The 72,089-nt window shown below is 44.8% G+C and overlaps 3 protein-coding genes and 1 non-coding gene across 7 annotated transcripts; 3 read left to right on the top strand and 1 right to left on the bottom strand.

Annotated features, from left to right (window-relative positions):
- Nucleotides 1–34,612: 34,612 nt before the first annotated feature.
- LOC133156229 (lactadherin-like) lies at nucleotides 34,613–70,014 on the bottom strand. Of its 4 annotated transcripts, none has more exons than XM_061282056.1 (6): nucleotides 67,812–70,014; nucleotides 39,174–39,317; nucleotides 38,898–39,029; nucleotides 38,672–38,832; nucleotides 38,464–38,587; nucleotides 34,613–38,268 (listed from the first exon to the last, which is right to left on the bottom strand). In XM_061282056.1, the coding sequence occupies exons 1-6, from the start codon at nucleotides 67,957–67,959 to the stop codon at nucleotides 38,186–38,188; spliced, it is 792 nt and encodes a 263-aa protein (XP_061138040.1). In that variant the 5' UTR covers nucleotides 67,960–70,014; the 3' UTR covers nucleotides 34,613–38,185. The 4 variants fall into 4 exon arrangements, 3 of the variants coding, with proteins under 3 accessions (XP_061138040.1, XP_061138038.1, XP_061138039.1); XM_061282054.1 differs by lacking the exon at nucleotides 67,812–70,014 and adding an exon at nucleotides 39,742–40,036; XM_061282055.1 differs by lacking the exon at nucleotides 67,812–70,014 and adding an exon at nucleotides 39,742–40,036 and having other exon boundaries at nucleotides 38,464–38,517; nucleotides 38,677–38,832.
- Nucleotides 42,687–42,768, top strand: trnas-aga (transfer RNA serine (anticodon AGA)). The gene has a single exon. It is a non-coding gene; the product is annotated as a tRNA-Ser (tRNA).
- Nucleotides 51,221–54,086, top strand: LOC133156227 (uncharacterized). Its single transcript, XM_061282051.1, has 2 exons — nucleotides 51,221–52,405; nucleotides 52,545–54,086. The coding sequence occupies exons 1-2, from the start codon at nucleotides 52,398–52,400 to the stop codon at nucleotides 53,743–53,745; spliced, it is 1,209 nt and encodes a 402-aa protein (XP_061138035.1). The 5' UTR covers nucleotides 51,221–52,397; the 3' UTR covers nucleotides 53,746–54,086.
- On the top strand, nucleotides 57,618–59,581 carry LOC133156228 (uncharacterized). Its single transcript, XM_061282053.1, has 2 exons — nucleotides 57,618–57,897; nucleotides 58,037–59,581. Exons 1-2 carry the CDS (start codon nucleotides 57,890–57,892, stop codon nucleotides 59,235–59,237), a joined length of 1,209 nt encoding a protein of 402 aa, XP_061138037.1. The 5' UTR covers nucleotides 57,618–57,889; the 3' UTR covers nucleotides 59,238–59,581.
- Nucleotides 70,015–72,089: the final 2,075 nt, after the last annotated feature.

The raw sequence follows: 72,089 nt of genomic DNA, 5'->3' as shown, positions 1-72,089 counted from the left end.
AGGGGAAAATCGACCATCAACCAATCACCACACAATAATTTGCATGCTTGAATATTCATATTGTGTTTTTTTAAAACTGGGCAACCCGGAAGAATGTGTTGTCTTTGATGGTCACAAAGGCACACGAGTTTTTGTGTTAAGGATCCGAGACCCAGGCGCCTGTATTAGCTTGCTTTGTCAGGATTAAACAATTGGTAAATTCGGCCTAATTGATCTCCTGGTCTTCTCTTTGACAGAACGAACTCGCAAAATTGTTAGGTGCGACAGGGTGTGGATTAGGACATAACAATTCTTGTGTTAAGTGTTGATCATAATTTGGAGTCAGATCAATAGCTAAAATCCGTATCCTAACAATTTCTTGGCAACCCCGACGTGATGTCAAGAGAAGGGTTATTGACAACTCGTGGTCTGTGTCCAAGTCATCGGACAGTTAGTCTGGGACAGTCTCCCGGTCGGCGTACCGTTTGAATAAGGAATAAGCGCACAACGTTGAGCTGGTACGACGTCTCCTAAACCCTGAGCTCATCAATGATAAGGTAAGCAGAATACCTGTTACTATATGTCAAAATTCTGCAAATTGAAAGAGGAAATTTAAGAGGAGACTGTCGATCAGATCAAATAAGGTGTGCAAGCAATTAGAAACAGTTAAATTCCGCAGTGGGAGGGCGGGCTCCTCTGTTTTTCTTTTTTGAAACAGTTAAATTCCGCAGCGAGAGGGCGGGCTCCTCTGTTTTTTTAGAAACAGTTAAATTCCGTGGTGGGAGGGCGGACTCCTCTGTTTTGCTTCGTCGTGGCGGACAAGGGTGCGGTGACGATCGCATTCAAATAGCTGGGGTGCTTGTGAGATCCCCGAGGGGAAGTGAGGCCTCCTCAAAAAGTATCCGGTGGTAACAGTTCCTCCTGTGAGAGACCAGACCGCTAAAATATCCAAAATGTGCAACCAAATTGGGGGGAGTGTGTGTGTGATGAGAGGAATGAATGGAGTGAGATTGAGAGGAATGTATGCAGATGTGGAAGCGCAAATCGTGAGCTACATGAGAGATGGATTCAAATCCCTTTGTCTGTGTGTTCTGTGTATGTGCGTAATCTCTGTAAAAGTTTGTGTCAGTCTGTCGTCGTTCGTCTGAGCTCTGCGCGAGCACTTTGTGTATTGGCGTAAGATAAGATAAGATAATCCTTTATTATTCCCTCAATGGGGAAACTCCTATGTTAGCAGCAGTACACTTAACATATACACACACACACGCATGCGGGGAAGGGGGTAAAAGATTTAAATAGTAGAAGGTATATATAATTAAAAAATATGGACAGTGTATACACAATACACAATATGCAGTGGAGATAAAAAAATATTAGATAAAAAATATAGTGGAAGTGAACAGTGCAAAGAAAGCAGGTAAAAGAGTGTGAGGTAGACAGATATTGCACATAGTGTGATTGCACATATGGTTATTGCACGTTATTGCATGTTATTTTGTCCGTTAGCTACGGTGATCGGCCTGGTTGTACAGTCTGATGGCAGCAGGGAGGAAGGACCTGCGATGCCTCTCGGTGGTGCATCGTGGGTGACGAAGCCGGTCATTGATGGAGCTCTCCAGGGCTCTGACAGTCTCATGAAGGGGGTGGAAGACATTGTCCATGATGGAGGACAGCTTAGCCACCATCCTCCTCTCCCCCACCACCTCCACCCGGTCCAGACTGCAGCCCAGGACAGCGCCGGCTTTCTTCACCACCTTGTCCAGCCTCTTCCTCTCCGCTGCAGTGATGCAGCTGCTCCAGCAGACCACCCCATAAAAAATGGCGGACGCTACCACAGAGTCATAGAAGGTCCTCAGGAGGCTGTCCCTCACTCCAAAGGACCTCAGTCTGCGCAGCAGGTGGAGTCTGCTTTGGCCCTTCTTGTATAGGGCCTGAGTGTTAACAGTCCAGTCCAGTTTATCGTTCAGGTGAACACCCAGGAACTTGTAAGAGTCCACAATCTCTATGTCCGTTCCCTGGATGTTCACCGGCGAGGGGGAGACTTTGCGCCGGCGGAAGTCCACCACCAGCTCCTTTGTGCGTGCGGATGCGCGTGTGTATGTGCGGTTGTGTGCGCGCTCGGTTTGTGTGCGTTTATGTGCACACCCTGTGTGGGTGCGGGCGTGTGAGGAGGAAGACGGGATGGATCAGAGAATGTTCAAGAAAGGAGGGGGCCCGTTCGGCTTCAAGGCGTGGAATGGCGCTATACCGGCAAGGTATACCGGCAATTATGACGTCAACATTGATACGCTGACCCCCCCCCCCCCCCCCCTCGTCCAGGGGCGCTGTGCCGAGGAGTCCGCAAAGGCGGGGCTGGGTCCCCCGGGAGAGGTCAATGTTGAGGAGAAGTGAGAGAAGAGAGGGGGGCTAACTTGTAAATAGTGAGGAGATGATTCCTCAATTGATGGGGGTTAATAATTATCCAAATTATAGTCACATGTTTTGAGGGACCACAGCAACAACATTGTATTTGCAGGCCATTAATTTAGTAAGTGATGACAGTGTCTAGATAAGTAGACTGTTTTATCAAAAAATGTGAGAGTGAAGGAGGAGGTTTGATTTGTAATCTGCATTTGGGTGCCACTTTTAAGAGTCTGTGCAGGAGCATAGATTGTTTTTGGTTGTTTTTAAAGATATATTTAACAGTTTATTTCGGTGCAGTGAGGATATAGCAGTTTTGAAAGATTTTTTTCCGTGTATAATGCGCCCCCATGTATAATACGCACCCTAAAAATGGCATGTTGATGCTGGAAAAAAGCCTGTACCCATGTATAATACGCACCCAATTTTTTTTCTTTTTTTTTTTTTTTTTTTTTAAGTCCCAATGATCGTCACACACGTAGGGAGGCAATGGGTCCCATTTTTATAGTCTTTGGTACGGTCTTAACTAGGCTGGATGTAATTTTTTTGTTGGCGTTGATTTCTCCGACTGCCCGTAAAGGCACCACCGGACTCAGTGCGCACATTTGAAAAAGGCGTGCGGACGTGAAAAAGGCGGCTCTGTGTGGGAGAGACGTTGAAGAGGAATAAAAACACCCTTGGAAACCAAAACTTGCCCCTCGTCGTGACTCGGAGCCGCAACAAATGTTTCGGATTTGTGTAGGGTACATTGTGACAGACAGCAAACGAGCAGGTGATCGAGCAAGCGTCTGATACGAGAGCATTGCGGTCGCATGGAGCGTGTTTGAAGTGAACAGCAGAGACAAAAGGAACAAGGCAAAGTGTTGTGAAATAAAATATGACCGACCTGTAATACGCATTTTGTTATTTGCTGATTGAAACTGCTAATTAAACTGTGAATTGAAACTAATAGGAAGAAAACAACTCTCGCTCTTAATATAGCTGACGTGTCTTGCGCATCCGTTCTGCGCATCTGTAATGGCGGCCTCCGTATGACGTCCGGTCCGCGATGGAGATTAAAAAACAAACAATATTTGACAATAACACACCATCAAGGATTGCACCATCGCATCAAACGATGTGTCGTCAATTATGAATTTTACTGACTAAGTGTGTTGGGCAGGATGGCTGAATGCGATGCGCGATTGACAACAAACAAGAAGACAGGTGATTTCAAGTTTTATTTCGAGGGAGATTTCTCATGTCTCGTCCCCAGTTTTGCTATGTGTCTAGGTTGCCATAGTTTTTGTTCGCGTCGCCCCTCTCTTCCTGTGTCACCTTAATCAATGTAACGTGTTTTGTATTTAAGTCCTGTCTGCCCCTCGCTCACCGTCGGATGATGTCATGATGTCTGTTTGGTTTCTGTTCCTGTCTTTGGTAATGTCACCCTGTCTTTTTGTTCCACGTCTTTGCCGGTCAGTCCTGTTGTTGGTTTTGTTGTACCATGACTTTCTTAAAAAAAAAAAAAATTAAAAATTTTTTGTACCCATGTATAATGCGCACCCCAGATTTTAGGACAATAAATTAGTTAAATTTTGCGCATTATACAAGGAAAAAAACGGTAAAAGTAAAATTACATTTTAATTCCGACATATGCCAGCTAACATGAGGATGGCAAATAAATAAATGAATAAATACTAGGTCAAATGTGGAATGTGTTTTAAATTGGGCGATAAGACATTCACTTTCAAGCACTTTCAAGCACTATCATTTAGCGCTGCTGACAACAATAACTTATGAGATGGTAAATCAAGGAGGAGTGTCATAGTTGGAACACAGGCGCTGTATGACCTATAGATTGAACAATAACATTCACTGCATATGTTGGTAGATTGTTAAATTATATTACAGTTTATTACAAAATATTTCGGAATTTGATTTGATGATAAACACTGGAACGAGGAGTTTAGCCGTGTTAATGGGTAGAGTGGATGGATTGCTCAGAAGAAAAAAAAACAAAAAGCATTTGATAAGGGCGGCTTGATAGTAAGATGATGAGTGTGCGCAACTGATAGGATACAAAATGTTAATAGGAAGATTTGGGGTGTAAGGAACAAATACTACACAGGAAGACTGATAACACGAACATAGTTTTGTTAAATTTGTGTCCCAGTGTGTTCTTCCCTAGCGCGTGGCACGATTCCTGAACTGAGTCCTCTTACTCCACTGGCTGTCTCAAAATCAACAGAGGACGGTCCCTGGTCATGAGATACCTTTGACCTTTGGGAGAAGTCAAGTCAAGTCAAGTTTATTTGTATAGCCCTAAATCACAAGCAGTCTCAAAGGGCTTCACATAGACAGAAATTGACAATTATTCTCAAAGCATCCCCTGATCTTAAGCTCCCAAAAGGGCAAGGAAAAACTTAAAAACCCCTACCAGGGGAAAATGAGAAACCTTGAGAAGGGACCACACATGGAAGGATCCCCCTTTCAGGATCACCAGGTTGAAATGGATGCAGAGAGGGCACAAATGATACAACATGAAAATCAATTAAATAAAAAGTGGATGTCCATGTCATAGCAGAGGGCTGCCGAAGGAGCCCTCAATTGTCCTGGCAGTGTCTTCGAGGAGGTTGAGAACAACAATAACTGCTAGCATGCTTGAAGGTGGCAAGCACAGCTCTTCGCAGGACAAGAACTATACAGTTGGTGGAATACACACATTTGCAGATCAAAAAGAAAATGGACTGAAAGAACAAAGACAAGATGGACGCATTTGAGAGTGGCGGACGATCCAGCCCTGAATCATCATCATGAGAATCTAAGAGGAGAGGCTGCTAAAGACTTGCATGAGTCACATGAAGTCAAACTGGACACATTGCTAAAGACTGCTGAAGCATTACAAAGTTGGTGGAGTGTGGGACAAAAGGGATGGAAGTGTGTTTGGGTGCTGGGGCGCACATATCTGAGGAGTTTTGATAAAAGAGGGAATAATCCATCCATCCATCCATCCATCCATCTTCTTCCGCTTATCCGGGGTCGGGTCGCGGGGGCAGCAGCTTCAGGAGGGACTCCCAGACTTCCCTCTCCCCAGCCACTTCATCTAACTCATCCCGGGGGATCCCAAGGCGTTCCCAGGCCAGCTGAGAGACATAGTGTCTCCAGCGCGTCCTGGGTCGTCCCCGGGGTCTCCTACCGGTGGGACATGCCCGGAACACCTCCCCAGGGAGGCGTCCAGGAGGCATCCTGATGAGTTGCCCAAGCCACCTCATCTGGCTCCTCTCAACGTGGAGGAGTAGCGACTCTACTCCGAGTCTCTCCCGGATGACCGAACTTCTCACCCTATCTCTAAGGGAGAGCCCGGACATCCTGCAGAGAAAACTAATTTCGGCCGCTTGTATCCGGGATCTCGTTCTTTCGGTCACGACCCATAGCTCGTGACCATAAGTGAGGGTAGAAGCGTAAATCGACCGGTAAATTGAGAGCTTTGCCTTTTGGCTCAGCTCTCTCTTCACCACGACGGATCGGTACAGAGTCCGCATTACTGCCGACGCTGCACCGATCCGCCTGTCGATCTCGCGCTCCATCCTCCCCTCACTCGTGAACAAGACCCCAAGATACTTAAACTCCTCCACTTGGGGCAGGATCTCATCCCCGATCTGGAGAGGGAATTTCACCCTTTTCCGATCGAGGACCATGGACTCGGATTTGGAGGTGCTGACCCTCATCCCAACCGCTTCGCACTCGGCTGCAAACCGCTCCAGTGAGAGCTGGAGATCACAGCCTGAAGAAGCCAACAGCACCACGTCGTCTGCAAAAAGCAGAGACGCGATGCTGAGGTCCCCAAACCGGACACCCTCAACGCCTCGGCTGCGCCTAGAAATTCTGTCCATAAAAATTATAAACAGAATCGGTGACAAAGGGCAGCCTTGGCGGAGTCCAACCCTCACTGGGAACGAATCCGACTTACTGCCGGAAATGCGGACCAAACTCTGGCATCGGTGATACAGGGACCGAACCGCCCTTATCAGTTGGCTCGGTACCCCGTACTCCCGAAGCACCCCCCACAGGACCTCCCGAGGGACACGGTCGAACGCTTTCTCCAAGTCCACAAAACACATGTGGACTGGTTGGGCGAACTCCCATGCACCCTCGAGGATCCTGCTGAGGGTGAAGAGCTGGTCCACTGTCCCACGGCCAGGACGAAAGCCACACTGTTCCTTCTGAATCCGAGGTTCGACCTCCCGACGGACCCTCCTCTCCAGCACCCCTGAATAGACCTTACCAGGGAGGCTGAGGAGTGTAATTCCCCTGTAATTGGAACACACCCTCCGGTACCCCTTCTTAAAGAGGGGAACCACCACCCCAGTCTGCCAATCCAGAGGCACTGTCCCCGATGTCCACGCGATGCTGTAGAGACGTGTCAGCCATGACAGCCCCACAGCATCCAGAGCCCTTAAGAAATCCGGGCGGATCTCATCCACCCCCGGGGCCTTGCCACCGAGGAGTTTTTTAACTACCTCAGTGACTTCAACCCCAGAGATTGGAGAGTCCGCCTCAGAGTCCCCAGGCCCTGCCTCCACAATGGAAGGCGTGTCGGTGGAATTGAGGAGGTCTTCGAAGTATTCTCCCCACCGACACACGACGTCCCGAGTCGAGGTCAGCAGCACGCCATCTCCACTGTAAACAGTGTTGACGTTGCACTGCTTCCCCCTCCTGAGACGCCGGATGGTGGACCAGAATTTCCTCGAAGCCGTCCGGAAGTCATTCTCCATGGCCTCGCCAAACTCCTCCCATGCTGGCTCCGTTATTTATTGTGTTATCTGTTTATTTATTATTTATTCATCACTCTTCCTATTGATTGTTAGAATTTTTGCCTTCTTGTTTTTATATTGTGTCGCGTACATGTATGTCTATCGTGTTATGTGTCTCGTCACCGTGGGATAGAGAAAAACGTAATTTCGGTCTCTTTGTGTGTTGTGACATGTGGAGAGATTGACAATAAAGCTGACTTTGACTTTGACGCCCGGGTTTTTGCCTCAGCAACCGCCGAAGCCGCGTTCCGCTTGGCCATCCGGTACCTGTCAGCTGCCTCGGGAGTCCCGCAGGCCAAAACGGCCCGATAGGACTCCTTCTTCAGCTTGACGACATCCCTTACCGCCGGTGTCCACCAGCGGGTTCGGGGATTGCCGCCACGACAGGCACCAATGACCTTACGTCCACAGCTCCGGTCGGCCGCCTCCACAATGGAGGCGCGGAACAAGGTCCACTCGGACTCAATGTCCCCCGCCTCCCCCGGGACGTGGGAAAAGTTCTGCCGGAGGTGGGAGTTGAAACTCTTCCTGACAGGGGATTCCGCCAGACGTTCCCAGCAGACCCTCACAGAACGTTTGGGTCTGCCAGGTCGGACCGGCATCTTCCCCCACCATCGGAGCCAACCCACCACCAGGTGGTGATCAGTTGACAGCTCCGCCCCTCTCTTCGCCCGAGTGTCCAAAACATGCGGCCGCAAATCCGATGACACGACTACAAAGTCGATCATCGAACTGCGGCCTAGGGTGTCCTGGTGCCAAGTGCACACATGGACACCCTTATGTTTGAACATGGTGTTCATTATAGAAAATCCGTGTCGAGCACAGAAGTCCAATAATAGAACACCGCTCGGGTTCAGATCGGGGGGGGCCGTTCCTCCATATCACGCCCTTCCAGGTCTCACTGTCATTGCCCACGTGAGCATTGAAGTCACCCAGTAGAACGATGGAGTCCCCAGAAGGAGCGCTCTCCAGCACCTCCTCCAGGGACTCCAAAAAGGGTGGGTACTCTGAACTGCCGTTTGGTGCATAGACACAAACAACAGTCAGGACCCGTCCCCCCACCCGAAGGCGGAGGGAGGCTACCCTCTTGTTCACCGGGGTGAACCCCAATGTGCAGGCGCCCAGCCGGGGGGCAATAAGTATACCCACACCTGCTCGACGCCTCTCACCGTGGGCAACTCCAGAGTGGAAGAGAGTCCAGCCCCTCTCGAGAGGGCTTGTACCGGAACCCAAACTGTGCGTGGAGGCAAGTCCGACTATATCTAGTCGGAACTTTTCTGCCTCGCACACCAGCTCGGGCTCCTTTCCAGCCAGAGAGGTGACATTCCATGTCCCAAGAGCCAGCTTCTGTAGCCGGGGATCAGACCGCCAAGGTCCCTGCCTTTGGCCGCCGCCCAGCTTGCAATGCACCCGACCCCTTTGGCCCCTCCCACAGGTGGTGAGCCCATGGGAAGGGGAACCCACGCTTCCTTTTCGGGCTGAGCCCGGCCGGGCCCCATGGGCGAAGGCCCGGCCACCAGACGCTCGCCTTCGAGCCCCGCCTCCAGGCCTGGCTCCAGAGGGGGGCCCCGGTGACCCGCGTCCGGGCGAGGGAAAACGTGGTTCAATAATTGTTTGCATCATAAGGGGTAGTGTGAGCCGTGCTTTGTCTGGCCCCTCACCTAGGACCCGTTTGCCATGGGTGACCCTACCAGGGGCATGAAGCCCCAGACAACATGGCTCCTAGGATCATAGGGGCACGCAAACCCCTCCACCACAATAAGGTGACGACTCACGGAGGCTGCTTATTGACACTGAAACGGGGGATAACAACAAAATACATAGATATGGACAGTGAAGATGCACTAATAATAACAAATCATACGACAGAGTGATCAGAAACTTTGCAAAGTGGATATTGATCTGTTGGCAGAGTAGCCATACAGCAGCAGGTACTTGTGAGGAACACAATCGCACCAAACTCAGTGGAATAAAATAAAGAAAGACGAGGAGGCCGATCAACTCTGTTTGCACACCATTCACTGCGACTACTGCTGCGACAGCTTGTAGGGGCCCACTGTGCAGCATGCAGGAAGGCTTTTTATTAAACACGCCCACTTAACAGGTCATCACAGGTGGTTCCAATCACACAATAAATCAAGATGCTGTCATAAGAAAATAACACGATTTAAACATATTCTGACAAAACATACAATAGAAAAATGTATAATTGAGAGCATCTCTCAACACCCCCACTTGCTCTCACATTATAAACCTAAAGAAAACATTACCTTGACATTTTAGTCAGAAAACAAGTCCATTTTCCTTTAGTTAGACCCAAACATAAATCCAGCAAATTTTGCCAACTTAAATTTTGTTGCAGGCTTGGTCATTACATCCGCAACCATATGTTCAGTTGGACAGTCCACAAGAGACAGTTTACCCTCGGTAAAATTGGACCGGATAAAGTGGTATTTAATATCCACGTTTGCATCGCTGTCTTTTAACAGGATTCTTTGCTAATGCAATCGTGCCTTGGTTGTCTTCAAACACTACAGGTAGCATATACACATGTTTATCAATACCATCTAGCAGTTGTGTGAGGTATAGACATTCTTGGATAGTTGCAGCCAGAGCAATATACTCTGCCTCACAAGTAGACAGTGCTACAGTTGGCTGTCTTTTTGTCTTCCATAACACTAAAGTACCACCCTGAGATAGAGTTACACAATGACCAGTTGTACTACGTCGATCTACATCACCAGCCCAGTTTGCATCACTGTAGGCTTGTATACCCAGGTTTTCATTACTCATTTGGTAGCACAACTTCTTGTCACTAGTACCCTTTAAATATCTTAGCACATGTTTAACTGTACAAAAATGTTCAACAGTAGGTTGATTAAAATACTGTGACAGTTTGCTTACAATAAAACTCAAGTCAGGTCTTGTACATACAGTTAAATAAATAAGACTACCCACTGCTTCTCTGTACATTGAAACATCACTCAGTAACGCAGCATCATCTGTCTAGTTCAGTTTTTGTTCACAAGGTGTCGATCTACCTTTGCAATCTTGCATATTAAACCTATCTAAAATTTTCTCAACATATTTAGCTTGAGACATGGTTACACAGTTACTGGTTTGCTCAAAATCGATGCCCAAGAAATGTTTCAGTTTACCCAAGTCCTGCATTTTGAACCTTGCTGTCAGCATGTCTTTTGTGACCTCCATAGCTTCTTCATTACTTGCTGCAATTAATAGGTCATCAACCCATATTATCACAATGACTTTCTCATGTTCTGTCTCTCTTGTGTAAACACAGTGGTCAGCTTGGTTTTGGGTAAAATAATTTTCTGTCAAATGATCATGCAACAACTTATTCCAATTTCTGCCTGATTGTTTTAACCCATACAATGACTTCTCAATTTTGCATACTAACTTCCTATCTGTTTGAGATCTCTCCTCATACCCTTCTGGTTGTTCCATGTAGATCTCACAGTCTATGGGTGCGTTTAAATATGCGGTTTTCACATCCATTTGGTGTAAAATCAACTTTTCCTGCGCTGCTTTCTGCATCAGAACTCTAACACTGGTCATGTTAGCTGTAGGAGAAAATGTCTCCCCATAATCTACACCCATCTTTTGGCTATATCCCTTAGCAACATATCAGGCCTTGTACTTCTCAGATCCATCAACATCTGTTTTAATGGCATACACCCATCTACCCCCCACTGCTTTCTTGCCCTCTGGCAAATTGGTCAAGGTAAATGTGTTGTTTTCTTTAAGTGAATGCATTTCCTCATTCATGGCTTTAACCCACTCTTTGGCCTTATCTGAGGCTACAGCTCCTGAAAATGACACAGGTATGTTACACATTACACGATAACAGTAATCAATGTTACTCTGGACTTGATCAGTCTCTTCATCATCAGACACATATTTGGACACATTACAATCTGTGTATCTGTCTGGCTGCCTTCTCTCTCTGGTAGGGTAACGGCTACCATCAGGCTCACGTTTGATCTCAGCTCTTTCTTGTTGTGGTTGGTGGTGGCTTACTTCAGGTTTTTGTTCTCCGAACACAAAATTTGGACTTCTTGGTTTGGTTTAGAGATGCACCGATCCGACTTTTTCAGTTCCGATACCGATACCGATGCCGTGGCTTTGCGTATCGGTCGATACCCGATACCGATCCGATATAAAGGGAAATGTACTTTCGGCAGTTTGCAAACACATTTGATTAAGGCTCCGTTAGACACATATAACCATATCAATATAATTTCTAGTAGTAGTGTGGTTGCTTAATAAGTGGAAAGGAATGTGCAGGCTACATGAATTTGTTTTCTTCAAAGTATTGTGGAACAGGAGGTCCAGAAAGGGAGCATATCTCAAGGCCGATGGGAACGCGAAAAACAACTCGTCTTTGTGGTCCAGACACCTGTGCTGAGCAGGGGAAAACCCAAACGAGGAGGAGATGACCACAGACCATCGACCAATCACCACACAATCTTTTGCATGTTTGAATATTCATATTGTGTTTCTTTAAAACTGGGCAACCCGGAAGAATGTGTCGTCTTTTCTGGTCACGAAGGCACACGAGTTTTTGTGTTAAGGACCCAAGACCCAGGCGCCTGTATTAGCTTGCTTTGTCAAGATTAAACAATTGGTAAATTCGGTCTGATTGATCTACTGGTCTTCTCTTTGACAGAACGAACTCGCAAAATTGTTAGGTGCGCCAGTGTGTGGATTAGAACATAGCAATTCTTGTGTTAAGTGTTGATCACAATTTGGAGTCAGATCAATAGCTAAAATCCGTAACCTAACAGTTTCTTGGTGACCCCGTACGTGATGTCAAGAGAAGGGTAATTGACTAACTCGTGGTCTGTGTCCAAGTCATCGGACAGTTAGTCTGGGACAGCTGTCTCCCGGTCGGCGTACCGTTTGAATAAGGAATAAGCGCACAACGTTGAGCTGGTACGACGTCTCCTAAACCCTGAGCTCATCAATGATAAGGTAAGCAGAATACCTGTTACTATATGTCGAAATTCTGCAAATTGAAAGAGGAAATTTAAGAGGAGACTGTCGTTCAGATCAAATAAGGTGTGCAAGCTTTTAGAAAGAGTTAAATTCCGTGGTGGGAGGGCGGGCTCCTCTGTTCTTTTAGAAACAGTTAAATTCCGTGGTGGGAGGGCGGGCTCCTCTGTTCTTTTAGAAACAGTTAAATTCCGTGGTGGGAGGGCGGGCTCCTCTGTTCTTTGAGAAACAGTTAAATTCCGTGGTGGGAGGGCGGACTCCTCTGTTTTGCTTCGTCGTGGCGGACAAGGGTGCGGTGACGATCGCATTCAAATAGCTGGGGTGTTTTTGAGATCCCCGAGGAGAAGTGAGGCCTCCTCAAAAAGTATCCGGTGGTAACAGTTCCTCCTGTGAGAGACCAGACCGCTAAAATATCCAAAATGTGCAACCAAATTGGGGGGAGTGTGTGTGTGATGAGAAGAATGAATGGAGTGATATGAGAGGAATCTATGCTGATGTGGAAGCGCAAATCGTGAGCTACATGAGAGATGGATTCGAATCCCTTTGTCTGTGTGTTCTGTGTATGTGCGTAATCTCTGTAAAAGATTCGGCTCATACCGGCAAGGGTGGGGGCCAGCAGGACGTGCGGGCCTGGCCAGATTGTGACGTCAACATTGATACAATGTTGAGGAGAAGTGAGAGAAGAGAGGGGGGCTAACTTGTAAATAGTGATGAGATAATTGTTCAATTGATGGGGGTTAATAATTATCCAAATTTTAGTCACATGTTTTGAGGGACCACAGCAACAACATTGTACTTGCAGGCCATTAATTTAGTAGGTGATGACAGTGTTTAGCTAAGTAGACAATGTGAGAGTGAAGGAGTATTTGTAGTCTGGCATTTGGGTGCCACTTTTAAGAGTCTGTGCAGGAACATAGATTGTTTTTGGTCGTCTTAAAGATATATTTAACAGTTTATTTCGGTGCAGTAAGGCAAAATTAAAAGCAAAATTACATTTTAATTCTGACATATGCCAGCTAATATGAGGATGGCAAATAAATAAATGAATAAATACTAGCTCAAATGTGGCATGTGTTTTAAATTGGGCGATAAGACATTCACTTTCGAGCACTATCATTTAGCGCTGCTGACAACAATAACTTATCAGATGGTAAATCAAGGAGGAGTGTCACAGGCGCTGTATGACCTATAGATTGAACAATAACATTCACCGCATATGTTGTGAATTGTTAAATTATATTACAGTTTATTACAAAAGATTTCGGAACTTTATTTGATGATAAACACTGGAACGAGGATTTTAGCCGTGTTAATGGGTAGGGTGGATGGATTGCTCAGAAGAAAAAAGCATTTGATAAGGGCGGCTTGATAGTAAGATGATGAGTGTGCGCAACTGATAGGATACAAAATGTTAATAGGAAGATTTGGGGTGTAAGGAACAAATACTACACAGGAAGACTGATAACACAAAGATAGTTTTGTTAAATTTGTGTCCCAGTGTGTTCTTCCCTAGCGCGTGGCACGATTCCTGAACTGAGTCCTCTTACTCCACTGGCTGTCTCAAAATCAACAGAGGACTGTCCCTGATCATGAGAGACCTTTGACCTTTGGGAGAACAACAGAAACTGCTATCATGCTTGAAGGGGGCAAGCACAGCTTTTCACAGGGCAAGAACCATACAGTTGGTGGAATACACACAGTTGCAGATCAGAAAAGAAAATGGACTGAAAGAACAAAGACAAGATGGACGCATTTGAGAGTGGCGGACGATCCAGCCCTGAATCATCATCATGAGAATCTAAGAGGAGAGGCTGCTAAAGACTTGCATGAGTCACATGAAGTCAAACTGGACACATTGCTAAAGACTGCTGAAGCATTACAAAGTTGGTGGAGTGTGGGACAAAAGGGATGGAAGTGTGTTTGGGTGCTGGGGCGGACATATCTGGGGAGTTTTGATAAAAGAGGGAATAATAAGGCTGCTTATTGACACTGAAACGGGGATAACAACAAAATACATAGATATGGACAGCGAAGATGCACTAATAATAACAAATCATACGACAGCGTGATCAGAAACTTTGCAAAGTGGATATTGATCGATAGAAATTAAATTTATCAAAACGACAGAATTTAATTATACATCAATTGCAACAATTGATTTAAATGACACTTTATGATAGGCATTTATGGTTAGGGTTAACAATCCATCCATCCATCCATCCATCCATTACTGGTGCGGCTTGTCCTTACGAGGGTCACGGAGGATTCACAATAATAATTAGCATTTGTAATTTCTCGAGAAATTGTGTGTGAAGGCGAAGAGGCTGAATACAAATTCGGGGAATGCTACAAGATTATGTTTAAATTTAGAACGTGTTGAATTGGTCAGAAAATCGATGAAAATACCGAAAGAATTTTGTAAAATTGGGCGTGAATTTTAAAGTTGAAAATTTGAAATTTTTCACAAGTGGGAAGTTTTGGAATAGGTAGGCATAAGATGTGTTAGGGTGGTGTTCACTCTAACGTATTTTGCAAGGACCACACTGGAGACAAGTTAGTCGTTTTAGACACCTGCAGGCGGAGAGTTCACTCGTCGCTGTGCTCTCAGCGATAGTCGAATGAAGTCTGACTCAGGCCTCGTCAGGCGCTTATTTATTGAGAGAAACAAAGTGGGGTTTTGAAGTGGGGGTTTGGGAATACACAGGTTGGGCTGGAGACGCCCCCCTGCTGATCAAGGCATAGCAGGGGGCCTTTTACGACGTTCTGTAAACAAAGCACCTTTGATTGCTTCCTCTGAGTTTAGTCAATCAGTGGTAAACTAATTTGTCTAGACAGGACAAACTAATTAACTTATTACAGGTTACATTCCAACATAATCATACGATGAAGATATTCTGCAAACCCTAACAAGATGAATAGTTAAAAGAAATTGAAAAGGGTTGAGTCAGTGAAAAAATAATTAGAAATTAGAAGGGAAAAAGGAAATGTTGCAAAATGTTACCGCAATGTTGAAAGTGAAAATGTGAAATTTTAAGCTGGAAAGTGAAAGAAGGTTAATTGGAGGAATTATGTGGAAGAAAATGAGAAATATTGAATGTGCCATGAAGAATGAATGGTGAAATATTGGGTTAAAATTTGTAAATTTCTCAAAAATCGTAAATATTTAGAATATTTGGCATGAATATTTGGAATGTGTTAAAAGTGGAATGAGGTGAATCAGATGAATTCGTAGAAGTAGTTAAGTTAAAAAATGAATAAATAAAAAAGAGGCAGAAGAATGCAGAAGAAGTTGAATAATGATAAAGTCAAGGCAAGGCAAGTTTATTTATATAGCCCACAAGCAAGTCTCAAAGGGCTTCAAATGTACAAAAATTGACAATTTAAAGTACAGGAACAATAAGTGTGAGGGCCACAATGATGATCATGACAGCAAAAATATTCCTAATTGGTTTTGATAGGTAGAAAGGGGGAGCGTGGAAGGTTTTCAAACTTTGTGATATAGCGTGACTCCATTATCAAAAGTAAGCATTTAATTTTAAGAATTGGCATCAACAAAAATGAGAACGATAATCTTCAAGGTGATAGCGTAAGTGGCAGGAGGAAGCTGTGTATATTGTTTTTAAACATTATTTTTGGTATCATTATTTTCTAGGAGGGTCAGTTATGCTTGTGAGAAGATGACTGAGGGAACAAGGTAACAGTAAAAGGGAGTGCTCTATAAATTGTTGGTTCTTTGCCAGAGGTAGTTATTTGGAGGGATGACTTTAAACTGAAAGCCAAATGGAACTGTTTAGTGGAAGAAATATGGGAATGTGGAAATATTGAAGTTACAGCTCAACACAAAGTGTCAAATAGTCTAAGTGAGAGATGTGAGCAAACTAAATGGGGAGTTAAATCATGTTCCGGCATTATGCATATTGGCAAACGAGGAGAGGACAGGAAACCAGACAATAAGATATTAACTTTAGATTTAAAATAAAAAAGGGAAATTTTTATTGAGGAGAAAATTTTGCGTAGGGAGGATTCCTTTTACAATTTAATATTGTATGGGGTTTTATGTGTATTGTGGAATGACAGTTTGTTTGTAATGGTGTATGAATGTCAAGTCTGTGCTTGTGGTGTGGTGTTTGTGTATTGTGAATGGTTGACATGATTCAAAGTTGGGGTGATGTGATCACAGCAGGGGATAACATTCCTCTCACCTGAAAAATATAAAGATACTACAGATTTGAAAGAGCACGATTGATCAGGACTAATTTTTGACTAAATATGGGTTTAGGATTACTTAGGGGCACCATCGACAACAAAACAGTGCGATGGAGAAGGCCCATTTCAGTAATATGGTTAGACAAGACAGAACTGTTATCGAACATTAAGACTTTGGACGATTTGACGTGTGACGACTTTGAGCTCACCCGACGGGGTGATGGACTAGGTGGACAGTGACCAAATGTTTGACGCTTGAGCTTGCTTGCGACAAGTGCACGCTCTGCTTTGTTTTTCTGTGTGACTTAATTTTGCAGCAGCAACAGCCACCAGCCAAGGAGCGGATTTCGCGCTGCTTGCGTAACTTGTTTTCGTTCTTGCAGGTTGTCGATTGCGTTCGTGGAAAATTTGTATTGAATTTACAAGAATATGTTAACCTTTTCCCTTTTGGTTTTTATGATGAACTTGTTGATGACATGGTTTTCAGGACATGATCCGCGGGCGCCAGGATTCATTTTATGACTGTTTTTATTTTGATACTTGATGTCTGTTTTGTGTGTACAAATGTCCGCTATCAGCAGGGCTATAAGCTCACTGACAGGAGTGCGATGATTTTTGTTTGTGTTGCCGAGCGTGTGGTGGACGAGCTAGAGGTTCCGCAGGCCTGGCTACAATGAGTGTGGTGATGAGAGGGGATGCTTAGCAGGTTCCTTTTGATACATAATGACACATTGGGTGAATGTGTCAAAAGGGGGAGTGGTAAAATAGAAATGGGTGAGTATGTGGTCAAATAGAAATGGGTAAGTAGGTTTCAATTCTTAATTTTGATATCCAAAGTTTTTTTTCCAAATCCACTTGTTTTTAAGCTTTAAAAAGACATGCCAGAATTCAACTAGCAGTGATGGCGAGCCAAAAGGGACGTTTTGCCCACATGGTTAAGCGACAACGATCCAACATATATTGACGCCATAGGTGTGCCAGATAAGTATGAACTCGTTAATCAAGTGTCCTCGGGATTCAAAAGCATTTTCCTATGGATCACCCCCAATAAAAATGTATCATTTACAGCGGTCCATGAACAATTGGCATTGATGTCGTTCCAAAATAGAATTGCGTTGGACATGCTATTGGCTAAGGAACATGGTGTGTGCGGAATGTTTGGTGATGCATGTTGTACTTTCATCCCCAACAACACAGCGCCAGGGGGCCGACTGACCCAGGCGGGAAGAAAGGACCGACAGCATGCTGGTCGCTGCTTGCTAGAGTAACGGGTGATGACCTCATAAATGAGGTCATGAGAGGGAATAAAGGGAAATGTACTTTCGGCAGTTTGCAAACACATTTGATTAAGGCTCCGTTAGACACATATAACCATATCAATATAATTTCTAGTAGTAGTGTGGTTGCTTAATAAGTGGAAAGGAATGTGCAGGCTACATGAATTTGTTTTCTTCAAAGTATTGTGGAACAGGAGGTCCAGAAAGGGAGCATATCTCAAGGCCGATGGGAACGCGAAAAACAACTCGTCTTTGTGGTCCAGACACCTGTGCTGAGCAGGGGAAAACCCAAACGAGGAGGAGATGACCACAGACCATCGACCAATCACCACACAATCTTTTGCATGTTTGAATATTCATATTGTGTTTCTTTAAAACTGGGCAACCCGGAAGAATGTGTCGTCTTTTCTGGTCATGAAGGCACACGAGTTTTTGTGTTAAGGACCCAAGACCCAGGCGCCTGTATTAGCTTGCTTTGTCAAGATTAAACAATTGGTAAATTCGGTCTGATTGATCTACTGGTCTTCTCTTTGACAGAACGAACTCGCAAAATTGTTAGGTGCGCCAGTGTGTGGATTAGAACATAGCAATTCTTGTGTTAAGTGTTGATCACAATTTGGAGTCAGATCAATAGCTAAAATCCGTAACCTAACAGATATTATGGTTGACTTAACAAGCTACATAACTCTACATGTGGAACAGAAAAGACCAAAGGCAATGGCATCAGGCAGACTACACAGTTCTTTGCTCTAAATTAGGGGTGTCCAAACTAACGGTCCAGTTTTTATTGGCCCGCAGCAAATTCTGAAAACATAATTGAATATGGCCCGCACAAGAAGCTTGAGCTCAGCTTCTCAATTTCCACACTAGATGGAGCCCGCCACACAAAGCGTTTGACGTCCCATTAACACCCCCCCCGGAAGAGAAGCGAACACGCAGCGTTTGACATCCGATTAGCCTCCCCCCCCCCCCCCCCCATTCGGGAGAGAAGCGAACGCGCAGCCTTTGACGTCCCATTAGCAACCCGAAGAGAAGCGAACGCGCAGGGTTTGACGTCCGCTTAGCAACCCGGGGAAGAGAAGCGAACGTTCGCTCCATGTTTGCGTTTGTTTAGAAAACTCTCGTGGCATGCGGCACACGTGCTGCTGACGTATGACGTAGCCCGCGTCCCAATAGATTAAGGAAAGTATCGGCTCACAGATCGGCTGTATTTTACGATACCCGATCCATCTATTTTGTTGATATCGGGGCCGATATCCGATCCAGATATCGGATCGGTGCATCTCTAGTTTGGTTCTTACAAAGTCATCATCCTCAGATGTGACATTAGTCTGTGTTTGTTGTTCTACACCTGATTTTGCCACAAACTTTACCAATCTGTGCTTTTGCACTTTCTTACTGACAGGGGAATACACAATGTATGCAGGACTGGTTTTATCATACCCAATAAAAACACATTTTTCACACCTTGGATCAAGCTTTCTCTTGTCTTGTTTATAGGCATAACACTCTGAACCAAACCTCTGCATCCTAGACAAATTTGGTCTTCTTCCTGTAAACATCTGGATGGCTGTTGTTAGGGTGGTGCTCACTCTAACTTATTTTGCAGGAACCACACTGGAGACAAGTTAGTCATTTTAGACACCTGCGGGTGGAGAGTTCACTCGTCGCTGTGCTTACAGCGATGGTCGAATGAAGTCTGACTCAGGCCTCGTCAGGTGCTTATTTATTGAGAGAAACAGAGTGGGGTTGAAAGTCGGGGTGTGGGAACACACAGGTTGGGGTGAAGCAGCCGGTCCCCTGCTGATCAAAGCATAGCAGGGGGCCTTTTACGACTTTCTGTAAACAAAGCAACTTTGATTGCTTCCTCTGCGTCTAGTCAATCAGTTGAAAGATCTTAGCACTTTGGTCAACTACTTTTGTCTAGACAGGACAAACTAGTTAAATTATTACAGGTTGCATTCCAACATAATCATACGATGAAGATATTCTGCAAACCCTAACAGCTGTCTTCGCTGTTCTTTTGTTAAAACACCTGTTCCGGATCACAGCAGCAGTTTGGACTGCATAGGTCTATAGTTGTTTTAACAAACCACTATCAATGAGCATACACCTTGCCCTGTCAAAAAGTGTTCACCAATTGCGCTCAGCAGTACCATTTTGATGAGGAGAGTACGGTGCTGATGTCTGATGTTTAATCACATTTTTAGTGAGCAAAGTCTGGTAATATTTACTTGTAAATTCAGTACCATTATCAGATCGGATACATTTTACTTTGCCATATGGGGCTACATCTGCCAGAAACCTTTCTGTAGCTTGAACAGTGTCACTTTTGTTCTTTAAGAAATACACAAAAACAGTGCTGGAAAAATCATCAGTAAATGAAACTGCATATCTGTAACCCTCTTTAGATTCTGGATGGATTGGCCCTGCCAAATCTGTGTGAACTAGTTCTAGAGGGGTCTTAGCCCTCACATCAGGATCTTTGTTCCTGGTTTGGAAAAACTTTCCTTTAGTACACACTTCACAATGTTGAGGTTTGCTTATTGACCCCTTAATTTTCATGCCATCAACAACATTTTGTAATTTCTGAATGTCTTTATCAGAGTCAGAGTCAACCTTATTATAGTTGCAGTGTCCCAGTATCTCATGCCACGTCTGAATATCATGACATCCTTTACACTGATCATGATCACAATCATCATCATCATGTACTGTATGCAAAAAATATAGTCTATCACGTACGTGGATGGGGAATTTCGTACCGTCTTGGTAGATGAGGACGTTCTTCTCCTCCTTGAAGACTACAGTGGCTCCCCTGGCAGTAGCTGCTTTCACGGATCGGATGTCTTGTGGGTAGGATGGGATGTACAGCAGAAAATGGATGAAAATATCGAAAGAATTTTGTAGAATTGGGCGTGAATTTTAAAGTTGAAAATTTGAAAATTTTCACAAGTGGGAAGTTTTGGAATAGGTAGGCATAAGATGAATAGTTAAAAAAAAATTGAAACGGGTTGAGTCAGTGAAAAAAATTAATTAGAAATTAGAAGGGGAAAAAGGAAATTTTGCAAAATGTTACCGCAATGTTGAAAGTGAAAATGTGAAATTTTAATCTAGAAAGTGAAAGAAGGTGAATTGGAAAGTGAAAGAAGGTGAATTGGAGGAGTTATGTGGAAGAAAATGAGAAATATTGAATGTGCCATGAAGAATGAATGGTGAAATATTGGCTTAAAATTTGTAAATTTCTCAAAAACCGTAAATATTTAGAATATTTGGCATGAATATTTGGAATGTGTTAAAAGTGGAATGAAGTGAATCAGATGAATTCGTAGAAGTAGTTAAGCTAAAAAATGAATAAATAAATAAAAAGAGGCAGAAGAATGCAGAAGAAGTTGAATAATAATAAAGTCAAAGGCAAGTCAAGTTTATTTATATAGCCCACAAGCAAGCCTCAAAGGGCTTTAAATGAACAAAAATTGACAATTTAAAGTACAGGAACAATAAGTGTGAGGGCCACAATGATGATCATGACAGCAAAAATATTCCTAATTGGTTTTGATGGGTAGAAAGGGGGAGCGTGGAAGGTTTTCAAACTTTGTGATATAGCGTGACTCCATTATCAAAAGTAAGCATTTAATTTTAAGAATTGGCATCAACAAAAATGAGAACGATAATCTTCAAGGTGATAGCGTAAGTGGCAGGAGGAAGCTGTGTATATTGTTTTTAAACATTATTTGTGGTATCATTATTTTTAGGAGGGTCAGTTATGCTTGTGAGAAGATGACTGAGGGAACAAGGTAACAGTAAAAGGGAGTGCTCTATAAATTGTTGGTTCTTTGCCAGAGGTAGTTATTTGGAGGGATGAATTTAAACTGAAAGCAAAATGGAACTGTTTACTGCAAGAAATATGGGAAGGTAGAAATATTGAAGTTACAGCTCAACACAAAGTGTCAAATAGTCTAAGTGTGAGATGTGAGAAAACTAAATGGGGAGTTAAATCATGTTCTAGCATTATGCATATTGGCAAACGATGAGATGACAGGAGACTAGACAATTAGATATTAATTTTGGATTTAAAATAAAAAAAAAAGGGAAATTTTAATTGAGGAGAAAATCTTGTGTAGGGACGGTTCGTTTTTACAATTTAATATTGTATGTTTTATGTGTGTGTTGTGGGATGACAGTTTGTCTGTAATGGTGTATGAATGTCAAGTCTGTGCTTGTGGTGTGGTGTTTGTGTATTGTGAATGGTTGACATGATTCAAAGTTGGGGTGATGTGATCACAGCAGAGGATAACATTCCTCTCACCTGAAAAATATAAAGATACTACAGATTTGAAAAAGCACGATTGATCAGGACTAATTTTGGACTAAATCATCATCGTCGGCATCACAGTCTCGAAAGACCATAGATTTCTTGTGTCTGGAGGTTAGATGTTCTTTGCACAGCGTCTGCTGTGGCTGGTGAGTCCTATCCGTGAGAGGCAGACACGGCCACAGATGTTACAGATGTGGGCCAGACCCGGTGGCGGTGGGGGCATGGTGGCTTGCTGCCTCCTCAATTTCCTTTTCGTTTCTCGGTGTTGAGCCAGGGTGATTTCGTAGGTCTGCAGCCCGTTTTGGAGAGCCTGTTGCCATTTGTGACGATCCTGGGCGACGTCTTCCCAGATGGCTGGGTTGATGTTGAAGGATTTGAGGTCTTGTTTGCAGACATCCTTGTAGCGGAGCAGTGGGCGGCCTACTTGCCTTTTGCCTGATTTTAGCTCTGCATATAAGATGTCCTTTGGCATACGACCATCTTCCATCCGACGGACATGGCCCAGCCAACGGAGACGCCGCTGCTTCAGCAGGGAGAGCATAGTGGGGAGCTGTGCACTCTCCAGGACTGCACTGTCTGTGATCCTGTACCGCCAGGTGATTCCCAGTATGCGTCTCAGGCAACGCAGATGGAAAGAGTTTAGCCTTCTCTCTTGATGTGCATAAAGAGTCCAGGTTTCGCTGCCATACAAGAATGTACTGACGACACAGGCCCTGTACACTTGCACCTTTGTATGGATAGTGAGCTTGCTGTTCTGCCATACTCTGGGTGTCAAATATGGGTTTAGGATTACTCAGGGGCACCATCGACAACAAAACAGTGCGATGGAGAAGGCCCATTTCAGTAATATCAAAGTCAAAGTCAGCTTTATTGTCAATCTCTCCACATGTCACAACACACAAAGAGACCGAAATTACGTTTTTCTGTATCCCACGGTGACGAGACACATAACACGATAGACATACAAGTACGCGACACAATATAAAAACAAGAAGGCAAAAATTCAAACAATCAATAGTAAGAGTGATGAATAAATAATAAATAAACAGATAACACAATAAATAAGAGGAGCAAAACGGAGCCAGCAAGCATAGCGCAAAAAGTAAAAAACATCATAAACAAAAAGGCACAAACAAACAATAAATAATAAGAGTAATAATAAATAATAAATAAACAGATAACACAACAAATAAGAGCCAGTGTGCATACAGACAGTACAGACAGTAAAAGTACAGGACGCTACGCAGAACGGGGGAGCGAGTTCAGGATCCTAACAGCCTGGAGTATGAAGCTGTTTGAGAGTCTGGTGGTGCGGGAGCGCAGGCTTCTGTACCTCTTTCCAAAGGGCAGAAGCTCGAACAAAGAGTGAGCGGGGTGACTCACATCACTCACAATCGTGGTTAGACAAGACAGAACTAGTATCGAACATTAAGACTTTGGACGATTTGACGTGTGACGACTTTGAGCTCACCCAACGGGGTGACGGACTAGGTGGACAGTGACCAAATGTTTGACGCTTGAGCTTGCTTGCGACAAGTGCACGCTCTGCTTTGTTTTTCTGTGTGACTTAATTTTTTTTTTTTGCAACAGCCACCAGCCAAGGAGCGGAATGCGCGCTGCTTGCGTAACTTGTTTTCGTTCTTGCAGGTTGTCGATTGCGTTTGTGGAAAATTTGTGTTGAATTTACAAGAATATGTTGACCCTTGCCCTTTTGGTGTTTATGATGAACTTGTTGATGACATGGTTTTCAGGACATGATCCGAGGGCGCCAGGATTCATTTTATGACTCTTTTTATTTTCATACTTGATGTCTGTTTTTGTGTGTACAAATGTTTGCTGTCAGCAGGGCTATAAGCTCAATGACAGGAGTGCGATGATTTTGTTTGTATTGCTGAGTGTGTGGTGGAGGAGCTAGAGGTTCCACAGGCCTGACTACAATGAGTGTGGTGATGAGAGGGGACGCTTTGCAGGTTCCTTTTGATACGTAATGACACATTGGATGAATGTGTCAAAAGGGGTAGTGGTAAAATAGAAATGGGTGAGTAGGTTGTAAAATAGAAATGGTTGAGTAGGTTTCAATTTGTAATTGTGATATACAAAGTTTTTTTGTTTTTTTTTCCAAATTCACTTGTTTTTAAGCTTTAACAGGACATGCCAGAATTCAACTAGCAGTGATGGAAGGAGCAGACGAAGACCAGTGACATCTGGTTGTGGTGTGGTGACAACAAATTACATGATCGCTTGCCGAAGGATGCATCAGGTATCTGTGCCCTCGTGTCTTTTATAATGCCTGTAGTGGTTGTCCCCATTGAAATACAGAATCTCAATTGGAACATGGAGTCCCCACTGGCGGGGCTCCTGAAGCGAGCCAAAAGAGACGTTTTGCCCCCATGGTTGAGCGACAACGATCCAACATATATTGACGCCATGGGAGTGCCCCGGGGTGTGCCAGATAAGTATAAACTCGTTAATCAAGTGTCCTCGGGATTCGAAAGCATTTTCCTATGGATCACCCCCAATAAAATGTTGACCGTATTAATTACGTTCCGACTGACCCAGGCGTTGGAAGGACTAAGGACACTGAATAAAAAGATAAAGATCATTCTGGTGTCCGCACCGATATTTGGTCTGATTGGATGAAAACGTTCGGAAGCTGGAAAGGCTTGTCTGTGCTCGTTGCTGTGGCTTTACTGCAGTGATGATTTTATGTGGTTGTTGTTTTATTCCATGTATTAGGTCACTCACTGTCCGGTTGATCGAGAAAACCGTTGGCCCGTTGTCACCGAATGGCCAATATACCCTGGTCTTCTGAGGATGCCATCTGCTCTGCCCTCCACTCGGCCCTCACCCACCTGGAGAGGAGGGACTCGTATGTGAGATTGCTGTTTGTGGACTTCAGTTCTGCCTTCAACACCATTGTGCCACAACGCCTCATCAGCAAACGACGCGCTGGGCCTCAGTACCTGCCTCTGCAACTGGCTACTGGACTTCCTCTGTCAGAGGCCACAGGTAGTACGTGTTGGCGACAAAATCTCCGCCAGCATCACGCTGAGCACGGGGGCCCCCCAAGGCTGCGTGCTCAGTCCGCTGCTCTTCACCCTCCTGACGCATGACTGCACTGCAACCTACAGCGACAACCGTATAGTGAAGTTTGCTGACGACACGACTCTGGTGGGTCTCATCACCAAGGGAGACGAGACTAAATACAGGCTGGAGGTTGACCTTCTGACCTCGTGGTGCAAGGACAACAACCTCCTGCTGAACGTCGACAAGACCAAGGAGATTGTTGTGGACTTCCGGAAGGGTCACACCCAACACCTGCCGCTGACCATCGACGGTGCTGTGGTGGAGAGAGTGAGCAGCGCCAAGTTCCTGGGGGTGCACATCAGTGAGGATCTCTCCTGGTCCACCAACACCGCATCACTGGCAAAGGAAGCCCAGCGCCGCCTGTACTTCCTGCGGAAACTCAGGCGAGCGAGCGCTCCTCCGGCCGTCATGACTGCATTTTACCGAGGCACCATTGAGAGCGTCCTCTCCAGCTGTATTGCTGTTTGGGGTGGCGGCTGCACTGACTACAACTTGAAGGCCCTGCAGCGCATAGTGAACACGGCTGGTAAGATTGCTGGTGCTTTGCTCCCCTCCTTGAAGGACATTTACACCTCTCATCTCACCCGCAAGGCGACCACTATTGTGAGTGATGTGAGTCACCCCGCTCACTCCTTGTTCGAGCTTCTGCCCTCTGGAAAGAGGTACAGAAGCCTGCGCTCCCGCATCACCAGACTCTCAAACAGCTTCATACTCCAGGCTGTTAGGATCCTGAACTCGCTCCCCCGTTCTGCGTAGCGTTTTACTGTCTGTACTGTCTGTATGCACACTGGCTCTTATTTGTTGTGTTATCTGTTTATTTATTATTTATTATTACTCTTATTATTTATTGTTTGTGCCTTTTTGTTTATGTTTTTTACTTTTGTGCTATGCTTGCTGGCTCCGTTTTGCTCCTCTTATTTATTGTGTATCTGTTTATTTAGTATTTATTCATCACTCTTACTATTGATTGTTTGAATTTTTGCCTTCTTGTTTTTATATTGTGTCGCGTACTTGTATGTCTATCGTGTTGTGTGTCTCGTCACCGTGGGATAGAGAAAAACGTAATTTCGGTCTCTTTGTGTGTTGTGACATGTGGAGAGATTGACAATAAAGCTGACTTTGACTTTGACTTTGACTTGACTCAACATGAGCCGCGGGGGGAAGAAAGGACCGACAGTGTGCTGGTCGCTGCTTGCTAGAGTAACTGGTGATGATATCATAAATGAGGTCATGAGAGGGAATAAAGGGAAATGTACTTTCGGCAGTTTGCAAAGACATTTGATTAAGGCTGCGTTAGACATATAATCATATCAACATAATTTTCAGTAGTAGTGTACTCGTGTGGTCGCATAATAAGTGGAAAGGAATGTGCAGGCTACATTAATTGGTTTTCTTCAAAGTATTGTGGAACAGGATGTCCAGACAGGGAGGACATCTCAAGGCCAATGGGGAACGCGAATAACAACTCGTCTTTGTGGTCCAGACACCTGTGCTGAGCAGGGGAAAATCGACCATCAACCAATCACCACACAATAATTTGCATGCTTGAATATTCATATTGTGTTTCTTTAAAACTGGGCAACCCGGAAGAATGTGTTGTCTTTGATGGTCACGAAGGCACACGAGTTTTTGTGTTAAGGACCCGCGACCCAGGCGCCTGTATTAGCTTGCTTTGTCAGGATTAAACAATTGGTAAATTTGGCCTAATTGATCGCCTGGTCTTCTCTTTGACAGAACGAACTCGCAAAATTGTTAGGTGCGACAGGGTGTGGATTAGGACATAACAATTTTTGAGTGGAGTGTTGATCGCAATTTGGAGTCAGATCAATAACTAAAATCCGTATCCTAACACCTTAAAATGTTCATCGGGCTTTGATGGCTTCAAATTTGCGTTGGAGAACATGATGCTGTATAGGATACACTGTAGACGTTGTGTACCATCCTTCTCAGGAACACACGTGAAGCCATACTGAACATAGTCATCATTCCACTTTCGTTTTTTGGACATACTGAAGATAAACCTGGAAAACAAGACTTTTGCTGTTACTTTTTTTTTATGTGCAAGAGGGAGACAAAAGGCGAAGCTGCCTGTAATGAGTGTCTCCTCAACTTCAAAGAGTAACAGAGCAAAATTGAAGTTACAATAAAAGTGTATGTTATGATTACATTACTGTATACTATTTAATTTGTTTTGTTTTTTATTTAAATACTGGTGTAGGTCTGCAAAAGAAAAGTATAGTGTGCATGTCTGTGAAACACGTCTATACATAATGTGATATTGTGCATGTAAAGTTTACATGCACAATATCACACCACATTACATTGTAAACTTTTACATGTTTGATTTTTACAAATAAATATATAGAAACTATGAACACTGAGAGTTTATTAATTATTATAGCATGGCATTCTAATTATGAGAAAAGCGTATTACTACTAAATATACAGCACAAGGCAGTACACATACCGTATTTTTCGGACTACAAATCGCTCCGGAATATAGGTCGCATTTGCCATAAAATGCACAATAACGGGAAAAAAAACATATATAAGTCGCTCCGGAGTATAAGCCGCATTTTGGGGGAAATCTATTCGACAAAATCCAACACCAAGAACAGACATGAACGAGCAACAACAGGCTAAACGATAGGTATGCTAACGTGACATAAACACAAACGAAGAGCTGAGAACAGGCCTGACGTAACATTCAGAGTTATTCAAAGAACGATTACATAAATAGCACATTTATAAAACCATCTGTGTCACTCCAATTCATTAAATCCATCGATCAAATTCCTCGTCCTTTGTGCGCCCTGACATCAGCATTGTCATTATTCTACAGATCTAGTATATAACTATATTGTAGCGTTAACAAAGCACAAGGAAAGACGTGGGTTTGGTAAACGGTCCTTTATTTAACAAAACAAACTTCCAGGTGTGTGGCGGTGTGGACTTCCATCCCCGGAGGTGGCACTTCCAGCCACGGAGGTGGAAGAGAGCTCCATAGAATAGGACCAGGCGTACGTAAAAGCCATGTCTGAGCCCCATCCACCGTCCCCGGACAGCCACCCGGCCGAGCACCGGCCCCCGACTTCAATCCACGGAGGTGAAAGAGAGCTACGTAGAGTAGGACCGGGCGTGCGTAAAAGCCATGTCCGAGCCCCATCCACCGTCCCCGTGCGTCCACCTGGCCGAGCGCCGGCCCCCGACTTCCATCCACGGAGGTGAAAGAGAGCTCCGTAGAGTAGGACTGGGCGTGCGTAAAAGCCATAATAGTTTTTCAAACCTTCTGTGTCACTCCAAATCCTTCAAACTCTTCGTCCTCCGTGTCACTTACAAACAAAGCCACTAATGATGCCGGTAATACGTGGGGCCCTTCATCATCCCGTGATCGAATCTTTGTCTTTTATGTAAACAACTGCCGCGCTGCGCCGCCCCGCGCCACTGACGTCACTTGAAATTCAAATTACAGTAATCCCTTGCTACATTGCGGTTTCACTTTTTTTTTTATTTTGAAAATTTGTGAAAAAATTTACATATAAGTCGCTCCTCTGTATAAGTCGCCCCCCCACCCAAACTATAAAAAAAAAACGTGACTTATAGTCCGAAAATTACGGTACATACCTTCTTAGGTCTACCTCGGCTGATGACTGAAGAGAAACTAACAGTGTGTAGCCGAAGCAGGCTTATGCAGTGAGTGACACGTACTAGACACGTTGTGATCAATGTTTTCTGAGTAACTGTGTTCTGAAGATTACCCGTCAAAATCATGTTAGCTTCCCAAGTTTTTATTGTGTATTGTTATGCGTTGAACAGTACTTAACTTTATTACTGACAAAATAAATTAAAATTACATAAAATACAAATAATAAATAAATTAAAATTATTTTATATATTAAATAATTATTATGATAATAATTGGTTTACTTTACAGCAGGGGTGTCCAAACTACGACCCGCGGGCCAACTGCGGCCCGCGGTCCAGTTTTTATTGGCCCGCAGCAAATTCTGAAAACATAATTGAATATGGCCCGCACAAGAAGCTAGAGCTCAGTTTCAACACTAGATGGAGCCCGCTACACAAATGAAATCAAGCGAAGCGTTCGGCGTCCCATTAGCCCCCCCCCCCCCCTCGGAAGAGAAGCGAGCGCGCAGCGTTCGACGTCCCATTAGCACCCCAAGAAGAGAAGCAAGCGCGCAGCGTTCGACGTCCCATTAACCCCCCCCGGAAGAGAACCGAAAAAAAATATTGGCACCCGTTACTAAATATGGCCCTCCTTGCAAAAAGTTTGGACACCCCTACTTTACAGCTATAAGGCTTAATTAGCATTATCACTAATGCCAATTAACACAATGACTTCTTGATTTCCAGAATTTTTCACTTTTTTGGGTTACCCGACCATTATCCCCGAAAATTTGTAAATTTCCCCCTGGGTATCCTCGCATCCCCTAGGAAGCATTCTCGCACCCCTAGGGTGTGTGATCAACCCTGGTTAAGAACCACTGTTATACAGGAACACTAGAGTTTAAATGTTCATGCATTTCCATTCCAATGGATATTTCCATAAAGGTTAATAAAATATAATGGAAATTAATTCAACTCTTTGTTTCTTACCATACCAGCAGACTGGAAAGATGGGCTTATTGCTGTCATCCCCAAAAAAGGAGATCTTAGAGACTGCAACAACTACAGAGGCATCATGATGCTATTAACACCGAGCAAAGTGCTAAGCCGCATCATCTTAGGAAGACTACGGAAAGGGGTTGATGAGGAGCTCAGAGAAAATCAAGCTGGTTTCAGAAATGGAAGATCATGTATTGACCAAATTGCTACCCTTAGGATCATTTTAGAACAATCGAAAGAATGGAACACCCCGGCTTACATAAATTTCATAGACTTCGAAAAGGCGTTTGACAGCGTAGACCGGAAGCTATTATGGAGCTTAATGGCACATTACGGAATACCCCATAAGTTCATCAACATCATCAAAAGCTTATACCAGGACATGCAATGCCAAGCGCTGCACCAGGGACCAACACAGAAAACATTCACCGTGCTCACTGGAGTGAAACAGGGATGTCTTCTTTCCCCCTTTCCATTCCTCCTACGCATTGACTGGATCATGAAACAAACTACCCACAATAAAATGACAGGCATCCAATGGACTTTGACAGAACAACTAGAAGACCTGGACTTTGCTGACGATATTGCTCTACTCTCACACAGCCACCAACAGATACAGGAGAAAACTCAACTACTCGAAAAAACAGCAGCAGGACTGGGAATAAAAATAAACGGGGCAAAAACCAAAGTAATGCGAGGTGGGCGAGAGGAGGGTGCTAGCCAGGCTTGCATCCATCAGGAACAACCCCTCTCACGCAATGCATCTGTTAGAAAAATGTATATATATGTTATCATGCGTTCTCTAATCAATGCCTTACCGCAATATTACTGCATTATATGCTTGCTGTTTGGCCTTGCTGTTTTTATGATGTACCACGGAAGGACAGTTCCTTTCTAACAAAGACCACTTTGTTAGACAACATGCCTCATTGCTGTCTTGCACCCCAGATGAACCTCCAAGTGACCATTAAAGTCAGGGTTTCCTAACTATCTTGATCGTAGGATTAGGTTGGAATGTATATAACCAGTAATAAATAACTTAGTTTGTTGCATCCTACACAATGTCGTAAAACTTCCCTTGCTATGTTTTTACTTGAGGTCAAAGGTTTTCTCTTCTGTATCCAGTCCACTCAAACTCCTCTTCCCAGATGTCTTTATTAGTATGTAAACACCTAGTGATTTTTCCTTACGAGGCAAAGCCCACATGCTTTCCCCCTCCTTTCTGTAGGGGCTTGTCTCACACTGTGGGTAGGGCAAATCCAAATAAAAAGAGCGGGAGTGCCTACAGATATTTAGTGTGTGTAGAGATTGTATTAAGTACTGCACTCCTCGCGAGAAAAGACTTAATATTCTGTCTCACTTGTGGTTTGTTTGCTGTTGCTCTTCTCTTAATAGTTATTCAGTCATTGAAATAAACCTGACAGCATCTGACCTTGGAGAACTTGAGCAGCTCCTTCAGTCAGAGACTCAGACTCCCCCCGTGTAAGAAGGAACGCTACCGCTGCTCCTTCATCCCCACCGCAATCAGGCTGTACAATGACAACCTGTAAACACATCCTTCTGTGCAATACTTTCCCCATAATGTGCAATTCTTAATCCCAATGTGCAATTTAAGCCCAATGTGCAATATCCTCTGCCACACAATGCCTAGATCTATTTCACTTCCATAACCCGTGCACTATTTCTTTTATTTCTTTTATTAGCATTACTAAACTCATACACTTCATACACTTTACGACACTTTACCACTACTTTTTTATCTTCTTCTTTTTGTAAATATTCATAGCTTATATTTTTAGTTTTACTACAATTGTTGTTATTTTTCCATATTTTTCTTTTTATATTGTATTCTTTTTTTATGCCAGAGGACTACGGTCCAGAAGTCTCTTTTTGCACCTTTATCCCCCTACTTGTACCTTCCTGTAAATCGGGCTGTTGTTACATGCAGTTTCTCACACGTGAGATTAATAAAGTTCCTCTTATCTTATCTTAAACAACAAAAACACAAACCCCATCAACCTCAGGGGCTGCCCACTGGAAGAGGTAGACAAATTCACATACAGGAAGTTTAATTGCAGTGGACGGTGGAACGGAGGAAGATGTGAAATCAAGAATAGGGAAAGCAAGAACAGCTGTCAACATATTAGATAAGATCTGGAAAACCAAAACCATTTCACTCAATACTAAACTCAAAATCTTCAACTCCAACGTCAAAACAGTGCTGCTATATGGATCAGAAACATGGAGGACCACAAAACACATCACCGCTAAACTGCAAACCTTCACTAACCATTGCCCAAGACTCATCCTCATAATCTTCTGGCCCAACCGCATCAGCAACACCAGCCTAGGGGACCGCACCAAACAAGAAGCAATAGAGATACAGGTTTTGAGGAGGAAGTGGAGCTGGATAGGACATACCCTGAGGAAAAACAACATAGATAGATAGATAGATAGATAGATAGATAGATAGATAGATAGATAGATAGATAGATAGATAGATAGATAGATAGATAGATAGATAGATAGATAGATAGATAGATAGATAGATAGATAGATAGATAGATAGATAGATAGATAGATAGATAGATAGATAGATAGATAGATAGATAGATAGATAGATAGATAGATAGATAGATAGATAGATAGATAGATAGATAGATAGATAGATAGATAGATAGATAGATAGATAGATAGATAGATAGATAGATAGATAGATAGATAGATAGATAGATAGATAGATAGATAGATAGATAGATAGATAGATCTTTGTCATTGTAACATGTACAACGAAATTTAAAAAGTGCCAACCGATCCGCGCATGAGTTAAAAAAATAAACAGAATAAATAGAATAAAAGATTTTAAAAATACAAGATAAAACCCACAGAAGAAGAACATACACAGGCATAATCATTTACGTTTAGCTGCATTCAATGCGTCTACCGCTGTAGGGTAAAAACTGTTGGCAAAAACTGGCTATAAACAAACGGGCATTAACATGGAACCCAGAAGGCTAAAGAAGCAGAGGGAGACCCAAAAACAACTGGAGAAGGAGCACAGAGCTGGACATCAAGAAGATGGGACTGTCGTGGAAACAGCTGGATGAAATGGCACAAGACAGACGAGGGTGGAAACTCTTCATCGATGGCCTATGTTCCGAAAGGAATGAAAAGGCCTAACTAACTAACTAACTAACTAACTAACTAACTAACTAACTAACTAACTTTGATTCTTATTACAAATGCAGTGTATTTTTGAACTGCAAATGATAAATGCTCATTCAGTGAGACAAAAAGAAATGTGGAAAAAGTGCATCATATACATAAATTAAAAATGCATCAATAATGGTTTTATAATCGAATCGTAGCCTCTGAATCCTAATCGAATCGTGAGGTGCCTCAAGATTCCCACCCTTATTTGATTCTATAGAACATCATTTTTTTTGTTTCTTACGTTAGAATATTTTGGATTTGACAAGAACTTTTGCTCAGTAATCAAAACGCTTTATACTGACATCTGTCAGGAACGGAATGGAGCAGGGCGACCAAATGCAGCTTGGCCAGGGTTTATTGAGGTAACAGGGAGGTAGGTGGGGAACCGACGACACAGACGGGAGAGAGACTCACGGCCAGCAGACACAGACAGACCGACCAACAGAAGTCCACTTGGACAAGGCTAAAATACTGACCGTGAGCCTACAGGCAGACCGAGGGAAAACCAGACGACAGGAACACTGGGCACGGACCGGGACGGAAAAGAACCGTAGACACCGACAAGGAGGAACACACGGGCAGGGTTTAAATACATCAGGTAACAAGAGGGAGCAGGTGACAGACATGACGATAACGAAGGGGTGTGGCTGAGGGAAGTTGACGGCCGAGCGTGCTCTGGCATGGGGGTGACAGACATCTATAGTTATGTGTCGCTGAACCCAGGGTGTACACCTAGAATTATGGTAATGCGTGGAATACGACAAGGGTGTCCGATTAGTCCCAAATCATTCGTTCTGTGTACACAGCTATTGTCATATCTTATAATACATCATCAAGATTTTCAAGGCATAACTTTTTTTCACCATGAGTTTCCCTTAAGCCAGTTTACAGATAAATCCATTGTTGACATGGCTTTGCAAATTATCTCAGGCTTTTCAAAAGCTTCAAGTCTTCACAGAAATATAAATAAATGTGAATTACTTGTGTACTGACACACATATCATGTCGATCCCTGTTAAAAAAAGTTAAATATCTAGGGATTAAGTTGATAAAAGATGAAAAACAGAGGGAAGCGTTGAACATGAAAGAAAAAATCGATCAAATGCAAACATCATTAAATGATTGGCTGAGTAGACATCGCTCTATTTTTGGACAGAATTTGTTAACGAAAGCTGAAGGTGTTTCTAAATTGATATATCCGTGCCAATCCCGCTAAGATGATCATAAGAATGTTAAGAAAATGAATTCAATTATATACAAACTCATCTGGAGAAATAAAACACACTATGTGAAAAAATCCCAGCAAGTCAAAGAATACAATATGGGAGGTGTTAAAACTGTGGCTTTTGAGGCTATGATGGGGACTTTTAAATTAAAATGGTGAAAATAATTTATGCTCAAGCAAACTTATATATGGTATCATATTCCACATAACATCTTCAAGAGAATGGGTGGCCAAAACGTTTGGCTGAAATGTGATTTTGAAATTTCAAAACTATCAGTTAAAATGTCTGAGTTTCATAAACAAGTTTTACAGTATTGGAAAATGGTGTTTAGCCGTAACTTCACCCCTCATTGTGCCACCTTGTGAAATAATAGAGCAACTGTGTTAAAAGAAAAAGTCATTGTTCAACCAAAGGTGGTTTGACCATGGAATTTTCTTTGTACATGACATCTTGTGTACAAAAGGAGAAATTCTACAATTGCAGGATCTGAGAAACACATTTTAATTGTATTGTATTTTTTCTAATGTCCAAATAAATCTTCCAACCTTAAGAATTGGGAAGTTGAACATTACAGACATAAACTGTGATAACAAATACAAAAGGTCAAATACACAAACTATTAAAGGTAAAATATTCTGATTATAATCAAAAAGTCAAATACTAAATATTCAAATAATAAATCAAACAATACATACAAAACATTTCTTGAATTCTTGAATCTTGAAACACCGAAAGTCAAAGATATGCAATTTAAGATCCTCAATAATTTGAGGGGTGGATTTGGTTTTGAGCTTGATTTGTGTGAATTATGTAAAGAAAACAGAAAAAATGGAACACTTGTTTTCTCTTTGCAGTATATAAAATCAGTTTTGGAAGGAGGTACGCAGTTGGTTGAGTAACAAAATTGATGGCCTGGAACAATTCACAATCGAAGACATTCTTTCAAACAAATCTAAACTTACCAAAGACATTTCATTGCTAGTTAATATCCTAATTGTCAAGGATAAATACCATACTCACAAAAAATAAATGGTGAAAACAACTACCCAATTTAGATTTTTTTAAAAGGGAGGGTAAAATGTATACATCGTCCTTATGCCAACTGAGGAACTCTAATCAGAAGTGTCGGGTTGCGTGACCAAGAGGGGCGATAGATGGATTGTTCCCAGAAAAATGGCCCTGGCTGCAATTGCAAAGTCCAACCACAGGGTGGTGCCAGAAACCTTGACGATGCCTGTTCTGAGTGGCATAGATAGAGATTCACAAGTTCAGACCTTTTGTATTATTTAGTTGCTTAGCTCAAATATATTCAGTGACAGCTTGTTATACTGCCGAATGTCAAAGTAGGAATGCCCACAACCACAGGTTAGTTATGGTTGTGTGTAATGAGAAATTATTCTTGTTTTAATAAGTGATGATTTGTTAAAAATGTCAAATCAGTATGGTTATTCAACAATGATGATTTGTTAAAAATGTTAAATCAGTATGGTTATTCAACAGTTTTGTTAGAAATGTAAAATCAGTATGATTATTCAACAACTATTTGTTAACCAGCTCAGTGGCCTAGTGGTAGTGTCCGACCTGAGACTGGAAGGTCGTGGTTTCAAACCCCGACCGGGTCATACCAAAGACTATAAAAATGGGACCCATTGCCTCCCTGCTTGCCACTCAGCATTAAGGGTTGGAATTGGGGAGTTAGATCACCAAATGATTCCCGAGCGCGGCACCGCTGCTGCTCACTGCTCCCCTCTCCCCCAGGGGATGGATCAAAATCACATGGGGATGGGTGAAATGCAGAGGACAAATTTCACTACACCCAGATATGTGTGGGATGATCATTGGGACTTTAACTTTAACTTTTAAAAATGTTAAACCAGTATGGTTAATCAACAATGATGATTTATTAAAAATGTTAAATCAGTATGTTTATTCAACAGTGATGATTTGTTAAGAATGTTAAATCAGTATTGTTTTTCAACAGTAATGATTTGTTATAAATGTTAAATCAGTATGGTTATTCCACAGTGATGATTTGTTAAGAGTTAAGTACAATCTGTTCAGATCAGAGATGTCGTGTGAAACCAACGATGATTTACATTTATGGATTATTGAAGTTATATTCTTAAAATGTATGTATTCAAATTTGAAAGGTGTTTCATTCATTGAATGTAGGGGAAAGGTCACATGTGTTGTTTGTGACAACCCGGTGGAATAATTGGGGGAAAAAAGGAAGTAACGGCCAGGGGCGCTAAGAGTCTTTCGCAGTATGTGCAGAAAAAGTCCAGCTGTTAGCAGTCCTTCTCGAAGGCCACTGAAACCAGCAGCAGATTCCAGTTTACATGGGAGGGAATGAGCTGAAAAAGCAAATCTCACAATCGCTGCGGTTGCAATTCTCAAGTAACATTCCCAAAATTTCCGTGAGGGCACCTCACGTGCCAGTGAGGGGATGCCTGGCGAGTGGCGGGAGGCCAACTGTCTATAAGAGTGCCAGCTCGGGACAGTTGAGGGCTGCTTCCCACAGAAAACTTTTCCAGGAGCATGTGGGTGTTCGAGTAATCTGAGTTTTTTCAGCTCCTGGACTCTTAGTGTTAGACGCAAGATCGCGAGCTTGGATTAACTTGGATTTACTCAAAGAATTGGATTTTTCTACATTTTACAAACCTTATTTGATTAAAGTTGGGAAATTGTGTAAAATATAGATAACCAGGTCAGTGGCCTAGTGGTAGTGTCCACCCTGAAACTGGAAGGTTGTGGGTTCCAACTATGGCAACATTAAAACTCAGCTCAGTGTCCTCGGGGTAGAGTGTCCGCCCTGAGACTGGAAGGTTGTGGGTTCAAACCCTGGCCGGTTCATACCAAAGACTATAAAAATGGGACCCATTACCTCTCTGCTTGGCACTCAGCATTAAGGGTTGGAATTGGGGGGTTAGATCACCAAATGATTCCCGAGCGCGGCATCGCTGCTGCATTAAGGGTTGGAATTGGGGGGTTAGATCACCAAATGATTCCAGAGCGCGGCATCGCTGCTGCTCACTGCTCCCTTTTCCCCCAGGGGATGGATCAAGATCACTTCGGGATGGGTTAAATGCAAAGGACAAATTTCACCACGTGTGACGGTCATTGGGACTTGACGAGACTTTAAAAACAAACTACAACGATTTGAAAATCCTTCTCAACCCATATTCAATTGAATACACTACAAATACAAGATATTTAATGTTCAAACTTATAAACTTAATTGTTTTTTGCCAAATAATAATGAACTTAGAATTTCATGGCTGCGACACGTACAGTAGAAGTTGGGAAAGGTGACAGAAAAATACTGAGAAAGCTGAGAAAAGCTCATCAAACACCTATTTGGAACATCCCACATGTGATCAGGCTAATTGGGAACAGGTGGGTACCATGATTGGGTATAAAAGGAGCCTCCCCAAACATGCTCAGTCATTCACAAGCATGGATGGGGCGAGGTTCACCACCTTGTCCACAACTGCGTGAGAAAATAGTTGAACAGTTTAAGAACAACATTTCTCAAAGCAACATTGCAAGGAATTCAGGGATTTCAACATCTCCGGTCCATAATATCTTCAAAAAGTTCAGAGAATCTGGTGTAATCACTGCACGTAAGCGACACGGCCGGAAACCAAGACTGAATGACCGTGACCTTCGATCCCTCAGACCGCACTGCCTTCAAAACCGACATGAGTGTGTAAAGGATATCACCAAATGGGCTCAGGAAAACTTCAGAAAACCACTGTCAGTCAATACAGTTCGTCACTACATCAGTAAGTGCGGGTTAACACTCTACCATGCAAACCAAAATCCGTTTATGAACAACATCCAGAAACGCCGCCGGGTTCTCTGGGCTTGAGCTCATGTAAAATAGACTGAAGCACAATGGAAAAGTCTTTTGTGGTCTGATGAGTCCACTTTTCAAATTGTCTTTGGAAACACTGGACGTCGTGTCCTCCGGACCAAAGAGCCGCGCAGATGTGCGAGTCCTGCATTTACACATAGTTGCAGTCACAGACAAGAAGTCCACCGGTGGGGTCAGGCAATCCCGTACCGCAGAGTAGACCATCGTTCCGAAGACAAAGTGTTCCTCTTTGTCACACCCGGGCGGACAGTAGAACCTGCAGAAGACACACACGTGAAATTGACGACAGGCGGTCATGAAACATTGTGTCAAACGTGACTCATGTCATCGAATTGGTGAAGCGGAGGCTGTTGAACTTTCCGGCACTTTCTGTCGGACAAAAGGCGAGAGTTTGTGGCATGTTTTGGGATTGTTGTTTTCGGCAACCAAAGCGGCAGATTGTGTTGCTCACCCTCATGTGCGCATCCCAAGATGTCGAAGCGGAGGCCAAATTCTGGACAATTTTCTAGCGGCAGGATAGAGACGTACTGAGTGATTGCGGGCGTCTCAAGCAGATGAGTCCCACCGCCGATGAACTAGAAATGGAATGTTTCCTTGTTTGTTGTGACAAGATTGAAGGATGCGGTCACAGTCGACTTGATTGGCCCCCCCGCGCTCACCTTACCGTCCGGGTGTTTGGTCCACTTCCTCCTGTCAACGCTCAGTCTCATATCAAGTTTGATGTCCCAGGAGCGAGTATTGTTGCTATTACACCCCTGGGTCACGATCGCCGTCACCTTTCTCTTGTAGCCGAGGTTCACCAGGATCCAGCTGCCGACAGCTGGAGGAGGCAGACATTCCAAAACTCAGGAGACCAACGTGCCAAGCGGTCAATTTTCTACGTACAATTTCTTGACGGCTTCCAGCAGGACTCCCTGTTGAGGCGGGCTTTTTCTGGGGTGGCGTCTTTCATGGAGGAGGCTTTGAAGGAAGAGTCTGCAACGCTGCCGTCGGCGATGCCCAGACTATCGAGACAGACTGAGGACAGCCAAAAGTCATTTTAATTTGGAACGGACGATTAAAAAAAAATCTGGCCGTCGAACCCCTTGTGGGACTCCTTGCATTGTTTTAGATAGTCTTAGATTCAGTGCAGAGTGGAAGATCACGAGACGTGAATCCCACCTTTCTGTTCACAGCTAGAGACCATCTGCAGATATTTGTAGGTGGCAGGGCAGGACTGGTCCTTCAAAAGCTCAATGTGGCATCTTTGCTGGCTGTTGCACATTTCCCTGTAGCAAGGGAGGATGCCTTCAACTGAGCAGTCCTCTGCAAGTTACGAGACACCAGTGAGTGTAAGTGGGCCTAATACCTCAGTGTTTATTTGCAATGTTTGAGTGTGTCAAACAAGGAATTTGACTTTGGTACAACACAGCCTCTGTTCAACATTTAGGTAACTAACAACACTCGGGACGTGTGAAAAATGACAAATATTCTCCCAGGAGGGCGACGAAAAACTCAAAACTCCAACTAGGGTAAATGAGAAACCTTGAGAAGAGCCCACAGATGGGAGGGTCCCTCTTCCAGGATGACCAGGCTGCAATGGATGCAGAGAGGACACATAGTACAAATATGTACCTGCAGTAGAACCTGTTTAGCCCAAGGCTTGCTAACCAGCTAAACAGGTTCTACTGCAGGTTTGATTGGTCCTCCCACACAACGGGACTTCCTGCAGCACAATCTACATACTCACCTCTCCCCACAACTGCTCTGTCCACACCTCTATCATCATTGTCACCCGCTCTCTCTGTTGCAGAGGCCGCGCCCGCACTCCAGATCCGCGAGGAGGAAGTGCGCCAGATGTTCCGGAGACAAAAGACCAAGAAGGCACCGGGCCCAGACGGCGTGTCACCTTCCTGCTTGAAAGTCTGCGCTGAGCAGTTGGCGCCCACCTTTGCACGGATCTTCCACCGTTCTCTGGAGCTGTGTGAGGTGCCCTCGTGCTTCAAGAGCTCCACCATCGTTCCTGTGGCCAAGAAGCCCGCCATCACAGGTTTGAATGACTATAGACCTGTCGCACTGACATCTTTGGTCATGAAATATTTCTAGAGGTTAGTGCTGAACCACCTGAAGGATGTCACGGGCCCCCTGCTAGACCCCCTCCAGTTTGACTAACGGGCAAAAAGGTCAGTGGATGATGCGGTCAACATGGAACTGCACTACATCCTGCACCACCTGGACACCCCAGGAACGTACGCCAGGATCCTGTTCGTGGACTTCAGCTCGGCGTTCAACACCATCGCTCCTGACATCCTCCAACAGAAGCTCATCCAGCTTGAGATGACCATACTGCTCTTTCCATAATAGCATCCCTGTTGTTCTATGCATTGAAACTATGCATTCATGTAGATTTCCCCCATTGTTGTTCCTCAATAAAAGGCACGACCAAACTGGAGGAATCTCAGCCACACTTGCTGTGTGTCTGGTTTACGCCCTTCTGCAGAAGTCGCTTGCCATCGAAGACATCTCCTGCCTCTGTGAGATTCTTTTCAGATAAATGTTGTGAACCCAACAAAGTGTTTCTAGGAGAGTTCTGCAAGACTCTTTCAACACCGTGACATCAGTACACCAACGTTCATTAATATAGAAACAGATACCACCTCCCTTTTATCTGTAGCCACCTTCTATTAAATCAGTGGTCTCCAACCTTTTTTGCGCCACGGACCGGTTACGTGTCAGAAATATTTTCGTGGCGTTTATATAAATAAATAATACATTTATACACCGTATTTTTTGGACTATAAGTCGCGTTCTTTTTTCAGACTTTGGGTGGGGGGGCGACTTATACTCAGGAGTGAGTTAAAGTAGTAGTTAAAGTTAAAAGTTAAAGTTAAAGTCCCAATGATCGTCACACACACATCTGGGTGTGGTGAAATTTGTCCTCTGCATTTAACCCATCCCCGTGTGATTTTGATCCATCCCCTGGGGGAGAGGGGAGCAGTGAGCAGCAGCGGTGCCACGTTCAGGAATCATTTGGTGATCTAACCCTCCAATTCCAACCCTTAATGCTGAGTGCCAAGCAGGGAGGCAATTGGTACCATTTTTATAGTCTTTGGTATGACCCGGCCGGGGTTTGAACCCACAACCTTCCAGTCTCAGGGCAGACACTCTACCACTAGGCCACTGAGCTAGATTTATGTGAACATATATTTTATGTGATATATGTGAATTCTTTCACAATTTTTTCATTTCATTAAGTTTTTACTTACTTTCTAGTATAATTGATCACTTCACATGTAATTTTCACTTCAAACCGCATGAGGGCGCACTATGGCTGTGGAATACTTGGAGCCTCACTGACAGTGTGTTCCATTCACTGACTTCCGAAGTCGGGAGATTTAGGATTTGGAGTGACACAGATTATTCGATAAAGTTGTTATTTATGTTAAAGTTATTTAATATGTAGTTTATTTAGAGTAGCAACGTGTATGTTGTTAGACTTCAGTAGTTTCCGATTTTGTAGGGAGGCATCAGGGCGTGGGGGGGGCGGAAAGAGCAATCCCGGGTGTTTGCGTGTGTTGGCTCACATGTTGAGCTCTTGATTTGTGAAATAAAGAGCCGGCCTTACAAAATTACTCTTTTTTTTTTCCACAATTTGATATATTTTAACGCTTTGATCATCATTATTTTTTGTGTAAAACCTATCAGATATAAAGCTAGATTTTATGATAGTTATTAATGTTAAAATTATTGTAGTCTTCTTCTTTACCAGAAAAGGATCCAAAGCGTGTTCTGCCTTACAGCCCTGAGGAGGACATGTGGCCAGGCGTGGCACACCATCCGTTCCCTGAAGGAGTAATGGCAGAGACTGCAGCACGGACAGAAAGCAGCAAAGTAGGAAACGCTCGCACGCACGCACACACACGCACACACTGGCTCAGTTTTGCTCCTCTTATTTATTGGGTTATTTGTTTATTTATTCATCACTCATATTATTTATTGTTTGTGCCTTCTTGTTTTTATTTTGTGTCGTCTACTTGTATGTCTATCGTGTACTATGTCTCGTCACCGTGGGATAGAGGAAACGGAATTTCGGTTTCTTTGTGTGTCTTGACCTATGAAGGGATTGACAATAAAGCTGACTTCGACTTTGAGTTTTGACACACATGAATGTGTGAAATGTATCCAAAAATGACAATATTTTCCTCGCAGCATGAGCTTGCTGAGACAAAACTCATCCCTCTCCAAGCAGAAGAACGAGATGGTGTCCATGCACCAGAGACTCATGGCCAAGCTGGACTTCTTCGACACCACCCTTCATATAGACATGGACAAATACCAGCAGACTGCCACCGGAATTGGTATCGTGTTAACTTTGTTTCTTTGAATGGGAACAGATCAATTGAATTTGAATGCAATTTGATGGTGGACCTTACCAGAAATGGACTGAAGTACAATCAGCGGTGAAGATAGTATTAGAAGTTCCGATGGATTTGAAGTCCATCATCGCCTTATCCAACATGTATTTATACGGTGTGTATTACAGAGTGTGCTTGTGGCCGAGTGGTTAAGGAGACTAGAAATCCATTGGGGTTTCACCTCACATGTCCAGGTACTGCTGAACACGATCCAGATTTTCAAGAATGTGGTGTAATATGAGATACTCATCACATTTGGACCGTGTACTTTACACAGTGTGTTGTTATGGCTGAGTGGTTAAGGCGATGGACTAGAAATACATTGGGGTCTCCCCTCGCAAGTTCAAATCCTGCTGACAACGATTCAGATTTTAAATTAGAATCTTGCCAGATCCTCGCAAAATGCATTTTGACAATGTGAGGTCACCCCAATTTTTTTGCTGTGGCCGAGTGGTTAAGGCGATGGACTATAAATGCATTGGGGTCGCGCCTTGCAGGTTCGAATCCTGCAGACGCCAATTCAGATATTGAATTAGAATCTTACTAGATCCTTGCAATATGCATTTTGACAATATGAGGACCTCACCAATCTGTGTTGTTGTGGGCGAGTGGTTAAGGCGATGGGCTTGCAATGTATTGGAGTCTCGTCTCGCAGGTTCGAATCCTGCTGACTACGATTCAGATTTTGAATTAGAATCTTGCCAGATCCTTGCAATATGCATTTTGACAATGTGAGAACCTCTATAATGTGTGTTTTTGTGGCCGAGTGGTTAAGGTGATGGACTAGAAATCCATGGGGGTTCCCTTGCAGGTTCGAATCCTGACACCAATGATACAGCTTTTGTATTAGATTACCGGACCGGCCACATAGACTCTGTCCGAAAGAAGGCCCAGCAGAGGCTGTACTTCCTGAGACAGCTCAAGAAGTTCAACCTGCCGCAGGAGCTGCTGAAGACCTTCTACACTGCCATAATCCAGTCTGTCCTCTGCACCTCCATCACTGTTGAACTGGACTGCCCTTACACCTGTTTATCGACCCCGTGGCCATTTTGTGTGTTTTGGGGCGTTCTCTGATATTGTGGGGTGCTGGTTGGCCGCTGTTACTTTTTTTCCTTTATCAAACCCTCTGTGTAACTCCAAATCATTAAAGTCATCGATCGAGTTGGTTCTCCTTTATGTAAACAAGTCCGACGTCAGCGGCGCGTTGCAGTTAACATTTTTCTACAGGCCCATATGACAATATATAAACTATGTATTAAATGACAATAATATAAACAACAATTTTATCGAACCATCCGTGTCACTCCAAATCAATAAATCCATCAGAATCTTCGTCTTCCGTGTCACTTGAGAAAAAAGAAAAGAAAAAGAAAAAAAAAATGACGCCGGAAAGACTACATGTGCCACGGACGTCAGACTAGATATATCAAATAAATATAATAGAAACAACAATTTTAACAAACCATCCGTGTCACTCCAAATCATTAGATCCACCGGAATAGTCATCCTCTGTGTCAACCCTCCCCCCCCCCCCCCCAAATAAACAGCTGTCGATTCCTGACCTACGTGCGGCGCTGATGTCAGCCTCGTTGTCAGTTGGCGGCTCCAATTATTCCACAGATCTACGTATATAACTACATTGTAGCATTACCGAAGTACCAGACAAGACGTGGGTTTGGTAACAGGCCGGTGTTGTGCTTGATTTGGTTCCCCCGTGAGATTTTGTTTCCCCTGTCGCGGGAGCGCGCACACCTTATTTGGAAAGCGAAAAACCGATGTCGTACGGCGTCGTACGGCGTCAGCACTACGTTGTTTTCAATAAAAACATGAAGAACTCACGTTTGCGTCAGTCAATTTTAATTTTTATAAAGGATTATTCTCATTTGATGTCTTTAAATTTGTTAGGGTGTTGTTCACTCTAACTTATTTTGCAAGAACCACACTGGAGTCAAGTTAGTCATTTTAGGCACCTGCAGGCGGAGAGTTCACTCGTCGCTGTGCTCACAGCGGTGGTCGAATGAAGTCTGACTCAGGCCTCGTCAGGCGCTTATTTATTGAGAGAAACAAAGTGGGGTTGAAAGTGGGGGTTTGGGAACACACAGGTTGGGTGAAGACGGTCCCCTGCTGATCAAAGCATAGCAGGGGACCTTTTACGACGTTCTGTAAACAAAGCAACTTTGATTGCTTCCTCTGCAGCTAGTCAATAAGTTGAAATGATTTTAGCACTTTGGTAAACTAATTTTGTCTAGACAGGACAAACTAGTTAAATTATTACAGGTTATATTCCAACATAATCATACGATGAAGATATTCTGCAAACCCTAACAAAATTCATCCGCGTTTTGCCATTGAAGCCGGGTGCGTTCAAAGACCAGTCGTACAGACGGAAAACTCATTCACTTCACCAAAAAGCAACAATATAATTACGTGAGCTCTTTGCATAAACCTCGATGCAAAGAAACTCCTCTTTTTGGGTACAGGCTAAAAGGAGTATATATTACAAAGGGTAGCGTCCCATCCTCATCGCCATTGTAGAAACTGGATGTCCTCTCAGTTTAGATCTTTGAAGTTGAAGCTTTAATGACTTTCATTCACAGTTACAGGTAGTATAACATCGACTCCTCGCTCGTCCTGTTCAACTACAACTCTCACTCCCACTGTTTATTTAACACCCTCTCACTTCCTCAGTCTCTTAAAGGGGTAGCGTCTAATTATCACGACACTACACAAAAATTTGAAAATTTGAACAAGGTCCCTCATTCCTAGGCCAAATTACAAGGGGGGAACAAATCCTCACAGCTGGCCCGTGAGGATATGTTCCCCCCCCTTATTTTGAGAACAGTGAGTGCTGGACTCCGGCTGTTTTTTTTCTGTCTTCCTGGGGGTCCTTTCAGGCTGTGTGCCAAATTTGAACAGGTTCCCTCATTCCTAGGCCAAATTGGACCCCAGCTCTTTTTTTTCTGATGATTTGTGCAGTGATACCGTTATTACTGCACTTTATCAATTTATTTATTTATTAGGTGTCTCAGCCATTCGAACACTTGGGGATGGACCTCATTGGCAAACTGGCTCAGACAAAAGATGGATACTAATATATTTGTGTGATGGTCGATTATTTCACAAAATGGCCTCAAGCCTATCCATTGAGGTCGAAGTCTGCTGCTGATGTTACCGCCTGTATCCTAAAATTCGTCTACCAATTTGAGTCGCCAAAAAGGATCTTGACAGATCAAGGCAAAGAATTTGTCAATGCAGTAAGTACAACAGTGTTTGGCAGAAATTATCTTCATCATAGCTGTCAAATACAAGTCCCTGAGGGCATATCTGGCCTGCAACTTTATTTTGTGTGGCCGATGAAAGCAACGAAAGGATGTCGAACTTCATAAAATAGCTGGAGTAAGATTAAAAAAAAAAGTTTCTTACTGCTCATTGTATTTTGTCCGTGTTTTGTGACTGTTGCAGTTGTGGGTGTTGTATTTTCATTCTGTGTATTTGTGATGCAAAGACAGTATAGTGATGGTGTTAAGATCACATTCTCAAACACTATTTCACTGCAAAATTGCCCAACTCAATTACTTATTCTTCCCCCTGGCAACTGCAGATCAACAAGAGAGTATGTGAAATGCTTGACATAAAAAGAAGCCTTTGCTCACCATAACTTGGGCTAGGAATGAGGGAACCTGTTCAAGTTTGCCACCCAACCTGAAAGGACCCCCAGGAAGACAGAAAGAAAACTGCTGGAGTCCAGCACTCACGGTTCTCAAAACAAGGGGGGGGGGGGACATATCCTCATGGGCCAGCTGTGAGGATTTGTTCCCCCCCTGTAATTTGGCCTAGGAATGAGGGAACCTGTTCAAATTTGGCACACAACCTGAAAAGACCCCCAGGAAGACAGAAAAAAAACTGCTGGAGTCCAGCACTCACCGTTCTCAAAATAAGGGGGGGGGGGGACATATCCTCACGGGCCAGCTGTGAGGATTTGTTCCCCCCCTTGTAATTTGGCCTAGGAATGAGGGAACCTGTTCAGATTTTCCACACAACCTGAAAGGACCCCCAGAAAGACAGAAAAAAACTGCTGGAGTCCAGCACTCATGGTTCTCAAAATAAGGGGGGGGGGGGACATATTCTCACGGGGCAGCTGTGAGGATTTGTTCCCCCCCTGTAATTTGGCCTAGGAATGAGGGAACCTGTTCAAATTTGGCACACAACCTGAACAGACACCCAGGGAGACAGAAAAAAAAACAGCTGGAGTCCAGCACTCACCGTTCTCAAAATAAAGGGGGGGGGGGGTTAACATATCCTCACGGCTTGACATTTTTTATAGAGTTCTTGTTACAATTTTTATCCCCCCTCCCCACCATCTGTCACTTTGCTTGGGACAAAAGGAGCCTTCAGAACTGAAATTTCTTCTCAACTATTCATTCAAATCAATTCACTCAAATCATTCTCGTTATGAAAGATTTGATCACAAAACATGTGTGGCTTTTTCTTAAATGAACACGTTTGACATTGTTATAGTGTCAGCTTTTAATTATATTGCGCTGTTGTGGCGTGCAAGGACTGGAGTCGGAGGCGGAGTGACAAACGACGGTGCCAACGGCAGTTGTTTTAATGACAATTATAATTATTCTCATTCAACAACGGGCAGACTCTTTTCCCTTTGAGATCCTAACACACACTAAACTAAACAGGAAATTCCCACACGTGTAGACTGTCCCACCGGAACTATGTAACGCGAACTTAGGTTCCGGGTGAATTATGTCAACCCACTACACAAGCCCCCCCAGAATTCACCCATAGTCAAAATCTCCACGCCGGAAAGGGACGACAGCCCGACCACAGCGGGTGTAGGTGGCAGGGGCTGGCAGGGGGTCAGGGGTAGGGGGCGCCGCCGGAAAGACCGCTGGGCTGGACGGTCGTGTTGTCGGTCGGGCAGGCGGGAGCTCGGTCAGGTTGGGGGGGCGAGGCGCTGGGGGGCGTCCGCGGCGTGGGCCTGCGCCAATTCTAATGTCCGGGAAACATCCACGTGGGCAGGCTTAATCCTATCAACCGAGATAGTCTCAGGCCTACCGCCGATGTCCACGACCATGCTCTTACCCCCGTGCTGCAAGACCTTAAAAGGCCCGTCGGAAGGCGGACGCAACGGTCCGCGGTGGGCGTCGTGGCAGATGAACACAAAACCCGCCGAGCGCAGGTTGGTGGGCACCCGGGAAACAGGGGTGCAGTGCTGTGATGTGACAGGTGCGAACGTCCTGGCAACCTCCAGCAGGGAGGACCGCTGCCTGGCCGCCGACCAAGGCGTTGTGGCGTCCAGAATGAAGTCCCCAGGAACTCGTAGTACCTGGCCGTAGACGAGCTCAGCAGACGAGGACTGCAGGTCCTCCTTAGGGGCCGTCCTGAGGCCCAGCATGACCCAGGGAAGTCTGTCCACCCAGTTGCCATCCACCAGACTGGCGCGTAGAGCAGCCTTCATGGAGCGGTGGAACCGCTCGCACAGCCCATTAGCCTGGGGGTGATATGCGGCGGTGCGGTGCAGCTTGACCCCTAAGTCTCTAGCAACCACATTCAGATCTCGGAAGTAAACTGTGCACCCCGGTCCGAGGAGAGGTCTGAAGGTGTTCCAAAGCGTGCGACCCATGTGCCGATAAACGCCCGGGCCACGTCAGCAGCTGAGGTTGAGGAGAGGGGGACGGCTTCAGGCCAACGGGTCGTCCTGTCCACCATGGTGAGGAGGTAGGTGAAACCATGGGAAGGGGAGAGCGGGCCCACAAGGTCGATGTTGACGTGGTTGAACCTCTTCTCGGGGACAGTAAACGGCTCCAACGGGGCCTTGGTATGGCGGTGCACCTTCGCACGCTGACAAGCCACACATGAGTCGACCCAGGCCCGCACGTCTCTCTTCAGCCCTTTCCAGACGAACTTCTGAGCCACCAGCCTCACGGACGCCTTTCTGCCAGGATGGGACAGGCCGTGTATCGCCTCAAAGACAGCCCGCTGCCAGCCGGCAGGGACAAGTGGTCTAGGTTGGCCGGTGGAGAGGTCGCACCACAGCCTGACTCCTGAGTCGCCAACCGCGACCTCCTCCAGACGCAGCCCAGTGTCCGAGTCTTTGAGCGACTGGATCCCAGGATCTGAGGCTTGGTCAGCACTCATACTTGAGTAGTCGAGACCTAGCTGAACCGTGTGGATGACCGCTCTAGAGAGGCAATCGGCGACCACATTGGACTTGCCGGCGATGTGTCGGATATCTGTGGTGTACTCGGAGATAAAAGACAGCTGACGCTCCTGGCGGGCGGACCACGGCTCAGTCACTTTGGACATAGAGAACGTGAGGGGTTTGTGGTCGACGAAAACCATAAACTCACGGCCTTCCAGGGTGGAGTGGAAATGGCGGATCGCCAAACCGGACGCCGAGTAGCTCCCTGTCGAATGTGCTGTATTTGCCCTAGGGACCAGCTGGCGGCTGAAAAAGGCCAGGCACCACCAACCCACTGCTCAAATACAGCACCAACTGTTACAAGTTTACACGTGTAAACTGTCCCACCGGAACTATGTAACGTGAACTTAGGTTCCGGGTGAATTATGTCAACCAACTACACTGTCATGTTAAAGCAAATTAATAAATGCAACAATATTAATTTGCTTTGAAAATACATGAGTAATAAAACAAAATGGATGGATGGATGAATGATGAACACAATTAAGTATAAAGTCTCCTTTGTAATATATACTCCTTGTAGCCTGTACCCAAAAAGAGGAGTTTGTTTGCATCGAGGTTTATGCAAAGAGCTCAGGTAATTATAGTGTTGCGTTTTGGTGAAGTGAATGAGTATTCCGCCTGTACGACTGGTCTTTGAATGCACCCCGCTTCAATGGCAGAACGCGGATGAATTTAAAGACATCAAATGAGAATAATCTTTTATAAAAATTAAAATTGACTGACGCAAACGTGAGTTCTTCATGTTTTTATTGAAAACAACGTAGTGCTGACGCCGTACGACATCGTTTTTTGCTTTCCAAATAAGGCCTGCGCGCTCCCGCGGCAGGGGGAACAAAATCTCACGGGGGGGCCAAATCAAGCTCACAAATCAAGAGCTCAACATGTGAGCCAACACACGCAAGCGCCCTGGATCGCTCTTGCCGCCCCCACATCCTCTGCTCAAGTCAAGTTTTTTTCCAGCATCAACATGCCATTTTTAGGGTGCGTATTATACATGGGAGCGCACTATACACAGAAAAAAACGGTATGTTGTTAGACTTCAGTACTTTCCGATTTTGTAGGGAGGCCATGAAGGCAGCAGAGCGGATACACCAAATTATATATGCCGTTATCGATGACAGATCCGCGGGATTGGTGTAATCTTGAGGCGTGCCTTGCGGAGATCAAGCAATGGATGTCTCTCAACTTCCTTCGTCTTAACCCAGATAAAACTGAGATGTTGATAATTGGTTCAACTCGTTATCAACACTTATTCAAGGAAACCGCTATAACTATAGATAACCGTACTATCACTCAGAGCGGTACTGTAACTAATCTCGGGGTAATGTTTGACCAAAATCTCTCCTTTCAAAAGCACATTAAGAATATAACCAGAATTGCGTTCTTTCACCTTCGTAATATTGCAAAGATTTGTCCGATCCTCTCGACCGGTGATGCGGAAACTATTATACATGCGTTCGTCACGTCGCGCCTGGACTACTGTAATGTACTATTTTCGGGTCTTCCTGAGTCCCGCATCAAAAGTCTACAGTTAGTACAAAATGCTGCTGCAAGGCTGCTCTCTCGGTCAAGAAAATTTTATCACATTACCCCAATACTAGCCAACTTACATTGGCTCCCGGTCCATTTAAGATGTGACTTAAAGGTTCTTCTATTAACCTATAAATCACTGCATGGCTTAGCGCCTTCATATCTCGTCGACCTAGTTGTTCCTTATGTTCCATCTCGTAACCTTCGTTCGCAAAACGCTACGCTTTTAGCGACACCGAGGGCCAAGAAAATGTCTGCAGGCTCTAGAGCATTTTCTATTCGGCCTCCAGAGTTTTGGAATGCCCTACCAATGGATATTAGGACTGCTACCTCAGTAGAAACATTTAAGACACGTTTAAAGACACATTTCTATGACATGCCCTTTAACTAACCTGTAGTGGCCGATTCGGCTGGAGTTTGTTTTCTCTCCCTCTCCACCCCCGACCTCCCCCCTCCCTGGCCGGGGAGGTGGTTAGGTGGCACCCATGCTGACAGCGGCTATCTGGATTCTCGTGGGCCAATTCAGGATGGGGGAACTGCAGCTCAACCTCCTCGAAGACACTGCCAGGACAATTGAGGGCTTCTTCGGCAGCCTTTCACTCTGACATGAACATCCACTTTTTATTTCATTGATTTTCATATTGTATCATTTGTGCCCTCTCTGCATCCATTTCAACCTGGTGATCCTGAAAGGGGGATCCTTCCATCTGTGGTCCCTTCTCAAGGTTTCTCATTTTCCCCCGGTAGGGTTATTTTGAGTTTTACCTTGCCCTTTTGGGAGCTTAAGATCAGGGGATGCTTTGAGAATAATTGTCAATTTTTGTCTATGTGAAGCCCTTTGAGACTGCTTGTGATTTAGGGCTATACAAATAAACTTGACTTGACACATATAAGTCACTCCTGAGTATAGGTCGCCCCCCTACCCAAAGTATGAAAAAAGAACGCGGCTTATAGTCCAAAAAATACGGTATATAAATGTATTATTTATTTATATAAACGCCGGTCCACGAAAACATTTCTGACACGTAACCGGTCCGTGGCGCAAAAAAGGTTGGGGACCACTGATTTAGTAGAAGGTGGCTACAGATAAAAGTTTGAGTTTATTTTGAAAAACATACAGATCACTTACTTAAGTTCAGACGCACGCAAAACCAATGCAGCTATATAATAACTCTGCTGCAAACATAGGTTAACGCACTTGGGTTGAAAACCCAAGTAGAGATACTATCCACGATACTAACGAGGATCATGCCCTGTGTTGGGGCACGATGGACTGCTTGGCGGGAGAAAGAAAAGGGAGGGGGCAGAAAGGGGAACGCTCACGTAACACATGCGCGTATAACTATTATGTGGATTTTAACCAGGGCTGTGGACTCGGACCCGGACTCGGGGACTCGGACTCTGTCATTTTTGCTGGACTCGGACTCTGTGCTGATTTTGACCGAGTCCACCAAGTCCGACAATAAAGAAAATACGTTCAATTTTACTTTCATCATGCTGCTGAGAATGCGCGTAGGAATACTGTCCACAGCTCTGCTACGGTTACAGAGGCGTTGCTACACTAATAGGAGGGTAGATTGTGTCTGTAGCAACGCTGATTAGCTAAAGAATGCAGTGTGGTGTAAATTAGCACTCAACCACCTGTTCGTCTCCCATTGTTGGCTGACTCATCCGCGAGTGAGATCAGATAAGAGATTCAAGAGTTTTTATTCGCCATGTTTGAGCGTGCCAAACAAGGAATTTGACTTCGGTAAAAACACACCCTCTGTTCAACATTTAGGTGACTAACAACACTCAGGACATGTGAATAATGGCAAAAACAGTGTAGACAAATTCAAAAAGATAACTTGAATTGCCGCTTTCCTGTGGAACAATGCAACTAAACCTTTGCTAGACTTTATCTACTTAGTAAATTAACACACAATAACAATAAGTAACTTGTCCTAAACACTTAAACAAACATTGAGTAAATATGGGATAACTTGTACGCAACTACTTCAAACTGTATATAACGCTTGACAAAGAAAAACAGTTCTGTTTAACTAAAGAATGCAGTGTGGTGTAAATTAGCCCTCAACCAGCTGTTCGTCTCCCATTGTTGGCTGACTCGTCCGCGAGTGAGATCAGATAACTTGAATTGCCGCTTTCCTGTGGAACAATGCAACTAAACCTTTGCTAGACTAGAACAAAAACCCAAAAACGACGGCGACACCTGGTCCATCGCAGACGGCTCAGACATCGATGATGAAGTAAGTATAGTCTGAAATGTTTTTTTACATTTTTACAAATGATGAAAAATGTGTCGATCAAAACTCAAAACGAAAATTGCAGATAGTCAGATACATTATTACTTTGGCCATTTCACTAATGATTTTATTTTTTTCTCAGGTTTGTGACAGCGAAAGTGACGCGGAAGACGATCCAATACATGGTGGACCGTGAGGAGTTTCAAAAGTCGGTCATTTCTCTGATTGTTCATGATGGCCTCTCGCTCGTCACATTCCAGCAGTCGGCTATGCGGACACTGCTAGGGCCTGCTGCTAATCAGCTCTCTGTCAGCCTAGACAGAGATCAGATCCGCCACATGGTGGTGGCTGAGGCCGACAGGTTGAAGGAGGAAATCAAGTCGGAGCTGAGCCAGGAATGCGTATTCATCAAGGCAGACGCCGCCACCAGGCTCATGCGGAACTACATGGGCATCAACGTCCAGTACTTCCGCGACGGGGAGATTAAAATCAAGACTCTTCCCATCAAGGACACCGACGGGGGGCATGACACTGAGGCGGTCAAGAATGTCATCAACGCCGTCATCAAGGATTTTGACCTGCATGTCCTCTCCATCGTCGTCGATAACGCAGCGACCATGAGCAAAGCCGTGCGGCTCATCAATGAGGACGACGAAGATGCTGATGATGAAAACGAAATGGATGAGGACGAGGTGGGCGTCAATCTGGACGACGAGGTCCAGCTTGAGAAGTTCGCTGGGATTCAGGATGCCGATTTTCGAATGATTCATCACATGCGCTGTGCTATTCACACGCTGCAACTGGCAATTCGTGACGGATTGAAGGCGGAGCATGTCATGAAACTACTGGATAAAGTCCGACGGGTGGTGAAGAGACTGCGGACCCCCAATCTGCTTGCTGTCCTCCGTCGTCGAGGAGGTCTTCTCCCTGTCGTCGATGTGCCCACCCGTTGGGGAAGCACCTACCTCATGACAAAACGGCTCCTTCATCTACGAGAGCATGTCCAGGACTTGGCGGCTGCTTCTCCGGATCTTCTCCTTAACGAGTCAGAATGGAAGAAGCTTGAGACCTTGGCCACAATCCTCAAGATGCCACACGATGTCACGGTCAAGCTCCAGTCGGCCTCAATCACCCCCGGCAGCTTTCTCAAGGAGTGGTCGGCCTTGAAGGCAGCGTCGCGCAAGCAGCCCCCTCTGGCTTCACCAATCGCCAATTCAATGGAACAACGAGAGGACAAGCTCTTCGACAATGATTTTTTTTCTGGCAGCCATCTTCGTCGATGCGCGTTACCGCATTCTCCTCAGCGAAGAGCAGATGGAGCGCGCCCCTCCGTGCCGTTGTGAGGCGAATCCGGTCTCGTACCCACCAGCACCTGGAAGTACCGTCGATGGAGGCCGAGGTTGATTGCTGCACACCGACGGAGGAGGATGAGTTTGAAAAAGAACTTGACAACATTGAGCGCCTCCAGCGTTTGTCGGCCGCCACCTCGCCAACCGACATAGATGAAGAAATTGGGGCAATGTTGGCACTTGGTCGAATGAAAGCAATGCCAATCAGCCAAGTCAGCGTAGAGCGCCTGTTTTCCGGGCTCAGGTTCATTATGTCTGATCAGCGCGGTGCGATGAAGGCTGACTTGGTTGAGGCGATTTTGTTCCTAAGAACAAACTCAAGTCGTTGAATTGAAACTTGAAAGTATCTGTTTATTGTATTTTGTTTATTTGTTTAATAAACCAAAAAGCCATCGCAAAACTGTTGTCATTATTTAGATTTTGATCTAAATTAGCCTTGAATAAAGACTAAGCAGTCACATGAATTAACAGAAAAAATGGACAGCCGGACTCGGACTCATGGTCAAGAGGCCGGACTCAGACTGGGACTCGGTACAAAAATCCGACCGAGTCCACAGCCCTGATTTTAACCATCTGTAAAGGTATCTATAACAGTACTGAAATTGGGCAATTTGCTGGTCCGGTTCATATATGCCTGCCTTCAAGTTTAGAGGGCACTACCTTTAGGGGGAGCATTAAAGGTTAGGGTTAAAGGTCAGGGGGTTGCTGTTCGCGAGTTAGCAGGTTAGGGGTTAATTATTAGGGTTTGGTTATTGTTAGGGTTTTAGAGTTAGCGTTAGGGCTTGAAGTTAAGGAATTAGGAGCCTCAGGCCAACCAGATTCCATTTATTCCATTAATCACTGACATTCAGTCGTCAGGTCTGTGTCACATGGGCTACCAATCGGAATGTAACGGGGTCAGCTGGTCTACAATGGGGCTCATTGGTACAGGGGAATGATTCTTGCATGATTCTTGCTTAGGGTGCATGATTGCCCGGGTTTAGCTCCCGGACGAGCTCTTCTTGCAAACACTGGTGTCTGGCATTATGTGGAGCGTTTGACAGGCCAACGTTACATGGTCTGCCAGTTCTTGCTGTGGCTCGTTGGTCTAGGGGTATGATTCTCCATTTGGATGTGGGAGATCCTCGGTTCAACTCCCAGACGAGACTTTCTTCAAAACATTGCTGTTGATCAACTAGCCCAATTTAATCTTGGGCGCTAGCCCGAATCCATACACGGTGGATGGCAATTTTAGAAGTGAAATGAAGTTTATTGGATTTGCAGACAATGTGCAATCATTATTTCAACAAACTCAAGGGTTCATGGAAACGAGGGTAGGTGCATAAGCACTAAGAACTGTCGCCGTCTGGTTGTTGGCCAGCACCAGACGGAGGGTCATCAGGCGCTCACTGATTCCCACAGGGAGTTCAGAGAGCTGACTGATCAGTTGGTTCTTGATGGCAAAACCAACCCCATGGATCCTAGGCTCATCTGTGGCCTTTCCTTTCCAGAAGAAAGTGTATCCACCCTTTTCCTCCTTCAGATGACCTTCCTCTGCCCGTCGGGTTTCTGAAAGAGCAGCTATGTCAATCCGGCATCTTCTCAGTTCCCTGGCAATGATGGCGGTTCTCCTCTCCGGCCTATCACTTGTTACACTGTCCATTAGCGTGCGCACATTCCATGCTCCAAAATTCATGTTTCTGTGTTTTCGATCGCATATTGGTGATCCCTCTGAAGGCGGTAATCCAGTCGTGAGGTTTGAGGCAGGCTATGTTTAGGGCACCTTTTCTAGCCCCTTCCCCCTCAGGGGTGAGCAGAGTGGATCCTAAAAAGGGCTGCTCAGTCGTGTATGCAGCTACCAAAGAGCTCTTTCTACCTCGGTCCGAGAGCCCAACGATCATCTAACATCCACCGCCTGATGAGCCAGCTTGTTTCTAGGGGCTTCCAGACTTCACAATCCTGACCCCGTTGCCACTTACTGGTCGCCACAGGACTTTAATCCGGGATGTAAGGTGGATTCCCTGAAAAAGACGCCTGTGCATGACTTTGTTTAAAGTGGGGAGACTGGTGCACAGACAGTCACCACACTGTCCTTGACAGATCGGGGTCAGAGTCCAGGGGCAAGGAGACCAAGACGACTGGTGACCCTTTTCTGCTGCAGCCTTCCCAGCCGTTGTGACGCCACCCCTTAGGTCAGCCATCATCCTCCGCCTGGTCCACCGTTGAGGTCTTCACTATTTACCCATAGCTGGAGCTGTTTACCCACAGTGGTTGATGGGCAGTAGGGCGTGTCCACACACCGGTGGGCCTACATGCCACATCTCTTTTTCCACTTTTCATGACATTTACTTTGATACAGCGAATCAGGTCGCAATGTCAAATTTGTGCTACCACATAAAAAGCTGTCAATAACTTTTCATGATAGCCATGTTCCCATGAAACGCCGTCTTGGTTTTCAGGGGCGATTGTCTCTAAAGATAGATAGATCTTTATTTGTCATTGTCACATGTACAACGAAATTTAAAAAGTGCCAACCGATCCGCGCATGAGATAAAAAAAAAATAATACAAGCTAAAACCCACAGAAGAACAAACACAGACATAATCATTTACGTTTAGCTGCATTCAATGCGACTACCGCTGTAGGGTAAAAACTATTGGCAAATCTGCTAGTCCTTGACCTAAGTGCTCTGTAGCGTCTGCCTGATGGCAACAGTTCGAAAAGGGAGTGGCCAGGGTGGGAAGTGTCCTTCAGAATGTTCTGTGTTTTTTTGAGACAGCGGGTTCTGTGTCGGTCTTCCAGTGTGGGGAGAGGGCAGCCAATGATCTCCTGTGCTGTGTTGATGACCCCTTGGAGTTTTTTCCTCTGAGCAGCAGTGCAGCTGGAGTACCAAACACATATACAGTACGTTAAAGTGCTTTCTATGGAGCAGCGATAGAAGGACACCAGCACTCTTTGTGTAATGCTGTGCCTCCTCAGCACCCTTAAGAAGTAGAGTCTCTGCTGGGCCTTTTTAAGCAGCTCGGAGGTGTTCACGCCCCAGGTGAAGTCCTCCTCGATGTGGACACCCAGGTAGCGGAAGGAAGACACCCTCTCCACCCCGTTGATGATAAGTGGTGGAATGTCCGTTTTATTTTTCCTCCAAAAATCAATGACCAGTTCTTGGGTTTTAGCCGTGTTTAGGAGCAGATTGTTCTCTCCGCACCACTCCGATAGCCGGACCACTTCGTCCCTGTAGGCAGAGTCATCCCCTTTGAGATGAGCCCCATCACGGTTGTGTCATCCGCAAATTTCACGATGGTGTTGCGGGGGTGCATGCATGTGTGTAGAGCGTGTAAAGCAGTGGGCTCAGTACGCAGCCCTGTGGGGAGCCGGTACCAAGACTGAGAGGTGTGGATGTATGACGGCCCACTCTCACCCTCTGGCTGCGACCCGTCAGGAAGCTCTTAATCCACCTGCAAGTATTATGTGGAAGTCCCAGGCCCTCCAGTATGTCCACCAGTCTGTGGGGGGGATGGTGTTAAAAGCAGAGCTAAAGTCCACGAAGAGCATCCGCACATAGCTCCCCGGCTGCTGCAGGTGGGACAGTGCAGCGTGGAGGGCTGTAGCTACTGCGTCCTCTGTGGATCTATTTGCCCTGTAGGCAAACTGGTGGGGGTCAAAACCTCTGAACAGGAGTGCTGTGATGGGACCCCGTACCAGCTTTTCAAAGCACTTCATGACCACCGGGGTGAGTGCGACTGGCCGGTAGTCATTAAGGCTGGTGATGTGGCGTTTCTTGGGCAGGGGGACTATAATGGAGGATTTTAAACAGGATGGGACGGTGGACTCGGTAAGGGACTGGTTGGAAATCTTTGTGAAGACTCCAGCCAGCTGATCTGCGCAGTCCTATGGGATAACTTGTACGCAACTACTTCAAACTGTATATAACGCTTGACAAAGAAAAACAGTTCTGTTTAACTAAAGAATGCAGTGTGGTGTAAATTAGCCCTCAACCAGCTGTTCGTCTCCCATTGTTGGCTGACTCGTCCGCGAGTGAGATCAGATAACTTGAATTGCCGCTTTCCTGTGGAACAATGCAACTAAACCTTTGCTAGACTAGAACAAAAACCCCAAAACGACGGCGACACCTGGTCCATCGCAGACGGCTCAGACATCGATGATGAAGTAAGTATAGTCTGAAATGTTTTTTTACATTTTTACAAATGATGAAAAATGTGTCGATCAAAACTCAAAACGAAAATTGCAGATAGTCAGATACATTATTACTTTGGCCATTTCACTAATGATTTTATTTTTTTCTCAGGTTTGTGACAGCGAAAGTGACGCGGAAGACGATCCAATACATGGTGGACCGTGAGGAGTTTCAAAAGTCGGTCATTTCTCTGATTGTTCATGATGGCCTCTCGCTCGTCACATTCCAGCAGTCGGCTATGCGGACACTGCTAGGGCCTGCTGCTAATCAGCTCTCTGTCAGCCTAGACAGAGATCAGATCCGCCACATGGTGGTGGCTGAGGCCGACAGGTTGAAGGAGGAAATCAAGTCGGAGCTGAGCCAGGAATGCGTATTCATCAAGGCAGACGCCGCCACCAGGCTCATGCGGAACTACATGGGCATCAACGTCCAGTACTTCCGCGACGGGGAGATTAAAATCAAGACTCTTCCCATCAAGGACACCGACGGGGGGCATGACACTGAGGCGGTCAAGAATGTCATCAACGCCGTCATCAAGGATTTTGACCTGCATGTCCTCTCCATCGTCGTCGATAACGCAGCGACCATGAGCAAAGCCGTGCGGCTCATCAATGAGGACGACGAAGATGCTGATGATGAAAACGAAATGGATGAGGACGAGGTGGGCGTCAATCTGGACGACGAGGTCCAGCTTGAGAAGTTCGCTGGGATTCAGGATGCCGATTTTCGAATGATTCATCACATGCGCTGTGCTATTCACACGCTGCAACTGGCAATTCGTGACGGATTGAAGGCGGAGCATGTCATGAAACTACTGGATAAAGTCCGACGGGTGGTGAAGAGACTGCGGACCCCCAATCTGCTTGCTGTCCTCCGTCGTCGAGGAGGTCTTCTCCCTGTCGTCGATGTGCCCACCCGTTGGGGAAGCACCTACCTCATGACAAAACGGCTCCTTCATCTACGAGAGCATGTCCAGGACTTGGCGGCTGCTTCTCCGGATCTTCTCCTTAACGAGTCAGAATGGAAGAAGCTTGAGACCTTGGCCACAATCCTCAAGATGCCACACGATGTCACGGTCAAGCTCCAGTCGGCCTCAATCACCCCCGGCAGCTTTCTCAAGGAGTGGTCGGCCTTGAAGGCAGCGTCGCGCAAGCAGCCCCCTCTGGCTTCACCAATCGCCAATTCAATGGAACAACGAGAGGACAAGCTCTTCGACAATGATTTTTTTTCTGGCAGCCATCTTCGTCGATGCGCGTTACCGCATTCTCCTCAGCGAAGAGCAGATGGAGCGCGCCCCTCCGTGCCGTTGTGAGGCGAATCCGGTCTCGTACCCACCAGCACCTGGAAGTACCGTCGATGGAGGCCGAGGTTGATTGCTGCACACCGACGGAGGAGGATGAGTTTGAAAAAGAACTTGACAACATTGAGCGCCTCCAGCGTTTGTCGGCCGCCACCTCGCCAACCGACATAGATGAAGAAATTGGGGCAATGTTGGCACTTGGTCGAATGAAAGCAATGCCAATCAGCCAAGTCAGCGTAGAGCGCCTGTTTTCCGGGCTCAGGTTCATTATGTCTGATCAGCGCGGTGCGATGAAGGCTGACTTGGTTGAGGCGATTTTGTTCCTAAGAACAAACTCAAGTCGTTGAATTGAAACTTGAAAGTATCTGTTTATTGTATTTTGTTTATTTGTTTAATAAACCAAAAAGCCATCGCAAAACTGTTGTCATTATTTAGATTTTGATCTAAATTAGCCTTGAATAAAGACTAAGCAGTCACATGAATTAACAGAAAAAATGGACAGCCGGACTCGGACTCATGGTCAAGAGGCCGGACTCAGACTGGGACTCGGTACAAAAATCCGACCGAGTCCACAGCCCTGATTTTAACCATCTGTAAAGGTATCTATAACAGTACTGAAATTGGGCAATTTGCTGGTCCGGTTCATATATGCCTGCCTTCAAGTTTAGAGGGCACTACCTTTAGGGGGAGCATTAAAGGTTAGGGTTAAAGGTCAGGGGGTTGCTGTTCGCGAGTTAGCAGGTTAGGGGTTAATTATTAGGGTTTGGTTATTGTTAGGGTTTTAGAGTTAGCGTTAGGGCTTGAAGTTAAGGAATTAGGAGCCTCAGGCCAACCAGATTCCATTTATTCCATTAATCACTGACATTCAGTCGTCAGGTCTGTGTCACATGGGCTACCAATCGGAATGTAACGGGGTCAGCTGGTCTACAATGGGGCTCATTGGTACAGGGGAATGATTCTTGCATGATTCTTGCTTAGGGTGCATGATTGCCCGGGTTTAGCTCCCGGACGAGCTCTTCTTGCAAACACTGGTGTCTGGCATTATGTGGAGCGTTTGACAGGCCAACGTTACATGGTCTGCCAGTTCTTGCTGTGGCTCGTTGGTCTAGGGGTATGATTCTCCATTTGGATGTGGGAGATCCTCGGTTCAACTCCCAGACGAGACTTTCTTCAAAACATTGCTGTTGATCAACTAGCCCAATTTAATCTTGGGCGCTAGCCCGAATCCATACACGGTGGATGGCAATTTTAGAAGTGAAATGAAGTTTATTGGATTTGCAGACAATGTGCAATCATTATTTCAACAAACTCAAGGGTTCATGGAAACGAGGGTAGGTGCATAAGCACTAAGAACTGTCGCCGTCTGGTTGTTGGCCAGCACCAGACGGAGGGTCATCAGGCGCTCACTGATTCCCACAGGGAGTTCAGAGAGCTGACTGATCAGTTGGTTCTTGATGGCAAAACCAACCCCATGGATCCTAGGCTCATCTGTGGCCTTTCCTTTCCAGAAGAAAGTGTATCCACCCTTTTCCTCCTTCAGATGACCTTCCTCTGCCCGTCGGGTTTCTGAAAGAGCAGCTATGTCAATCCGGCATCTTCTCAGTTCCCTGGCAATGATGGCGGTTCTCCTCTCCGGCCTATCACTTGTTACACTGTCCATTAGCGTGCGCACATTCCATGCTCCAAAATTCATGTTTCTGTGTTTTCGATCGCATATTGGTGATCCCTCTGAAGGCGGTAATCCAGTCGTGAGGTTTGAGGCAGGCTATGTTTAGGGCACCTTTTCTAGCCCCTTCCCCCTCAGGGGTGAGCAGAGTGGATCCTAAAAAGGGCTGCTCAGTCGTGTATGCAGCTACCAAAGAGCTCTTTCTACCTCGGTCCGAGAGCCCAACGATCATCTAACATCCACCGCCTGATGAGCCAGCTTGTTTCTAGGGGCTTCCAGACTTCACAATCCTGACCCCGTTGCCACTTACTGGTCGCCACAGGACTTTAATCCGGGATGTAAGGTGGATTCCCTGAAAAAGACGCCTGTGCATGACTTTGTTTAAAGTGGGGAGACTGGTGCACAGACAGTCACCACACTGTCCTTGACAGATCGGGGTCAGAGTCCAGGGGCAAGGAGACCAAGACGACTGGTGACCCTTTTCTGCTGCAGCCTTCCCAGCCGTTGTGACGCCACCCCTTAGGTCAGCCATCATCCTCCGCCTGGTCCACCGTTGAGGTCTTCACTATTTACCCATAGCTGGAGCTGTTTACCCACAGTGGTTGATGGGCAGTAGGGCGTGTCCACACACCGGTGGGCCTACATGCCACATCTCTTTTTCCACTTTTCATGACATTTACTTTGATACAGCGAATCAGGTCGCAATGTCAAATTTGTGCTACCACATAAAAAGCTGTCAATAACTTTTCATGATAGCCATGTTCCCATGAAACGCCGTCTTGGTTTTCAGGGGCGATTGTCTCTAAAGATAGATAGATCTTTATTTGTCATTGTCACATGTACAACGAAATTTAAAAAGTGCCAACCGATCCGCGCATGAGATAAAAAAAAAATAATACAAGCTAAAACCCACAGAAGAACAAACACAGACATAATCATTTACGTTTAGCTGCATTCAATGCGACTACCGCTGTAGGGTAAAAACTATTGGCAAATCTGCTAGTCCTTGACCTAAGTGCTCTGTAGCGTCTGCCTGATGGCAACAGTTCGAAAAGGGAGTGGCCAGGGTGGGAAGTGTCCTTCAGAATGTTCTGTGTTTTTTTGAGACAGCGGGTTCTGTGTCGGTCTTCCAGTGTGGGGAGAGGGCAGCCAATGATCTCCTGTGCTGTGTTGATGACCCCTTGGAGTTTTTTCCTCTGAGCAGCAGTGCAGCTGGAGTACCAAACACATATACAGTACGTTAAAGTGCTTTCTATGGAGCAGCGATAGAAGGACACCAGCACTCTTTGTGTAATGCTGTGCCTCCTCAGCACCCTTAAGAAGTAGAGTCTCTGCTGGGCCTTTTTAAGCAGCTCGGAGGTGTTCACGCCCCAGGTGAAGTCCTCCTCGATGTGGACACCCAGGTAGCGGAAGGAAGACACCCTCTCCACCCCGTTGATGATAAGTGGTGGAATGTCCGTTTTATTTTTCCTCCAAAAATCAATGACCAGTTCTTGGGTTTTAGCCGTGTTTAGGAGCAGATTGTTCTCTCCGCACCACTCCGATAGCCGGACCACTTCGTCCCTGTAGGCAGAGTCATCCCCTTTGAGATGAGCCCCATCACGGTTGTGTCATCCGCAAATTTCACGATGGTGTTGCGGGGGTGCATGCATGTGTGTAGAGCGTGTAAAGCAGTGGGCTCAGTACGCAGCCCTGTGGGGAGCCGGTACCAAGACTGAGAGGTGTGGATGTATGACGGCCCACTCTCACCCTCTGGCTGCGACCCGTCAGGAAGCTCTTAATCCACCTGCAAGTATTATGTGGAAGTCCCAGGCCCTCCAGTATGTCCACCAGTCTGTGGGGGGGATGGTGTTAAAAGCAGAGCTAAAGTCCACGAAGAGCATCCGCACATAGCTCCCCGGCTGCTGCAGGTGGGACAGTGCAGCGTGGAGGGCTGTAGCTACTGCGTCCTCTGTGGATCTATTTGCCCTGTAGGCAAACTGGTGGGGGTCAAAACCTCTGAACAGGAGTGCTGTGATGGGACCCCGTACCAGCTTTTCAAAGCACTTCATGACCACCGGGGTGAGTGCGACTGGCCGGTAGTCATTAAGGCTGGTGATGTGGCGTTTCTTGGGCAGGGGGACTATAATGGAGGATTTTAAACAGGATGGGACGGTGGACTCGGTAAGGGACTGGTTGGAAATCTTTGTGAAGACTCCAGCCAGCTGATCTGCGCAGTCCTTCAGAACACGCCCAGTGACGCCGTCAGGACCTGCAGCCTTCCTCGAGTTGATGGTCCGCAGCGTGCGCCTCACCTCGTGCTCCTTCACTGTGAAGGTGAAGCTGCTGCGGTCTGTGGGATGTGATGTGGCCGCTTCAGGTGGCTCGGACTCGAACCGGGCAAAGAAGGTATTGAGGACCTCTGCCAGTGAGGCATCCCCTTCAGCAGCTCCGATGGTGGTTCTGTAGTTGGTGAGATGCTGGACTCCCTGCCACACCTGCTTGTTGTTGTTGCTGTCCAGGTGATCCTCAACCCTCTTTTTGTAGGCAAGCTGGGCCTCTCTGATGCCTCTCCTCAGGTTGGCTCTGGCTGTGCTGTAGAGAGCCCCGTCTTCAGACCTGAGGGACAGCGCGATGTCCCTCTCCTCCAGCAGCCGAAGGACCTCCCGGGTCATCCAGGGCTTCTGGTTGGGGTACATCCATATAGGTTTATCCACTGTGACAGTGTCTGTGCAGTGCTTGATATAACACAGAACACTGTCTGTGAACACGTTCAAGTCCCGGTGTTCGAAGATGTCCCAGTTAGTCCTGTCGAAGCAGTCCTGCAACTGCTGAGAGGCGTCATCAGGCCGAGTTTTAACAGTTTTAGTGATGACGGGAGCTGATCTCATGATGGTGGTATATGCCGGGATTAATAGCAGTGACATACGGTCAGACTGGCCCAGGTGAGGTAGCTCTTTTGCCCTGTAGCCTAGCTTAATGTTGGAGTAGACCTTGTCCAGAGTGTTAACTCCTCTAGTGGCACATTTGAGTTTGAGTTTGAGTTTATTGTTTAGCACATATTATTATAGCAATAACAGTGCAAGGAGGGAGACGAAGCCTAGGGCTTGTAAAGAGCTCCACTCCAGTACAAACAAAGTGCAAAAACAAACAAAGCAAACAAAGCAAACAAAGTGCTGTGTCGTCAAATGTCATTCAAGTGTTTTTTAAAAAAAGAAAAATACATATATACATATATATATATATACATACATATACATACATACATACACACATACACATATATACACATACATATATATATACATATATACACACATACACATATACACACACACATACATACCCACATATATACATACATACCCATATACACATATACACACACACACATACACCTACATACATATATATATACATACACACACACACACACACACCTACATATATATACACATATACATACACACATACACCTACATATACATGCATACACACACACAAGTAACCAAACAAAAGCATAACAAGCTATATATTAATTCGTCATATTTATACATGCATACATAGTACGAATGTGTATGCATATATACATAAACAAATACACTATACAAAATGAGAAACAAGAGAACAAAATAGTCACATAGCGATGTTGAAACAATCAAAGAGACACCAGGTAGGAGTAGCTTAGAGGGGACAGAAGAAACTGCAAGCAGAAAATAATAAAAACAAGGAAGAATCAGAGTATAAATTGTGGTTTAAGTTGATCTCCTTAGTATGAATCAGCTTAGTGCGGTGGAGTAATTATGGTACTGGTAGGATCATGAGTAGAGAAGGTGGTCTTTCAGCTGCTTTCTAAAAGCAGCCTGTGAAGATATGGATCGGATGTGGATTGGTAGCTCATTCCAGAATGAGGGCCCTCTAAAGGAGATATTATATTGATGGCGTGATGTTCGACAGGAAGGTGGGTGGAGATTGTCCCTCTGTCTTGTTGGATAAGAATGAAGATCAGATGCAAATGTGAAGAAATTATAAAAGGTGGCTGGAAGACAGTGTATCCTATATATATATTTGTGGATGAGTAGACAGGTTTGATGAATGTTTACTTTATCAATTGGCAATAGTGAATAATTTTTAAACAGCGGTGCCGTTGGTTCATATCTATTCGAGAAAGAGATCATTCTTAGGAACTTTTTTTGTATGATGAGTAATTTGTTGAGGTATGTTGGATATGTGGCTGCCCAGACTGTGTTGCAGTAATTAAGAAAAGGAAACAGGAAGCTATAATACAGAGTGAGATGAGCAGAAGGATGGACCAAGGGACAAACTTTTCGTAAAATACCTAGCATTTTCATAGATCTTTTGCAAACCAAATCAATGTGTTCAGACCAGTTTAATTGTTTGTCTACTATAACTCCTAAGAATTTGGTGCTAGCAACTTGATGGATTTCGTTATTGTTTATGTAAATTTTGGTCTGTTCTTTGGGGTAAGATTTATTTATATTGCAGAAGATCATGAAGTTACATTTTTTTATATTGAGTGACAACTTATTTATTTTGAACCATTTTGTAACAGCGTGCAATTCAGTATTTACACTTGCAATGAGGAAATTAAAATCATCGTGGGTGGCAATAAGATTAGTATCGTCCGCAAATAACAAAGGGAGAAAATTTGAACAAGACATGGAGAAATCATTTATGTACACCAAAAATAATAGAGGACCCAATATTGAGCCCTGCGGGACCCCAGATAGTATTTTCGATCTGTTCGAAGAAGAACCATTTATATATACATATTGTTCTCTGTTAGCGAGATAGTTTGTGAACCATTTCAGGGCAGAATTGTTCACTCCATATCTCTCTAGCTTAGCGATAAGGATCTTATGGTCGACGGTATCAAATGCTTTACTTAAATCTAGGAAGACACCAAGAGCGAAATTCTTATTGTCAAGAGCTGTTGAGATATGGTTGACAAGCTGAAGCAGTGCATGCTCAGTAGAGAATTTTTTGCGGAAACCATATTGATGTTTATAGAGAATATTGTTTGTTTCTAGGTGCTTTGCCAATCTTGAATAAACCATTTTTTCTAGAATCTTGGAAAAGCATGGAAGAATGGATATAGGTCGATAATTACCATATTCATTTGTCTCACCAGCTTTGAAAATAGGAATGACTTTCGCAATTTTTAGTTCTTGGGGTACAATGCCAAACTTTAATGATAAGGAGAAAATGTGTGTCAGTGGAATTTTTATTGAATGGATGATTTTCTTAATAAGTATGCTTCTGATCTCGTCATGGCCAGGGGCCGTGTTTTTTAAGCTCATGACGATGCTGTAAACTTCCTCAACACTAGGGGGGTCAAGAATAGAGAGTGAAGGAAACTGCCCTGTAATTAGGCAACAGGGGCTTGTATCAGAGGTTGAGAAGCTAGACGCCAATGTAGCGCCAACATTTATAAAGAAATCATTGAAGCCATTAGAAATATCTATTGGGTTAGAATGGGCTCCATTCTTCCCCAACATCTCACTTGGGGTAGATGTGTTAGGTTTTTTGCGATGTAATAAATGGTTGATAAGATTCCATGTTGTTTTGATGTCACCAGAGGCTTGTGTAAATTTATCAGCATAGTAAGTTTGTTTGGTTTTCCTTAATAATACTGTAAAATTATTTTTATATTTCTTGTATGTTTCTATATTTATAGGGGTGGGATTTGCAATAGATTTTCTATATAGTTTATTCTTTTTACGTGAGGATTTTTTAAGTTCATTCGTTATCCAAGGTTTCCCCTTAGAGTTATTTTTGCGACTAGAAATTAAAGGAAATGAGTACTCTAATGCATTTGTGAGTATTGTTTGAAAGGAGTGATAAGCTTTGTTGACATCTTGCAACAGAATAACCTCATTCCATGATACAGAACTGATGATAGATACAAAGGATACCATGTTTTCCTCAGTAAATTTACGGAATTTGATTTGATCACCAATATGACTTTTGATTTTCGGACCACTATTACTGTGGATGAAATGGAAGACAGGAAGATGATCAGATACATCACAGATCAACAGGCCAGATGTTATCTTGTAGTCTAGAGAATTAAATAAAATGTTGTCAATGAGAGTGGCCGTTGAGCTTGTGATCCTGGAGGGTTTGTTAATAAGAGGGAAAAAGTTACTGGAATATAATATATTGAGGAAGTCTGCTGTATGTGACTGCTTAGTTTCAAGCAAATTAATATTATAGTCACCAAGTAGGACACATAATTTGTTTTCTTTGTTTATGATTTCTAGAGTAGAGTCGAGGGCTTCATTGAAGGTCATTTTATCAGAATCTGGTGGTCTATATATACATCCAATTATCACGTTTTTGTTGTTTGTAAGTGAGCAAGATGAGAGTTCTATAAACACAGATTCTGCTACAGTCATATCAAAGTTAACACTTAGATCCTTTCTGGGTGAGAATTTGAAGTTGTCATTTACATACAGTGAGACTCCTCCACCTTGCTTGTTTGGTCTGCAAGAGTGTATAGGAGTGTAGTGAGAGAGAGGGTAGCTAGATGTATTATCAATCATCCAGGTTTCAGTAAGAGCTATTACTGAAAAGGAATGTGTTAAGGTTGATAAATAGGTTTTTAGACCATCATGATTTTTAGAGATACTCCGTATATTGAAGTGGACAGTGGCGAATACATTTGTTTGGCAGTGGCCAGGAGGAGTATTGCACAATTTGTTAAACATTTCTTCAGAAAAATATTCACATGACAATTTAACAGATTTTAGGGGAGTATAATTAGTATCTGGGTTAAAGAAGGACTCATAGATACCAGCATTAGCATTCTCTAGATCAAATGAATTAAGTAATAAAGAGTCTAGATTTGGTGGGACAGAAATTCCTGCATTTGCGAGAATGTCACTAGATGGCATGAAGGGTGTGAGGGAACTGTCTACCTGAGATGGATGTCCTCCCTGCCAGTCTCTGTTTGCCATATTGTACTCCGCTGTAATCCACCATTCTCGTCCGGAGGGTCCATAGGTACCAGATAATGGTCATCAATTCAGCCATTGTAGATGTTAGGTTCCCCCACCACCAGGCCATATTTCTTCAGTTCCTCCAGTTCACTCACAACGAGAGTTTTGACATCTTCTGGTGTTGCTCCGTTCGTTTTAATCCATACCTTGCAATTTCTGACCCACGTTGCGAGAATCTTGTTTTCCTTCTTCAGTTTGCGTGCGTTCCAGGCTATCTCAGCATTCTTCTTAGTGAGGTGCTCATTTAGGTAAACACCCGTTCCCTGTAGTTTCCTCCATTGCTTCAGAAGATCCACTTTATGTTTCCTATTGATGAATCGGATAATAATTTTCGGAGCATCTTTTGGTCGTTTTTGATTTCTTGGGAGTGTGTGACAAGCGGTAATGTTTCCTTTCTGGAGTTCCATATGCCTACTCTTGAAGAACTGTACCACCTGATTTTCGAGCGTTGACAGTTCGTCCGAAGGAGAGTCATCTGTCGAGAGATCCGGAGGACCCGCCGCCCTGGCATAGGAGCGGTGTGATGTTTTAAGACCAGAGATTATGAGGTCTTCTTGCCGGGAATACTGCTCCAGAGCATCAACTCTCCGTTCAAGCGACAGGATTTTTTCATCTTTCTCTTTGGACGCTTTCTTAAGCTCCGTTAGTTCAGACGTTAGCTGGAGCAGGGTGGCTTGCTGCTCTAAGAGTGTGGTAATGTCTTGCCTTATCAAGTCAATAGATGATTTAAGTTCATCATAGCCCTCATTTTTTTTGGATGGCGGCATAGCGTAAAGTTTGTAAATGTAGACCAGCTAGCCGTTTTAGCTGATTTCCTTGTTAGCGAATACGTTTCATTCGATTGTTTTTTTTTTTAAACAATTTAGTTGTATTGTGTGTGCGTGTGTGCATGCGTGCAGGCAAACATGCTGGTGGAGACTAGGGAGTGCTGCTTTCAAATCTGCATGATTAAAGTCCCCTGCCATGATGTGGACTGCGTCAGGATAACTGCTCAGCTGGCTGCTAATACTGCCATGTAATAGTCCAATAGCTATCTTAGCATTAGCATCCGGAGGTATGTAAACAACAGTCGTCATGACTACGGTAAATTCATGAGGGAAGTAAAAGGGCCTGCATTTAATAGTCACATACTCCAGGTCCGGGCAGCAGTGACTGTCTACAGTCACCATATTAGTACACCAGTTGTTATTGACGTACATACAGAGCCCCCCCTCCCCCTTGCTCTTTCCGGAGTTCTCAGTCCTGTCATGACGCTGTGTGGTGTAGCCTGCTAGCTCGATAGCAGAGTCCGGTATGAGTGGATGAAGCCAGGTTTCGGTGATCAGTACCATGCAGCAGTCCTTCACGGTCTGGTTCGCAGACATCTGTAGCCTTAGTTCATCCATCTTGTAAGCAAGAGACCTGGCGTTGGTAAGAAACAGGCTAGGGAGCGGTGGTTTGAACGGCCGCTTCCGTAGCCTGGTTAGCGCGCCGGCCCTGCAGCCTCGTTTCTGCCTCCTCTCTCTGCGCTGCCTTCGCTTCCTCCCAGCGGGGATGGTGATCCAAGGGGAGCCGGGGCGCCTGATGATATCCTCCGGTATGTTTTGCGAGCGGTGAAACTCCGCTGCGACACTCAACCCGCAACAAACACCTATCTTGAGGAGCTTCTTGGGAGACCGCCTGGGAATACCAGGTGCTGTAAGCTTTTTTTTTTCCACTTCAATTGTTAAAGAAGATTTTGACAACACCCATTACGTATGGCATTCGGAAACTACAAGCCGAGTTTAAACTCCGACATTGAAACTATAACCCGAGTTTCAAACCTATATTGTGTGGCGTCATCCATTGCATTGTAGTTCACGTCTTTTACCGCTAGAGAGCAGACTATGTACAGTGAATAAAGAGGCTGGCTCCCTGTGAACTCAAAGCAGACTGATTGAATGACTATAGACCTATCGCACTGACATCTGTGGTCATGAAATCTTTCGAGAGGTTAGTGTTGAACCACCTGAAGGATGTCACGGGCCCCCTGCTTGACCCCCTCCAGTTTGCCTACCGGGCAAACAGGTCAGTGGATGATGCGGTCAACATGGGACTGCACTACATCCTGCACCACCTGCACACCCCAGAAACGTACGCCAGGATCCTGTTCGTGGACTTCAGCTCGGCGTTCAACACCATCGCTCCTGACATACTCCAACAGAAGCTCATCCAGCTTGCGGTGCCTGCCTCCACCTGTCAGTGGATCACGAGCTTCCTGACCAACAGGAGACAGCGTGTGAGGGTTAGGGTTAGGGTTATGCCCCCCAAGGGCATCACATCTGACACCCGGACCACCAATACTGGAGCCCCTCAGGGGTGCGTCCTCTCCCCACTGCTCTTCTCTCTTTACACCAATGATTTCTCCTCAGGTGACTCTCCTGTGAAGCTCCTGAAGTATGCAGACGACACCACTCTCATCGGTCTGATCCAGGATGGTGATGAGACTGCGTACAGACAGGAGGTGGAGCGGCTGGTCCACTGGTGCCGCCAAAACCACCTGGAGCTGAACCCGCTCAAGACCGTGGAGATGACAGTGGACTTCAGGCGAGACCCTTCACCACTTTTACCCCTCACTATCCGCAGTAATACTATTCTCTCCACAGACACCTTCAAATTCCTGGGAACCACAATCTCTCGGGACCTGAAATGGACCGGCCACATAGACTCTGTCCGGAAGAAGGCCCAGCAGAGGCTGTACTTCCTGAGACAGCTCAAGAAGTTCAACCTGCCGCGAGAGCTTCTGAAGACCTTCTACACTGCCATCATCCAGTCTGTCCTCTGCACCTCCATCACTGTCTGGTTTGGATCGGCCTCCAAACAAGACAAGCACAGACTGCAACGGACAATCAGGACTGCAGAAAAGATCATTGGAATCAACCTCCCATCTATCCAAGACTTGTACCTGTCCAGGACCAGGAAACGTGCAAGGAATATCTCTACAGACCCTTCTCACCCAGGTTGCAGTCTGTTTGAACTACTCCCCTCCGAACGGCGTTATAGAGCTCGGTACGCCAAAACCAGCAGACACAGAGACAGCTTCTTCCCCCAGGCTGTTGCTCTGATGAACTCACACCACTCTTAAAGTCTCAGAGTCATTACTGTGCAATAACATTCTGCTCTCCACACCTTTTTTTAATTTGTCTACACTGTTTGTACTATGTGTCCTCTCTGCATCCATTGCAGCCTGGTCATCCTGGAAGAGGGACCTTCCCATCTGTGGTCTCTTCTCAAGGTTTCTCATTTCCCATAGAGTTTTGAGTTTTTCTTTGCCTTTTTGGGAGTTTAAGATGAGGGGATGTTTGAGAATATGTGCCATTTTTCACATGTCCTGAGTGTTGTTAGTCACCTAAATGTTGAACAGAGGGTGTGATTTGCCGAAGTCAAATTCCTTGTTTGGCACGCTCAAACATGGCGAATAAAAACTCTTGAATCTTGAATATAGAAATCATGCATTCTATTGATACAATCACCCCTGAAAACCAAGACTTGGCGTTTCATGGAAACATGGCTATCATGAAAAGTTATTGACAGCTTTTTATGTGGTAGCACAAATTTCCCATTGCGACCTGCATTTTGCTGTATCAAAGTAAATGTCATGAAAAGTGGAAAAACCCTACATGGAAGCGCAATGTGTTGTTTTGGTTACTTTTACAAATAAAGACTGCTGCTTTGAGTTCACAGGGAGCCGACCTCTTTATTCACTGTACATAGTCTGCTCTCTAGCGGTAAAAGACGTGAACTACAATGCTATGGATGACGCCACACAACATAGGTTTGAAACTTGGGTTATAGTTTCAATGTCGGAGTTTAAACTCGTCTTGCAGTTTCCGAATGTCATACGTAATGGGTGTTGTCAAAATTTGCTTTAACAATTGAAGTGGAGAAAAAAAAAAAAAAAGAGCTTACAGCACCTGGTATTCCCAGGCGGTCTCCCATCCAAGTACTAACCTTTACGAGTTAGTGACCTAACTTCCCTCGTGAATTTATTATTATTATTATTATTAATAAACATTTATGTTAAAATGTATCTCGTTTTTTATTCCTTGTTTTTATACTCACCTATTAAAACATAAAAATCAGACATTTGGCTCACAGCTTTATATGACAATATGTATAATAATAATAATAATAATAAATTATATTTATAACGCACTTTACATTTGGGGGAATCTCAAA

Source organism: Syngnathus typhle, linkage group LG6 (genome assembly GCF_033458585.1).
Source record: "Syngnathus typhle isolate RoL2023-S1 ecotype Sweden linkage group LG6, RoL_Styp_1.0, whole genome shotgun sequence".
NCBI classification, from domain to species: domain Eukaryota; kingdom Metazoa; phylum Chordata; class Actinopteri; order Syngnathiformes; family Syngnathidae; genus Syngnathus; species Syngnathus typhle.
This window is presented reverse-complemented; position numbering and strand designations above follow the sequence as displayed.

What these genes read in the sequence shown, in the direction of transcription:
- LOC133156229 (XM_061282054.1), bottom strand. Translation starts at nt 40,036, where the DNA reads ATGGCGGGCTTCTTGGCCACAGGAACGATGGTGGAGCTCTTGAAGCAC. An exon ending in CTCTAGCTGTGAACAGAAAG is followed by an intron (nt 39,030 to 39,173) that starts GTGGGATTCACG and finishes GGCTGTCCTCAG; the next exon opens with TCTGTCTCGATAGTCTGGGC. An exon ending in CTGGAAGCCGTCAAGAAATT is followed by an intron (nt 38,833 to 38,897) that starts GTACGTAGAAAA and finishes TGCCTCCTCCAG; the next exon opens with CTGTCGGCAGCTGGATCCTG.